The sequence below is a fragment of the Diceros bicornis genome, chromosome 14, assembly GCF_020826845.1.
Source record: "Diceros bicornis minor isolate mBicDic1 chromosome 14, mDicBic1.mat.cur, whole genome shotgun sequence".
NCBI lineage: Eukaryota > Metazoa > Chordata > Mammalia > Perissodactyla > Rhinocerotidae > Diceros > Diceros bicornis.
In genome coordinates this window covers 66,436,476-66,508,564 of record NC_080753.1, presented here as the reverse complement: position 1 = coordinate 66,508,564, position 72,089 = coordinate 66,436,476, and the positions used below count along the sequence as shown (strand labels likewise).

Below are 72,089 nucleotides of genomic sequence, written 5' to 3'. Positions count from 1 at the left end.
TAACATAAGAGCACTGAGCTTGGGCTCTGCCATTTATCAGGTTTGTAACCTGAGTGAGTTTTCTAGCCACTATACTCAGTCTCTTCATCTATAAAATGGTGAGAAGGACAACATCTACTACATTGGGATATTTTGAGGTTATGTGAGTTCATGTATGTTCAAGCACAGAATTAACGTTCAGATTGCAGTACCCTGGCTCAGTAGAAGTGTTTGCTGCTGTTATTATAATTATCATTATTTCATGTCCTTATCTTCCTCATGAGTTCCCTGTAAAACCAACAATGATCCACAGTGTCAATAGTTTTATTGCAGGTCCCTGCTTAAAGGCCTGCAGAAGGAGCCTCGTGCTCATAACCTCCTGTTTTTATCCCAGTCTCTGGAAGGATGCATTTACCTCTTTCTTCTTTGCAATGAGGCACTGAATGGGGGTCCACACCCAACCCTGCATGTCCTCCTTTTAATATCCAATGCTTTAGAAACACTGCTTAGTGTTTACTTGGTGGACTATACTCCCTGACATGAACAACTCATGGGAGATAAGATGTAGGAAACATTGTTCCATGTAGGTCTCTGAGTTTATCATAACTCTGAGTTCAGTTGATCAAGGGCCAAGGTAGAGTTCCTTAATGCAAAGATCTTCAGAGATGAGGGTGTTCTATTGTGACACCACCTGAAAATAAAGCAAGCACATAAAAGCATATGTAGTTTTAAAAGGAAAAGCACACAACTAAAAGAATTGATCCCATTAAATACAGTATTCTATTTGTTTATGTATCAAATTACTGATAGGAAATAGGCAGGTGTAGAGATAGTAGAATTGATCAGTTTCATAGAGAATTCTTTTTAACAGTTGTTCATATCTTGTGTTTTACATCATTGATTAGGGTAATATTTTCATCTTTTCCTTTCCTAGTGTCTTTATCTTTCTCAGCTTTTCCAAGAGATATATTTATATTATCCTCTAAAATTTTAGGGAAATTTAAAAAAAGTTATGAAACATTTTAAGTTATTGATTTTGTATACTAGAGGAAGACTAGATTGAAAGTTAATTAGTGATAATTAGAGTTTTAGTTTGGTAAAAGATGGTAGTTGGAATTGATAACAGGAGGTTTGTAACCCAGTTTTTCTTCATTATTTGATGTAGTTTTCAAAATGACAGAGCAAGTAATTTTTAATATAATAAATTGTCTCTTTTTAAAATATGTGTTCTTGGAGAGGGTGATGGAGGTAAGTAGAAAATAATTTAATGTAGTGACTTGTTTTTCTCCAATTGATCTGTTATAAACCCAACAGCCATATAGCATTCTTTTGTCCAAATGACCTGATGGCACTTTCTTGACTTTTCTTGCTGTGACTCTACCAATCTGAGGTCACACCACCTTCACTCTCCTAGTCATGTTTTCAGTTGTAAGACTGACATTGTCAATAATGTAGTGACAACTTTGCACACAGTCTACTATTTACTAAAATATATATATCAATTGCAAACTTTGATAACAATTATTAAGTAATGAACTATTTGCAGTGCACTTAACAACTGATTCCTACACATTATTGTGTAGTGACATCATAGTTAAAACCATTATTTGCAACATGTGGCCCCTTTAAATTTTATTTTGTTTTATTTTATTTTTTTAATTTTTTTGTGAGGAAGACTGGCCCTGGGCCCACATCCGTGCCCATCCTCCTCCACCCTATATGGGACACCGCCACAGCATGGTTCAACAAGCAGTGCGTCGGTACGCACCCGGAACCTGAACCTGCGAAGCCCGGGCTGCCGCAGCAGAGCTCGCTCACCTAACCGCCTGCACCACTGGGCCGGCCCCTCAATTTTATTTTAAAGGAAAGAGTTCAATGACCTTTTTCTTTTTGAAGAAGAAAGACTTGCATTTCCATCTTAGAAAGTTGAAAACTGGTTTTTACCTTTTTTTTGTCTTCAGCTCTTCTTTATATTGGTTATTAACTCACATGTCGAGTTATTTCAGATTCATGCTGCTACCTCTTCTGCCTTTATCATGGATCTCACTTTAATTTTTCCATAATCCCTTCTGTGAAAGAGGTTTATCTCCACCTCCATATATTGAGCAAGGAACTGACCCTCCTTTATGTGAACTTGGAGACAGAGGCCAAGGTGAAGCCTCGGTGCCCCTCCCCACCAGTGAGCTGCAGAAGGGCTGCAGATTCCTGTGAATCTTTTGCTCCCCTCCTGGCTCCCTACATAGTTGGCAATGTCTCCACAGAGGAGCCTAATTTATTACAATCGAATTTTTGAAGTCTATGGAAGCCGGCTGAAAGATAAGACTGGCTGGAAAGGACATCAGCAAGCAGTGTGCTCCAAAAGTTTGTGGCAGAAATATTAATAAGAAGAAAACCTTTCCATTTATCTTGTTTTCTCTTTATCTTCTCTCCCTTCATTTTCCTTTACTTATATCGTACAAACCCTGTCCATGCCCCATGGTGGTTGTTTTTCTCCTCAGAGCCCCAGTACATAGCTGTATATCTTAGTTGTAGGTCAACCCATGGTGGTTCTTTTTCCTGGAGTCCCACGGCAGTTTATTCATATCTCTTTCATTCAAATTATTTCTGTAGTGTAATTTATCTGTTTATACATATCTGTCTTCCTTCCAGACCAGCAACATTTCAAGACCTTTGGGCACATAATATATACTTAAGTATTTGAGTGAATCAATGAAGATCTTTTGTTGAATAAGATCTAAATAAATAAAATACCTACTCAGCACATGAATGCAAGCATTTGAGAGAGAGTTTTGTGTCTTCTGAAGCAGGCTGTGGACCAGTTTAGGGGTTCAGTGCCAAGGTTACTCAATAGATTTAGACAAAATAAAAGAGATAATTAACTTTTGTTTTAAAATTCTTGGAGAACAGGAGCAGCATATCTAGGTGTGGATCAGGACTTGATCATTCTTGTTGCATCTTTGGAAAATCCAGTCCTTTATCTTTCTATGAAAATGTGACTGGCCAAGAGAATGAACAGAGGACTGGCTTCTAGAAAGGCAATTTTGTCACAGGAAATCCTGGAGTAAAAAATATAGAAGGAGAGCAGGTAGAAACATGGCAGAAACTTTTTGTGTAGAAACCCTAAAATTTGGGTTTACATGCTGGCTGAAAGAATTGTAAACCAACGTTTCTCCAATATAGATTTGAGCATCTTTTCAATATCTAGGTATACAAAAGGATTACAAAGGAAAATAGATCAAACTGAAAGGAATTTAGGATGGAACAATGAAATGAAGCTGAAGTAAGCCAGTGCACTGAAATGTGTTTCAGAAGGACCTGCAGTTTTTAAAGGTAGTTGGAAATGTATCCCTCAGGTTTAAAGTAGAAAGGGAAATGAGAACAATTCTCTATCATCTCATGTCCATGAGATTAAAAGCAACAGTCTCTCAGAGAAGCAAAACTTTTCTGGCCTCTAATGTTCCAAAAGAGTGTTTTGAATGGTGCCTAATGAAAGAGATTCTGTGTGATGTAATGCAATACAGTGTCATCAACTCATTTCCAAGTTTAGTTTAAACACTTTAGGACATGTTCAACTGAGGTAATGCAGACATTCTATAAGGGGCCAAGGAAGAGGCTGACAGCATTCTCTCTCTCAGCTTCTCACTTGACCAAGGGAGAAAATGTTTTTGAACAGATTGACCACACCTCCTAAAGACAATGCTCCATTTTCAATTTTTTCTTTTTGTAAACTCAGCCTGCATTTCCCTTTACATATGCAAGCTAAAGCCTGTGTGTAGACATCCTTCGTTGGCAATGAGGAGCAGATCCATACTATTAAATAATCAAATAAGCAGAACATACGTTTGGCCCCTTTTAGGAAAATTACAGGTTTAACCTCACTTTCATTGGTGGAAGGACATGGTATACCAGAATTAAAATATCTACCATTTATTATGCAGTTAATCATAAGTCATGCTATTTAAATGAAATTTAGTGAATTCTTCTATTAAGTTGACTAGATTTTAGTTAAACTGATGTATCATTTTATATAAGTCTGTTTTTGCTTAAAATGTAAACCTCTTTAGAGACTGCTTCATTCAGTTTTAGAGGCATAGTTTGTATACTTTGGTGTGATTTTATTTATTTTCCTTCATAGCAGAGAGGCACATCCTAGTCTTTTTCTTGCTGCCCTCTCTCTACCAGATAAAACTCATCCAAGTTTATTTTGTTTTATAAGGCATAGGCTTACTTTGTGACGATAAAGAGATCATTTCTGAAACATATTTGGAAATGCAGGGAGCCCAGAAGTTTAGATTATGCTCAGATTTTTGTGATGTAACTTAAAAAATAATGAAATATTTAAAGTTTTGCCAGGAAAGTTTTCTCTTACTTTGCTTCACAGTAATTAAAAAAAAAAAATCAATTTAGTTTCTTAATTCTTCACAAGGGTGAGTGAAGGAGTTGGCAGGTTTAAATGTATCCTTGAGAGAGCTCTCTCTGGGTTACTCTTTCAAAACAACCATCCCACTTGATGAATATTTAATGGGGACTCTGTCAGTCCCAGAGCTGAGAGAGGCAGTTCCCAAAGCTCCAGCAGGTCCTGGGAGAGAAGAGTGACGGTAACCAGTGCCGTTAGAGTTTGGATGAGGTGTGGTCATTCTCAGGATGTTAGAACTGAGTGGAGTTCTCAAATGCAGCCCAGTGACTCTAGACCTGAGCCCTGCTCAGAAGCCAGTTGACTTATCATTCACTCTGAGCATGGTGTTGTCGGGGAAAAGAGAAAATTCCCCTCCGCCCTTTACCTTAAGGATTTTCTGGCTGGCTGAATAATTAAAAGACAGGTTAGCAGGAAAAAATAATACCAAGTTTAATAACATGTATACATGGGAAAAACCAGGGAAACTGAGTTTCTCAACACAATGGCAGTGATTCTCATCTTAAATACCATCTTCAGCTAAAGACAAAGAAGGATTTGGGGGGAAGTAGTGGTTTGGGATTTCAGAGGGGAATAAGACAATTCACATGGAAAGGGAAACAGACAATTCTTTACAGGGCCACCTATAAAGAATGTGGCCGGAAAGACAGAAATCACAGTAATCACGAGTATATAGATTTAAGACCTCTCCTTCAGTACTTATAAAAGTTTCCAGAGACAAGGCCACCCCCCTTATCAGCACACAGAGGGAGATACCTTTACAAATGTAAATATTTGGTAAACAGAACTTTGAAAAGAATGGGCTTTGGGCCGGCCCGGTGGCGCAAGCTGTTAAGTGCACACACTCCACTGCAGTGGCCTGGGGTTCACCGGTTCAGATCCCGGGTGTGCACTGACGCACTGCTTGGCAAGGTATACTGTGGCGGCGTCCCATATAAAGTGGAGGAAGATGGGCACAGACGTTAGCCCAAGGCCAGTCTTCCTCAGCAAAAATGGGGATGATTGGCAGATGTTAGCACGGGGTTGATCTCCTCAAAAAAAAAAAAAGAAAAGAAAAGAAAAGAAAAGAAAAGAAAAGAAAAGAAAAGAAAAGAAAAGAATGGACTTAGCAAGGACCCAGCCAGGCTGTCCATACCCAGAGTTAAATTCCTTTAGGCAGTTAGTAGGGGAGGTCAAATGTCTGTCAGAGAAAATAATCAAAGTAAAGGGATATATTTCAGGGTGGTCAATTTTGATCTCCCACAGTTCCGCCTTTGAAACTAAAAGTTTCACAGTCTTTTTGAAACTTAAAGAAGTTTCATAGTCCAAAAGCTAAGTTGGTAGATTGTTCCATCTCATTGAACACATTTCTTAGTCCTGATAATAGATCAGTCCAATTAAGTTCATTTTAGAAGGTGGCAATGTAGGTGGGCTCTCAAGGTTACACCTATATTGTGGAAGCAAGCAATCAAGAATTTAATAAGAAACATTTCTATGGAAACAAAAGAAAAACAAGGTTAATGTTTGGAGCAAATTGTAAATCAATTTCTGAGTTCAGAGGACAGCCAGTTAAGAAGATTTTTAGACGTCAGTTTCAAAGCATCTTTTGTAGTTTAAAATGTCTCTGATGATGTCCTCAGGTAATCTCTCAAGTTTATATTCAATCCATCAGCTTCAGTTTGTCAGGCTTCCAAAAAAGGGCAGGCTCACTTTTCAGTGATTCCAAATAAAATGATGGAAAAAAAAATCAAAAACTTTAGTTAGGACATCTGTAGCCAGATATTTCAGGAGACTAGAAGAGTTCAGGGTCCAGTCCAGCTAATGGATATAAAACAGAAACCTGAAAGACAATTATCAGAACTAGAACGTATTGTCCATGAATGTATACTATAGTTTCTATTGAAATATATATTTTTCTCTCTAAAATCACCCTCATTTGCTGGCCCGGTGGTGCAAGCCGTTAAGTGTACGTGATCTGCTGTGGCTGCCTGGGGTTCGCTGGTTCAGATCCTGGGCGTACACCGACTCACTGCTTGTTAAACCATGCTGTGGCGGCGTCCCATATAAAGTGGAGGAAGATGGGCACAGATGTTAGCCCAGGGCTAGTCTTCCTCAGCAAAAAGAGGAGGATTGGCCTTGGATGTTAGCACAGGGCTGGGCTTCCTCACCAAAACTAAATAAATAAAATCACCCTCATTTTATCAAAGATAGCCTAATTTGGTTTTAATTTAAACTAACTAATTTGCAATATAAGTTATTTTTAATAAACTTGGCCCAATTATTTACATAAGTACAGCAAGAATAGGCATTGATCATATAGGCTTTTTTAAATCTGCTTTTCTGGAACTCTTTATAAGGAATCTGAGATTGAACTTCAAAGGCCTCTCAAGGCCATGAAAGCCAAGCCAAGGACTTTTGTCCTCAGACTTCACCTGCAATACCTACAGATTTGGATGAAGTCCTCTCTTCTTGAGGTTTCCCCAAAATATTTTGAGGTTCCTTGTACCTGCAAGTAAGTGACATTCTTTACTTATCCTGGTAAGTGCTGCTTGGAACATAAGGTACCAGGCCAATATTTCCACGTGGCTTTATTTCATAAAGTCCAATCTTCATTTCTCAAAACCTATCTTGTCACATTCCAGTCAAAGCTTTGGTAATATAACCAATGTTTCCAATTGTGTCCTGTTATAAGGAGAACAGATTCTTACTGAACTTATGCAAATAACTATATTGTCATGAAAACAACAATACTCACTTACTAAGAGTTTCCAAATCCTGGAGGGATCAGGCAGGGAGAAAAAGATATATATTTCAATTCTGCTTACAAAGGTAAAATTTACCAAATTGCTATAAGTCATAGCTAGCTCAGGAGAAAAGAGAAAAAGTTTTTCTTAAATCTGAAAAAACAAAACATTAAAAAATGAGCAACATTTTAAATGAAAAATCATAAAAATTATAATCATCCTCATTAGTTCATTCAGTCCTGTGTAATCAATTCTTGATCCCAATCTTTTTGTTATCAGCTATATGAAGTCATCAGTCTCTCCATCAGACTTCTGTAATTTCTTACCAAGTTCAGTTTTATGATCAGAAAGTTTATCGGAAGCCTGTACTCCAGTGTAAATGTCAGAGTCCTTTCCATGAATTTTTCTAAAGTTGAAACATATGTGAAAGCATCAGGGTAAAGAAATAACTGTAAACAAGACCCCAAAGTGGCAATTGAAAAAGAAATTTGGTGAATTTTGTGACATACAGCACTTTAAATAATAATAACCAGAATTATGACTGATAACCAGGACAGATCAGAATTTCAGTAGTTATACAATATTAACACGTCTATATCAATAACATTCACCCACTTAATACCACCTAAGAAAATTTATCATAAACACTTGATCAAGTATGAAATAATGCTCATTATGAAACAGTCAAGGGCAGACAGAGAGTTAAAATAGTCACAAAAAATAAAAATAAAAACCTTAATAGAGAGACCTCAGTTCTTTTGAACATAGGAAATTATTTTAACAAAACGTAGATCTTTTGTCTTTTAGGTAGACTTACTCAAAGGTTAAGAAAAACCTTTTATAACTTCTTTATCAAGTTTAAGAAAATTATCCTTTTAAGAGAAAGAAGACCAAATTTTAATTTTGTGCCAGCTTACTTTTGACATTAAAACTCATTTACTTAATTGGATTTACTTTAATTCCAGCCAACTTGACCATGCATAAAACTCCTTTTCCATAATTTCTCTTCCACAAACCTTTTATAACTTTCTTTGTATACAGAGCTGTTTTCCTTATTAATTTTTAGTAACTTTAATCACATATACTAATTAGAAATTTTAACCCTTAGAAACCTTAATTTCTAAGTAAAAACTAAGTAAGCAATTACAAACTTTCTTTTACATTAGTATTCTGTGGCTTGGAAAATTTACAAACACTTCATAATTTCTGGAAACGTGTTACTTTATAGTACAATATTTTAATAAACCACATGTTTACCAATAGACCCAGAACACCTTTTAGTGTTCTTGTAGTAAACCAAAAGTAGATAAGCCTATACTTAACAATGTCTACTATCTTATCTTATTTGGAAATGATCTAGATAGTCAATGAATTTTTATCATAAAATTTAGTAAAACTCTAAAGTTTTAAGTCACCAAAAAGAGTTTGGAAGCTGTAACCACCATAACACATAATTACTGTTAAAAGTTCACTCAATATTTATCTTTTTCATATCTATTTAGTTACTTGTTCCCGATAATTATTTAGATTGCCTACAAGACTTCATAGGACATCAGATAAAATTAGCCATCATTTAAGTTACTATTTTTGTTAACCAATTCTGTAATAGAAATAACATCAGTTTTTCTACAAAATTTCATGTGAATTTCTTCACCTCTTACACCTCTAAACATAGTTTTCATTAGGACTTTCATCAATAGGTCTTGGTCTTATAATTTTGGACAAGGGAAGCATTCCCAGCCAGACATTTTAAAACATACTCAGGCAAAGCTGATGCAACTTCTTTATATAAAATTAGCTCAAACATTCCAACATTTATAATCTTAGCAACACTTAGACTTTTACATGTTCTCAATTCAATTGTAACCTGAGTCAGGATCTTAAGGCTAGTCAAATTTTTCCCTTCTTCTTTTTCTGGCCTTTGCTTAGGTACCAATTAAACAATTATGTGAGAGCTCTCAAAACATTTTTTCCCCAATTTAGAAGTTTTTCCAATTCAAACAATCCATCATCTGGCCACATTGACAAGTAGGATCTTAATCTTAACAGTGACTCATCCCAAGCTTTAACTATGGATGCAAGAGGCGTCCCCAAAAGAGATTCAGAGAATTCACTCCCCCAAATAAGAAAGTACAACAAGAGATGACAAAGGCCCCTTATAAAACAAATGGGACCCCTTATGACAAACTTCGCTGAGAGCAGGCACAGCTGGACAAAGAGAGTGTTCCCCAGAATCCCTGTCTGCTCCACTGGTCGCCAAGGATGCATGCCGGTACATACATCTTCCGAATGGCAGAGACCAGAAAGGTCACAAAGCCAAGCTCTTAAGACATAGAACAAGAAAAAAGCCCAGGTGACAGCCTTATAGAGATGCCTGTGTAAACGAGAAAAAGAGAGACAGAGACAAAGACTATTTGTGGGAGGAAAAGGTTCAATTATCCAATGGGTACCCAACCAGATCCTAGAGTTGCTGAGTCCAAGAAGCTAGCTTCACCAATATTTTCTTCTGTTAATCTAAATTTAGAAAGAGAAAACTCACCACTTGCACTTCCATTGGACCCCAGAGGCAGAGATCCGGGAGACTGACATGGTAAGAACTCTCACTTCTTGCCGGCTCTTGTCAGGGTCCAGGATCTCTCTGCTGCAGTCGTCCAGGAGCAAACAGTGTCCAGCCAGTGAAATTTTTGCCCCATGTTGGGCACCAAAACTGTCGGTGAAGAGGGAGAATCTTCCTCTGCCCTTTTCCTTAAGGTTCTTCTGGTTGGCTGAATAATTAAAACACAAGTTAGCAGGAGAAAATAATACCAAGTTTAATAACATGTATACATGGGAGAAACCAGAGAAACTGAGTTTCTCAACACAATGGCAGTGATTCTCATCTTAAATACCATCATCAGCTAAAGACAAAGGAGGATGTTGGGGGAGGTAGTGGTTTGGGATTTCAGAGGGGAAGAAAACAATTCACATTGAAAGAGAAATGTAAATGTTTGCCAGACAATTCTTTACAGGGCCGCCTATAGAGAATGTGGCCGGAGAGACAGAAATCACAGTAATCAAGAGTATATAAATTTAAGACCTTTCCTTCCTTACTGATAGGAGTTTCCAGAGACAAGACCACTCCCTCTTCCCAGCACACAGAGGGAGATACCTTTACAGATGTAAATATTTAGTAAACAGAACTTTGAAAAGAATGGACTTAGGGAGGACCTTGCCAGGCTGTCCACATCCAGAGTTAAATTCCTTAGTAGGGGAGGTCAAATGTCCATCAGAGAAAATAATCAAAGTAAAGAGATCTATTTCAGGGTGGTCAATTTTGATCTCCCACAGTGTCTCCTCTCTGCTCGTGCCCCTTTTTGCCATTTCCCTTGCTTCTCCTGACTCTTTATCTTTCCTACACCTTCTTTCTTCTTTTTTCTCTCTTTCTTACTTTTACTCTCTATTATATTCCTTCTCCTTATCATTTTTTTATCCTTCTCTTGTTGTCCTCATTCATTTTCTTTTTATTTTGTAGTACAGTTACTCTGTACATCATTTTCATCTTAAAATCTTGACCCTCTACAACTCTTATACTTCAGCTAGCTATTTTGAAGAGAGTATTTTGATAAATTTCTCTTAGATGTTATAACATGCTGATTCAAGGAAATAAAAACGATCATGAAAGGGATGGGGATGGAGAATGAATTCACTTCAGGTAGCCATGGAATTAGACAGAAGGAAATTGAGAGCTTAGGTGTGTGTGTTCAAAATATTTCCTGATACATCTTTGTAGTTCATTGTTGTGGTAAACTGCACACAGTCTTATTTACTGTTGGACCCCAGAAGTTTGCTCCTCTGGGCAGGTCAGCAGGTCTCAGCCTATAGAAAAGAAGCTAGGAAACACTGCCTGCGTTTCTAATGTAAAGAACTGTTCGTGTTCCATCAGGAGACACTTTGGGCTCTTCCCTGCACTATCTGAATAGAAAAAGAGGAAGAGAAGATTTTCTCCATCTGCACAAAGCAGGGAGTTTATCTTGAGTTTGAGAGGATTTGCATGTGACTGAAAACAAAAGTGTTCCTGAGTTTGGATTTGCTTTAACAAGATCTGTTGGCTGGCTTTGATGTTAAAAGTCTTTATTCAAAATTGGCTACCTCTAGTGCCAATTTCAGAGTGGAGATTTGTCAGTATAAGAGAGAAGAATCCCTTTTCAATTAACTCAGTGAAATATATTATATGGGAAAATGGTTATATTTGAAAGCCACTTGTTAATATTCTGTTGCCACAGTGACTACTTCATGCTATTCTTGATGATTTCTGTTTGAAAGACACACCCTGAGATTGATAAATAGATCTCAAGCAATAGGATATATTGGAGCATATGAGGAAGCCATTTGGGGTAAAGCTAATTCGGCCTGAATTTGTTTTTCCAAAAGGGCCTGTCACCTGCATTGTGTGTCTGCTTTGCCATGTCCCAAAGAGAAGAGTAAATGCCCTTAAGATGAGGATGCAACTTCCCTCTCATTGGCATTTCCTTAAGGATGAATATTTCTCCCTAGTCTGGGATTTGATTGCTGCAGTCATCCTGTGACCCCCAGCTCCAGACAACAGACCTGACACCAGCCAAGCCCATCGAGACAGCAGACCTGCTCCCCACTGTGTCCATCACTAGCTATCTGGCAGGGCAACCTGACAGGGCGATCTTGTGGCTATTGTAAAAGGGACATTGCAACCCAATGTGATACATGCTCTTTGATGGTATATAACCCTTCTGTATACCCCACTTCTTTGGTGCCCTTCCTTCCTTAGGGAATGAAGGGCCCTGGCCACGGTCCTCCAAAGTTGGCTCATAATAAACTCACCCCAATTTTGATTTATAGATTGATTATGGATTATTTACATCGACAAGCTGATGTGCAGGAAGTAGTAAACGCTCAGTGGTATCATGTTGCCTGATATAAAATCATTCCTCCCTCTTTCCCTGCCCAGGATGCCCACTCTTCACTGTGGCACCTACTTCCATGTTGTGATCATTCTTCTGATCACTCCCTTCATTCCCTCCTACAATTACTCAACAAATATTTAAACACCTACTGTATGCCAGGCTTCGGATTCACTAAGGGAAAAATTTTCTACAAAACCTCTGTCTTCAAAGAGTTTGTTTTGTTGGGTAAGAGAGATAATGGATAAGTAGGCAGACAAGTGAATTACATAGTCTATCGTGTGATGATCTGTGTCATGAAGAAAGTAAGTGACAGGCAATGGGAAGAGCTAGAGAGTGAGTGGGTTGCTACTTTAGAGAGGCCAGGGAGGCTGGAGCAAGGCCCAGAGGGAAGGGACAGAACAGGAGGACATGCCGATATCCAGGGCTGCAGAGATGCTGTGGAGGAACTGTGACTCGGATGTCAGTGGGCAGCAAGAAGCCAGTGTGGCTGGAGCACAGTGAGCAAGAGCGGAAAGGCAGAGAAGTTTTGAGATGTCAGGGAGGGTGAGCAGATGAAAGAAGGCCCCTGGGACCATCACAACTGTGCTGTAAGTGAAATGAAAACTTTCAATGTCATTTAACTATACGTTATACAATTTAAGTAGTAAATACCTTTTATTTTTCTATAGCCTTGTCACGTACATCAACTAAAATGCTGCTAAATTGGGAAAGTCCAAATTATCCCCAGGAGTGACTGCTGTATCTTGTCAGGTGTCTGTCTGCACAGCAGTCGGGGGTGGGAGTGATGTGACAGTCAGGAGACGAACTCTAGTCTTCAGGTTGCCACCAACTGCTTGTGTTATGTTTCATCTGTAAAACGTGGAGGACGGAAAAGATGAGTGGTTTTCAGGCTCCGATCCATGGAGCGCTGGATATTCCTGAAGGCTCTTTGTTTTTCTTCTTATGTTTGTAAACATCACTGCAAGCTTCACGTAGAAGAAAGTGTCCCGTAGCTTTGAAAAGATTCCTGGACTTGGTTATCCCTTAGGATTTGCAGTATGAAGAATTTGCAGTCTCACAGACTCCCAAAGGACGGACTAAAGGAGCAAGATCCCTTTCTCCCGAGTGTCTCTGGTGACAGTGCTCATCATCTCTCATTCAAACCAGAAGGTGATTTGTCAATAGTGAGATATGGCATCTGAGACCCCATCCTTCAAGATGGCTGAGTTGTCGTCTATCATTGTACAGACTTACGCTAAGTGAATAATATAAAAAACGAATGTCTTAGCAGGTACTTTCTGGCACAAACTAGAAACTAGGAATTTATAAAAGTAATTATGATTGATGTCTTTCAATAAGGGTATAGGGTTATTGTAATTTCAAGAGTAAGTAACAGCATGAGTGTTAGTCACTGTACATATTAAATATATTGAAAAGCAGTCATGTCCTCATAACACAGAATTATAACTAGAAGATAAAGTGCATGTTTTTGGTACTTATGGTTAAAGATATATTTTATTTAGTTTTGTTTTCTGATTGAGGATATGAGAAAATTTATTTTTATTTTTTATTTATTTTTTTTGTGAGGAAGATCAACCCTGAGCTAACATCCATGCCAATCCTCTTCTTTTTGCTGAGGAAGACTGGCCCTGAGCCAACATCTGTGCCCATCTTCCTCTACTTTATGTGGGACGCCGCCACAGCATGGTCTGACAAGCTGTGCATCAATGTGCCCCCGGGATCCAAACCCAGGCTGTCAGCAGTGGAGCATGTGCACTTAACCACTACACCACGGGGTAGGCCCCGAAAATTTATTTTTTAATATATTGAATATCTTCTTCCTGTCCAACCTAGAATCTCAATCTGCTATTTTGGAAACTCTGAAAAGAAATGTTCAGATGCTGTTCAACGGGTAAGAAGATCTTGTTAGGGTGTCGAATCCTTTTCTCTCTTATTTGTCATAAAATTGTGACAGACTCTGATTTAGCTTCCTGTCTGCCCAGCTGGCTAGGCCATCTTGTTTCTCTAAGCCTGCAGGGGAATCCAGTCAGGTGGAAGGGGATGTTTTCTTCCACTTAGACTTTGCAGAAAAAATCAGCCTTGAAGAGGAACTGAGTACATGCTTTTCAGAAGCTGCATCACTCTCTACCCAGCCAGAGCATTGGAGCTGACAACAGCTGGATCCAGCAGAAAACTGGCCACTCTAGGAGATGTCATGTGGAAATGTGCCTGGCTGGACTAATAGTCACATGGATATGATTTTTTAAAAATCTCTCAGAGCTTTTCTAACATCAAATAATATTCTTAAGTTGCTTTACATTATACTACATTACATTACACTAACATTAGTTAGTGTCTTTTTAATTTCCACAGAAGCTTTTTTTTTCTGTTACTAAAGAAGCCAAATTTTATGTCTTTTTTCTTGTACCAAAATGAACTTACTATTGAAAAAAAGAAACCTGCAAGAAAGGAAACACTCATATGGGATAGAAATTGTGGGTAGAAATTGCTACTTTTTGATATAAAACCATCTGTTTAATTTATGTGTACTTTCTTCCAACTGTGCTTTTGAAAATAACTTAGCATTAGAAATTAACAGTAAGAAGAGGGTGTGCTCGCTTGAGTGTGGTCCAGTAGATGTCAGGTGACTCAGACCTGAGTTCTAGGCCCAGGTCTGTTTCTGGTTAGTGTGTGACAACGTACTTAGGCTCTCTGGAACATAATATTCCTTTCTGTAAAATTAAAGAATTTGATGATTTTTGAGAACTTTTCCAAATATTAAATGATTTCTCTTTTAAAAAGAAGCAGAAAGATCTTTCTCAAACTTAAAAATTATCAAAAATTTTTTGTGACCTTTCACTTGCCAAGAACAACTGATGTCCCTTCAATTATACTGATTGAAAATAAAGATCATAAAAGTATAAATTTGGTAATCTAATAAATGAATTAGCAGAAAAATGAGCCAGGAAAAAATTTATGATCGATCAATATATTACATTATGAAAGTATTACTGTTTGTTACAGTATATAAAATTATGACACTAAAATAGTATCTTTTTGCTGTCTGTAAGTTTATATTGTTACTCATGTATCACTATTAACCCTATTATGTTTTACAAGTAATAAAATATCTTGAAAGGAAAAAACAATAAAGCAGCAGCCCTGCATTACACATGAAAGTTGTGTTCCCCCTGGAGGGAAAATGAGGATACAACATTGGTCGAGTACTTCATTTTGTAATCCACTGGTGCCTTTCAAAAATATAGCTATTATTGTAAGAGTAAAGATATTCTTAAGAATAGTGCCACAAAACAGGTTTTCCCAGCTTCTTCTTTTTTGTGTGTGTGAGGAAGATCAGCCCTGAGCTAACATCCATGCTAATCCTCCTCTTTGTGCTGAGGAAGACCGGCTCTGAGCTAACATCTATTGCCAATCCTCCTCCTTTCCCCGCCTCCCAAAGCCCCAGTAGATAGTTGTCTGTCATAGTTGCACATCCTTCTAGTTGCTGCATATGGGACACAGTCTCAGCATGGCCAGAGAAGCGGTGGGTCGGTGCACGCCTGGGATCCGAACCTGGGCCACCAGTAGCGGAGCTCGTGCACTTAACCACTAAGCCACGGGGCCAGCCCTCCCAGCTTCTTTTTGTCAGAGCTGAGGCCGACATCAGGCTGGGGCACTTGAAGAGGCATGGTGGACTCAGCTGAGGGTGATTTAATTACTGTGAGATGATTAGCCAATAGGGAATAAGATGGAGAAAGACTAAAAAGAGGTAAAGGGAAATAAAGTTGAAAATAATTAAGAAAAAAGTGCCTTCAAAATATCCTCCCATTATTTTTATAGCATTTATTTTTGAGGCATGACTAGAATAGTGTGTTAGATTTTTCTAAATCCTTATCTCCAGGGCGTATATTACTGAGTTCTTCATTATATATGATAATATCAAAGAAAACTTGAACAAAAGTATTCTATACTATCAACAAGGACAAAACATGTACAACATTGCTCTATATATTAAGATTCCAGCTGTAACAGTCAAGATATATATTCATGTGTGTAAAATTATAACGATTTTCTATTTTTCTCGGGCTGTGAACCATGGTAAAATATACAGTAATAAGCAGAAAACTTGATGAACTAGGTGATTTAAAACACCTGATGTTACAGCTTGGCCATTCAAGGGTGAAATAGATCAATTTAAATTTTACACCTTCTCCTTTCCTTGTTAGCCAGTGAAGTGTCTGGAAGACCGAAAACATATAAAATTAATTGAGAGTTAACAGTATTTGGAAGCAGTTGAGGTTAAGCACTCAACAATGATGTCCCTTACTTCAGGAGCCATTGACACTTTGTCATAAGTTTATTGTTTAGGCGGATTCTCTTAGATGATTTGTGTATGTTTCATAGAAGAGAGACAGGGCAGGAGAATTAACTGTCAATCTACTGTACATCGGTTCCTTTACTGTATTACCTTATGCAATTCTTACAGTAATCCTTTAAAGTAACTGTTATAATTCATATTTAACTGATAAAGAAAACCATGTTTACAAAATTGATCAAGGGTAAGAGGGAAGATCTGAACATCAGTCTGTTGGGTTTATGCCTCATATTCTCTCCACTGTGATAAAAACGGTACTTCATCTTGGGTACTCACCATCTGGCTATTTAATACAGGCTCCTGCCAACAGCATTGGATGAGATGAGATGAGAAGTTTATTTCCAAAGTTATTCTCTTATATTTAAACTATACTATTTATGAGTCAGATGTCAAGACATGTTTTAGAGGCATAGAGAACAACTGATTACTTCACCTACACATTTTTCAGTTTTACTATGACGTTCATGTGCCACATTGTGTCAACTTTGTGTCAACTTTACCAACTTTAGTGCTTCACTGTTCTTTTTTAAAAAACTCACGATTTCACTTTTCGTGTAAAGCACCTTGCTGTTTTCTTCTTAGTCACTAGATGGCAGTTCTGTATCTCTGTAAATTACCACTGCAAAAGGAAACGAGAGGTCTTAAGCCAGTTTGCTCTATACATATGATGGACATAGGAGGATTTCTGGTCCATCAAGCCTGATTGTGTTATTCCGTGGCTGTAACGGGGATGTCCAGGGCTGCTTAGTCAGAGGCACGAAGCAGAGCTAGAAAGCATCCTCTAAGTTCTTCTTCAGATGTGAGTTCAGGCACCTGTCCTCTCACCTGAGCACACTGGAGTTTATGGAATGTGTTCTGACTCTTACTCTCGTCCTGTAGTTAATAAGTCTGGGAGCTCCAAACCCCTAGAAAAAACACATGACTCATAAAGCCTTTTCTCAACTAAGTGGAGTTGAGGGCTATGGTGTTGCCGGAGAGTCGGATACTTAAAGAAAATACAGGTGGTGCTCATGTGGAGGGAAAGAGCGTCAGCTAGTCCTGCAGGGCTTTTATTGATGCTCCTATGGAATGAGCAAGTTTAAAAGAAAACCACATTGCTGAGACCACTGCGGCGGCACGGGGCTCGCCGGTTTGGATCCTAGGCGCGCATTGACGCACTGCTTGACAAGCGATGCTATGGCGGCGTCCCATATAAAGTGCAGGAAGACAGGCATGGATGTTAGCCCAGGGCCAGTCTTCCTCAGCAAATAAAAGAGGAGGATTGGCAGATGTTTGCACAGGGCTGATCTTCCTCACACACACACAAAAAAAAACAAAACCACATTGCTTAAACCTCAGTAACCCCTTATTTTATTTTCAAGTAATATGCTCTGAGAATCTGCTATGTCTAAAAAACGATTTCATAAAACTGAAACAATTCTGTTTTTTATTCTCTGGTATTTGAAATACTATTAAAACTGTAAATCCTTTAACATTCTGCAATATATAAATAGGCAAATATCAATTATGTTCTCTAAAAATGTTTGCTCCCATGTTAAAGATTAATATATGGTAGCAAAACTGGTTACCACCCAGTTTTTAACTAATTTTTTGCTTTTGAAATTACATATAAAATTTGTGTTTTGAAGTGTTTCCCTAAAACTCAATATCTTTCTGATATAGTCGAAAGGTAACTAGAATGAAATTTGGTCTTTAAAACTCTAGCTTTGCGTAAGAATTGATAATATCAGACAGTTGAAAGTTGGGTCTCCCCACATTATGATATTTATTAATTGTGAATAGCCACATCTATTACAAAGTGCTAAATAATAAAAAGAAATTAATATCAGCACTCTCTTACCCCACATGTACAGTTTATATGCAAATAAATTCTCAAAGGTCAGAAAAATGCTTATGATTTCAGATAACTGGTAAAATACTATCTCATTCCAGTATTAACCTCATTTGAAATTGACTTAAAACTCTTCTCTTAGGATCCTGCTCTGATCAGTGCCCCCTGGTCACCTCAATGCCTCATTTGGTTGCAAACTTATCTGAGGAATTGAATATTCTTTTGTATTTGTTCTCTTTAAGGTATCTGTGATAGTGCTTTTTATGCAATGACCACTTGGTACAATTTATTATTAGTTTCAGAAACATCTTTATTTAGGATCAAATCAAGGAAACAGATGTGAGGAATGTGGGGTCACCTAGTTGATGGTGCTTGAGGGATTCCTCAAGTGAGTCTCAGCATAGAAAAGTTTAAAGGGTAAAGCAGCATTGGTCAGATCAAAAGTGTGGAGTGAACATAATTCTGAAGGAATAATGATGGAGACGTAAAAACAAGAAGGCACTTGAATTGCGTTGGACGGTATTAGACACATCAAAGGGCTGAGAAAAAACCTTGTTTAATGTAAGCTCTTTCTAAACTCTAAGTAATATGAATTTACATGGTAATTATAGACCACAAAACAACAATTCACAAGACAAGTAAACAACTAAAGTAGAAACCAGAGTAAGAAAAAAAGAGGTTAAAGGAGAGATGGAGAGAGATGATTGGGGTCAGAAAACATGGCTTAGTCATCCTTGAAGTCTCCCTCAGACTCTGATCATTCTTAGTGCTCAGTAAACACTTTGAGCCCATGATCCTGGGGAGGGGCAAAGTGAGAGGTGGTTGGGAGGGGAGACAATGCAAGGATACCCTTGTGGAGGCACTGACATTGAAAATCAGTGACATTTTGCCAAGGTGGTTACCATAATATATGAAGGATTATTCTGGAAAGTTAAGGATTTTTCTGGAATGTACATTTTCATTTTATGGAAACTCCTACTAGCCCAGAGAAAGATTGAGACATTTCAGCTTTAGAAATAAAGAAAGAGGCCGGCCCTGTGGCACAGCAGTTAAGTGCATGCACTCCACTGCGGTGGCACCAGGATTGCAGGTTTGGAACCCGGGTGCACACCGACGCACCACTTGTCAAGCCATGCTGTGGCGGCATCCCATATAAAGTAGAGGAAGATGGGCACAGATGTTAGCCCACGACCAGTCTTCCTCAGCAAAAAGAGGAGGATTGGCATCGGAATTTAGCTCAGGGCTGATCTTCCTCACAAAAAAAAAAAAAAGAGAAGTAAATAATGAGAAACTTTTCTGTCAGTTTTAAGAATGAAAACCAGTTAACATCTGGAAAACAGTTGCAATTTGAGATGAGAATGTGAAGAAAGAATTAGATGTCACAAGTTGTTTTTGCTTTTCTCTGGGGCAGTACGGCTTGCAAGGGGAATGAAATTCCATCTTTGCTCTATTGAGTTTGAGAAGGTGTAAAATTCATTTGTTCTGGGCAAGACTATTGACCTGTGGAGAAAGACTAATGGTTCAAGCAGCTGATCTAAAGGAATAACTGAGCTCATAAAAGTTCTTAGCTTATAAAGGGTGCTTCTTCTTTATTGAACTTTACTGGACATCTATTGACCTATATGTGCAAGGTATTTGTGGTAGGTATTGAAGGAAATACAAAGAATTATAAGGTTCCAAGCTCCTCCACATACATGAAATGGTTTGCAAGATGTAATTAGATTCTGCCAAGGTATTTAGTGTATGTTGTATTACAGAACCTAAAAACTGTGGGAATGTTATTGAGAAATTGTAATTAAGGACAGTTTCTTAGGAGAGGTGGACTAGATCAAGTCCTCAAAGGGACTACTTTTGGGCAGATGGAGGGAAGAAAGAGTAAGGTTTTCAGATGGGGGAAGAGAGGAAAGGTACAGAAGTAGAAAGGAACATGGCATTTGGGCATGGGGTGGGCAGGCCACGACAGGTACTGTCTTCCCGTGACTGAGAGGCAGCTCAGTTTCCTCCTCCAGGAGCCCAGCACTTCTTCCCACCTCCTGGCATCCTCCACCTGCAGACCCCATGCCTGAGCCAAGGCCTATCTTATCTGGATTGCTGCCTAGTCTCCCAACAGGTCCCTTTACTTCCAGTCTTAATTTCTTCTAATCTTTCCTCCCCAATGCCTCCAGAGTTACCTTCTAGAATCCAAATTTACTTAAATCTGATGTCTGCTTAGACTCCTTCAATGACTGCTCAGAGCTTCAGTGAGATCATTCAGACTCCTGAGCTGGACATGCAGGCTTTGCCTTGCTGTCCTCATTTTTAGCCTCATCACCCACTGTTTCCTACATGTTCGCTTTGTTCCAGCCTTAAAAATACCCCTATTTACTGAAAGCTTTAGCATCCTTTATATCTGTCTTTTTATATGTGTTTCTTCTGTCCTCCTACCCCCTTTTTTGATCAACTTAATTCCTATTTCTTAATCTAAACTCGTATCAAATGTTCCTTCCTCTTGGACACTTTTCCTGAGAGGTCTCCATCTAGAGACCCCTTTTGATGTCCCCACTCTGGGACCTTGTACTTATCTACTTTTCCATAACTGCTGTTTTCTTCATGTCTCATAGACAGTGAGCTCCTTAAAGCTGAGACTATCTTTCTTCTTGATAAATAAATGGCGAGCAATAAGATATATTGGAGCATATGAGGAAACCATTTGGTGTAAAACTAATTGGGTCTGACTTTGTTGTTTTTTTCTTCCAAAAGTGGCCTGTAGCCTCTGTTCATCCATTGTATATCCGCTTTAAGCAATTAACATGTCCCGAAGACAAGAACAATGCCCTTAAGATGTAAATGCAAGTCCCCCACATTGGCATTTCCTTAAGGATAAGTATTTCTCCCTAGGCTAGGATTTCATTGCTGCGCTTATCCTGTGACCACCCAACTCGAGACAAGAGCCCTGCCCATGGAGACAGCAGACCTGATACCCACTGTGTCCATCAATCGATGTGCCAAGAGGTCAATGTTGTGGCTATTGTAAAAACGACATTGCAATCACATGTGGTACATGCTCTTTGATGGTATAGAACCACTCTGTACACTCCAAGTCTTTGGAATGCACCATTTCTTCATGAAAGGACTCTCCAGGGCTATATGGTCCTCAAATGTTGGCTCATAATAAACTCAACCCAATTTTGATTTATAGATTGGTTATGGATTATTTGCATCGACATTCTATTTGTCCCTCCAGTATCTAAACACTGTACTTGACACCTTTGGACCACTCAGAAAATGTTTGATGAGTGAATAAGTAGGTGGGAGACCACGCTGGCTGGAGCAGAAGGGGCTTTTCAGGGAGTGGTAGAAAATCTCCTTTCATCCCTACCGTAGTGGTTGAGGCTTTGGACCAGTTGGTCTGGACACCAATCCCAGTTATTCCACTTTTAACTGGGGAATCTGTGCAAAGTATTTACTCTCTGAGCCTTAGTTTCCTCATCTATAAAATGGGGCTACTGAGAACTCCTGTATCATAGGGTTTTAGTGAGATTTAAATGCATTAACTTATGTAAAGTACTTAGAAGAGCTCCTGGCACATAGCAGGCACTAAAATGTTAGCTGTTATGTTATCATTATTTCCCTTGTATCTCAACAATACTCTGGTTTTGAAAAGATGCTTTCATAATATAGTTGATCCTCATTATTTGTGGATTCCGTGTTTGCACACTTGCCTACTAGCTAAAATGTACTGGGGCCGGCCCCGTGGCTTAGCAGTTGAGTGTGCGCGCTCCGCTACTGGCGGTCTGGGTTCGGATCCCGGGTGTGCACCGACAGACCGCTTCTCCGGCCATGCTGAGGCCGCGTCCCACATACAGCAACTAGGAGGATGTGCAACTATGACATACAACTATCTACTGGAGCTTTGGGAAAAAAAAAAAGGAGGAGGATTGGCAATAGATGTTAGCTCGGAGCCAGTCTTCCTCAGCAAAAAGAGGAGGATTAGCATGGATGTTAGCTCAGGGCTGATCTTCCTCTAAATTAATTAATTAATTAATTAATTAATTAATAAAATAAAACTGGCAGCCCCCAAATCAACACTCATGGGGCTTTCATGTCCATTTGCAGATGTGCACAAAGTGGTGAAAAGTTTGTCATTCGACATGCACATTCCCAGCTGAGGGGGAACAAGGGGATGCTCTGCCCTCTTGTTTCAGCTCATACTGTAAACAAGTGTCCACCTTGCAGTCTATTTAGTGCCTCATTTCTTATCTTTTTGTGCCTTGTGTTGGTGACTTTGCTGTTTAATATGTCCCCCATGTGTAGTGCTGCAATGCTGCCTGGCGTTCCTCAGGGCAAGAGGCTGTGACTTGCCTTTATGGAGAAAGTATGTGTGTTCGACAAGGTTCTTTCAGACACGAGTTACAGTGCTGTTGGTGTGAGTTCAATGTTAATATATCAACAATATATATTAAATAAGGTGACTGTAAAGAGAAACACACAGAAAACAAGGTTATGTATTGATCAGTTGAAGAAAATGTGACTAAGGCTTGAAGCAACCTAACCCTGCATTTCCCGAAGGAGCAGTGGGTCATATTCACTGACTCAGTGTTCACAATGACTTTATAGAATGTCATACTGTGCATAACGAGAACTGACTGTATCTTATGTAATCCTCACATACTCCTTTACAGTAGGCAGGGTAGTGAACAGGGTGTCCACATTTTACTACTAAAGTAAGGCTATTAAAGACATTATGAGCCAAGTAGAGAATTTAAAATGTCTTGTGCTCAGCATAAGAGCCATGGGTTTTTTTGTGAGGAAGATCAGCCCTGAGCTAACATCCATGCCAATCCTCCTCTTTTGGCTGAGGAAGACTGGTCGTGGGCTAACATCTGTGCCTATCTTCCTCCACTTTATATGGGATGCCACCACAACATGGCCTTACAAGCAGTGCATTGGTGCGTGCCCAGGGTTCCGAACCCAGGCCGCCAGCAGCGGAGTGCGTGCACTTAACAGCCACACCACAGGGCTGGCCACTAGCCATGAGTTTTGGAGCAAGGAAGATCTATGATGAACTGATGTTAAAGGAACAGTTACCTGGCAAGAGAATGTAGTATTGAGAAGAGGGAGAACTGAGCCAAAAGAGAGAATTGAAAGGAGAACCAGCTGTTAAACTCTCCAAGTATTCCCTTTCCTAGGTGAGGAGATTCGGAGCTAAGGTGCCGATGTGATAAAGGAAAAAGTAGCAGCCAAAGGATGAACTAATGGATTTGGTAACTATATAGGGTATAAATTAGGCTGTCGTTCTCAAAGTGGGGTCCCTGGACCAGCAGCATCAGCATCACCTGGGAACTGTGTAGAAATGCAAATTCTCAGGTGCTGCTGCAGACCTGCTGAACTGGAAACTCTGGGGTGGTGCCTGGCAATCTGGGTTTCAACAAGGCCCCCAGGTGTTTCTGGTGCCCATCAAGTTTAAGAGTCAATGAATTAGAAAATGATTCCAACACATCACCACGCTCAGGTAAGCAGCAAGGCAGGGAGGTGGTATTTGTTTGGAGGATAAGATGCATTTTAAATTTTAGGAAAAAGTAGTTTAGCGTCTGTTTCATCCTAAGCATTCCATAGATACCATTTTAGCTCTCTGCGTTTAACGTCTTTTTTCCACAATATGTTCTCCTTTAGAGAGCTCTTGGTAAGTTATTTACCACTTACCACATGCTTTGAGAGTCCCTTCTTTCTTGAAATCCTGTTTCAGACTTGAAAACGTAGTTTATTTTTGTGCACAAGCTCCTCTATTTAAAATCTGGATTTCTCTTCCTATAGGATCATGTATGGCACATGCAGCCTTACTGTAATTCGGAATGCCATTGGTTTGTTCCAAAACCTTAGAATGTTTTAGAATTTAGAACCTGATGAATAGAGAATTTATATGCTCCTGTGTAGGACTCATATTTTTCAGATGTCTAGAGGTATCCCAACTTGCCAGTAATGTGGCCTTAAGATTTAGCGGAACTTGAAAATCTGAATATAGTAGAAAATTAATTACATCTCTCATATTAACATTTACAAAATGAATGGTCACAATGTTAACTTACCAATAAGCACTTTCTATACTGTAGGCTCTGAAAGTATCTTGCTTACATAATAAACATGATAAAGTTTCAAAAAGGAGCCAATTAACTTTTCAGCAAAAGCTTGACTTGAGTGTATCTTGGCTTCCTTTTTGACAGTTTTAGCCTTAATGTTACAGTAATGTTTTCTTTTTCTGGGAATAAGATAATCTTGTATTTGGTGAACATTTTAATTTTTAATGGCCACTTGTGTTTTGTGATATGCCCGTGTTCAATCTATAAGAACTAACCATTACCACTCACGTATAAGATTATACAGGAATGGAAGAATTTTGGCTGATTTATTGTATATAATTGTTCAACCAAAGCAGATGGCAGATTCTACCACTTACAATGATTTAGGGGTTTGAAGCAGTATTTTTAAATACAAATAATCTCAAAATTGGTAATATATAAAGTATATTACTTACTGTGTTAACTAATCAAAATAGTTAAATTTGTTATCTTTCCTCCATTTATAAGGATGCACCCATTATATAGATTCTGTACAAAATTTCAAAGATCACTTTTTTCCTTTTCAAAATTTATTTATTTTAATTTTTAATAGTGAGAACCATAGTGTTGGGTAAACTGCTGCACAATTACTAGAAATGCTGAGAGTCTTTTTGAAAAATGTAGAAGTCTAAAGATAATGAAAAGTACATTTCTCCAATGTCAAGTCCTTTGAGCCTCTGTCTAGTTGTACCCTGAAGAGATGGAAGATTAAGTACCAGCACAGGAAACAAGAGAATAGGCTCCCAACTTGAGGGGTTCTCACAGACCACAGAGTGCCTGGCAGATGCTTGGAGATTAAATCTGGGCTTTGTCCATGGGTGGGCCCTGAGAAGAGAATTTTGCTTAAATGACCAGAGAATAGACAACATTTTTTCTTGATAATAAACAATACTACCATGTAAATTTCTTTATAAATCTCTGAATAAAATAAAAAAAATGTAACCCGTATAGAAATCAACTCTTACTGACAAGCACCACAGCCTTCTCTAGAGAGTTCAACAGAAAATGTCTCAGCTGACTGTGAATTGGTCTTCTCTGAAAGCCAGCCAGGCCTTCACTGATAGCCTTGGATAAGGAAAGCCAGATACAATTCTTTGAAGATGTTTAGCTGAATTCAAAACCAAAAATTCTACCTCCAGTTGGCTCCTCTGTGAGAATGGATGGCCGGCCTTATTTCATACGCTGGGCAGTTGAGGTTTCAGATGAGCTTAATTGCTCTGTTCCCCAAGTATGGAAAAGAAGGATTGTGACACTGATTCAGGGTTGAGATTTTACAGGTAAAGATAGGGTCAGAGAGGGGAATAAAGATTTCGGCAAATTGGTTTTTTGTTCTCTACAGTGTAAATAATTTAAGAAGCAGATAGTCTCTCACTCCAACTTCTCTTCCCTGTTCTCTATTTGTAATATCGCTGTAAAAATTCTCTCTATAAAAATTTCAGTCTTTTTTCTTTGCAGTCTGTTTATTATCATCTTTACGAATTCTTTGACTTCACCACATTCTTGGCACCACTACCCTGGCCACTGTGATATTATTATAGATTCAGTTTTGCAATTTCACACTCTTATCTCTATTTCCTCTGCCATCTCTTAGTTTTAGTTCTTACTGTATCTTATGCTGGAAAACATTTGAAGCATACAGAGTATATCAGTTCCTTATTTTCTCAACTTTTTATTATCTAAGTGCTCTCAACTATCAATTTTTTAAAAATAGAAGTGAAATACATAACAGAACAATACACTGTAATAAATTGACCACTTACAACATTAAGTTCAACCTGAAATCCCTCCCCACTTAACAGAGACCATCTTTTATAATTCACCATGATTTAGTTTGTGCAGGGTCAGTTTATCAACGATTTTTTTTTAAACATCATTTTTTAAAAAATAATTTTATTTATTTATTTTTTCCCCCCAAAGCCCCAGTCGATAGTTGTATGTCATAGCTGCACATCCTTCTAGTTGCTGCATGTGGGACGTGGCCTCAGCATGGCCCGAGAAGCGGTGCGTCAGTGCGCATCCGGGATCTGAACCCGGGCCACCAGCAGTGGAGCACTCGCATTTAACTGCTAAGCCAAGGGGCCGGCCCTATCAATGATTTTTGGATGTTTTAAACCACATGAGATAAATACAGTGTACAGTAAAATTGTTAACCTTACAGAAGTTGTAGAATTTCCTGATGGTTAGGGGAGTTGATGGTGGAGAACCTGAATCATATGAAAAGTAGTTGATTAATTAGCACCTGACAGAGTTTGTTAATTTGGTAAGGACGATGATAAGACATATATGTTGAAAAGATAACTTTGCATATCAGAGGCCACTGGGAAAATTCATAATGTTCTCAAATACTACAAAAAATGACCATTTTTTCATAAAAGATGTCATACATGATGGCATCATATACTTCCCTCAAAAAATTTGCAATGAGGAAAATTAATGCTTGAGTCATTTTAATTCTAACAATTTGTTCATGCCTATTATTAGGTTAAAAATTTTAAGAAATAAAGTGGTAAGTGATGTACTTGCTCAATTTTTAACTTATTTTAGGAAAACAACTTTTTCACATTTTTAAAAAATATTTATTTGTATTTATTTTATGCTAAATTTATTCCTGGGCACAAAGCATTTTTTTAAATTAAATAACACCAATTCTTTTAAAACTCTTTCAAAAAGTTGAAGAGGAGAAACTACTTCTAAATTCATCCTGTGGGGTTAGCAGTATCCTGATATCAGAGCCAAAGACGCTAAGAGAAAATAAAATGACAGGTCTTTGAAACTACAGAAATGGAAAACTACAATAGAATACAATAGAAGAGAAAAGTACAATTTCTATTGTAGAAAACTACAATATCTTTGATGAATATTGATACAAAAATCCTCAATAAAATAGTAACAAACCAAATTCAGCAGCATATTAAAAGGATTATACATCATTTTTAGGTGAGATTTACTCCTGGAATGCAAGGATGTTTCAATATATGAAAATGAATCAATGTAATAAACCACATTAACAAAATGAAGGAAAAAATAAAAAGATCATCTCAATGGATGCAGAAAAAGCGTTTTACAAAACTAAACATGCTTTCATGTTAAAACACTAAAAATCCTTCAGGGTTAAAAGAAGCTACTTCAACATAATAAAAGCCAGATATAGAAATTCACACAAAACATCATATTCAAGGGTGAAAGACTGAAAGCTTTTCCTCTAAGATCAGGAACATGGCAAGAAGGCCCACATTCACCATTTCTATTCAACCTGGTATTAGAAGTTCCAGACAAAGCAATTAGGCAAGAAAAAGAAAGAAATAGCATCCAAATTGGAAAGGAAGAAGTAATATTATATTTGTTTACAAATATTATCTTGTATGTTGAAACCCCTAAAAATTCCACAAAAAAATTGTTAGAACTAATAAATTCTGCAGAGTAGTGGGATACAAAATCAACATGCAAAAATTAGTTGTTCTTCTATACATTAATAATAAGTAATCTGAAAAAGAAATCTACAAACTTTACATTTTTATTTACAATATCATCAAAAAGAGTAAAATACTTAAGAATCAACTTATTCAAAAAGATAAAAGTTTCAATGATGATTTTGCAAAAATAGAAACATCTGTCCTAAGATGCCTATGGACTCTCAAGGCACTCTGAATAGCCAAAACAATCTAGAAAAAGAAGAAGAAAGTTAGAGAACTCATACTTCCTGATTTCAAAACTTACTACAAAGTAATCAAAACAGTGCGGTACTGGCATAAATACACACAATATACTAATGAAATAGTATAGAGAGCCCAGAAATAAATCTTTGCATATACGGTCAAATGATTTTTGAAAAGGGTGCAAAGACCATTCATTGGAGAAAGGATAAGTTTTTCAACAAATGGTGCTGGGAAAACTGGATACCCACATGCAAAAGAATGAGGTTGGATGCTTACCTTACACCATATACAAAAATTAAGTCAAAATAGATCAAAGATTTGAATGTTAGAGTTGAAGCTATAAAATCCTTAGAAGAAAACACAGGGTAAAATCTGTGTGTCATTGTGTCCAAATGCCATTGCCAACAGTGATTTCTTTAATATGACACCAAAGACATAAGCAACAAAAAAATAACAAATTGGACTTCATCAAAATGCAAAAGTTTTCCGTATCACAAGATAATATCAACAGAGTAAAAAGGCCACCCACAGAATGGTTGAGAATATTTGCAAATCACATATCTGATAAGGGATTAATATCTAGAATATATAAAGAACTCCCACAACTCAACAATAAAAAAAAACCCAATTTAAAAATGCACAAAGGACTTGAATAGACATTTCTCCAAAGAAGATAAAAAATGGCCAGTACACACATGAAAAGATGCTCAACGTCACTAAGTATCAGGAAAATGCAAAATAAAACCACAATGAGATACATCTTCACACCCATTAGGATAGTTACTATCACAAAATCAGAAAATAACATGTTGGCAAAAATGTTGAGAAATTGGAACCCTTGTACTCTGATGGTGAGAATATAAAACTGTGGAAAACAGTATGGTAGTTCCTTCAAAAATTAAAAATAGATTTACCATATCATCTAGCAATTCCACTTATGGGTTCTGAAATAATAGAAAATATATTTATTGGTCTCTTCCTCCAGTTCCTGGCACAGAACTCCTAAAACCCTTGTCATTTTCAAAATGATAAGAACACTAGTAGCATCTCTTGTTCTAATATTTGTCTTTGACTCCATCCCTGAGACAGAGCTCCTAAAACCCTTGTAATTTCCTAAGTGATAAGAACACTAGGAGAATCTTTTGTTCTATTGAGGCAACTCTGGGTGGGCTCCTGGATGGCTCCTGGATGGGGGTTGGTCACCAGACAGACCAAGCCCTGATTAGAAACTTGGAATGTTTAGCTCTACTCCTTATCCTCCAGAGAGGGGAGTGGGACTGGACACTGAGTTAATAATTGATCATGCCTACATGTGGGATCCTCCATAAAAATCCCAATAGAAGGAGGTTCAGAGAGCTTCCAGGTTGCCAATGACAAGGAGTGCCTGGAGAGTGGTGCACCTGGAGATGGCATAAAAGCTCTGTGCCCTTTCTCACATACCTTTCCCTATGAGCCACTTCCATCAGGCTGTTCTTGAGTTATATCCTTTTATAATAAACTAGTGATCTAGTAAATGTTTCTCTGAGTATTGTGAGCCACTCTAGAAAATTAATCAAACCCAAGGAGGAGGTTGTGGGAACCTCTGGTTTATAGCCAGTCAGTCAGAAGTACAGGTAACAGCCTGGGCTTCTAACCGGCATCTGAAGTTGAGGTGAGGTTGGGTGGGTGTGCAGTCTTATAGGATTGAGCCCTCAACCTGTGGAATCTGATGTATCTCTGGGTTGACAGGATCAAATTGAGTTGAATTATCTGACGACCAGCTGACATCCCAAGAATTGCTTGTTGGAGGTCTGGGGAACCCTCCCACATGGGAGAAAATGAATCTCAGAACACTATTTATAGGTATACACTCAAAAGAACTCAATGCAGAGGTATAAAGACATACGTACACCCGTGTTGTTAACAGTGTTATTCAAAATAACCAGAAGCTGGAAGCAAGCCAGGTGTCCATCAACGGATGAATTGACAAAAAAAATGTGGTGGATACACACAGTGGAATAGCATTCACCCTTAAAAAGGAAGGATTTCTGACACATGCTATGACATGGATGAACCTTAAGGACTTTATGCTAAGTGAAATAAAACCAGCCACAAAAGGAAAAATACTGTATGATTCCACTCATATAAGGTACTTAGAGTAGTCAAATTCATAGGAATAGAAAGGAGAATGGTGGTTCCCAGGGGCAAGAGGGAGAGACAACAGAGAGTTGTTGCTCAATGGGCACAAAGTTTCAGTGCAAGGTGAAAATAGGTCTGTGGATGGTTGGAGGTTATAACTACACAATAATGTGAATGCACTGAATGTGACTGAACTGTACACTTAAAAATGGTTAAAATGGTGAATTTTATGTTATGCATATTTTATGACCATTTAAAAAAATTAATTATTTTCAACAAATAAACAAACACTAGCTACATGCAATAGCATGGATAAATATCAAAACCATAATGTGGCATAAAAGAAATTATATTCAAAAGGGTATATAGTTTATAATTCCATTTATATAAAATCCAAAAAAGAAACAAAACCGAGGTCTGGCTTCCAGTAATGGTGGAGTAACATGTTGAACTAACACTCTCACAGATAACAATGATAAAATCTGCATAAAACATTTTATATATTTATAGAGAATCATGTATCTATATGTAATACACATATAATAAATGTGTATATGTGTGTATGTATAAATCTCTTCCAAAGCAAGCAGAACTGAGAGGGAGTCTTCCCTTAAATGATGGGAATTGCACCAGGAGATATTTGCAAGCTTGAGTCTTTTACCTCAAAGCATTCCAAAATCTGTACATGGCCCAGACAGGGGAGAAACTACAGTCTTACTTGTAATGTTAGAGGATGTATTTTGGGGCTGGCAGAGTAGCTGGAAAGTTAGGGGAGAAATTCAGGAAGAGAGGGACCCACAAAGAGGAAAATCTCAAAATAAGTATGAATGTCTCCCCCCTACACACACCAAATTGGCAGATCTTTGAACAACACACATGCAGGGTAGGTCCCAGAGGGCCTAGTGTAAAAACAGTTGGAAGATGAAAGAACTGAATGAGGATTTCAGCTATGCTCACTGTAAAAGAGATAGGATTGGAGTTTCAGTCCAGCCAAGTTAACTCCCTGCTAGAAAAACAACAACACTCTTCAAAGGGATACAATAGAATCCAGAGGCTCTTTAACTATCATCCATGGTTTCCAGTACACAATTTAAAAAATCATGAGATTTGAAGAAATAGGAAATTGTGATCCATATATGAGCAAAAGCAGGCAGTAGAAGCTATCCCCAAGGTGTTGCAATTAGCAAACCAGCATAAGAAAGTAGTTATTATAAAGATGATCATGGTGGTAAACAAAAATATTCTCATAATGAATGAACAGATGTGGAAACTCAGCAGAGAAATGGAAATTACAAAAGAGAACCAAATAGGAAGATGAAATAAAAAAAATACCTTTGAGTTTACCATTATATTAGAAACAGTAGAAGAAACATGAAGATAGGGCAATAGAAATTATCCAGTCTGAAGAAAAGAATGTAAAAATTTTGAAGAAAAATGAAGAGAGCCTTACAACCTGTGAGATGATTGAGTCCCCAGCAGAGAGGGAAGAGACAGAAAAATTAAATGAGGCAGAAAGGCAAATCAATAAGTAATAGCATAATTTCCAAAATTTGGTGGAAAGTCTTAAATTTTAGATCCAAGAAAGTCAGGAAACACACAAAATAAAATACAAATTAAAACCATACCTAGGCACGTGATAGTCAAGCTGCTAATATCCAAAGATAAAAGGGAAATCTTGAAAGCAGTCAGGGAAATAGATATATACAGGGGAAGACATTACATACAGGGAGAAATAATGTGAATGATGGATGATACATTATCAAAAACAAAAGAAACAAATCAATAACAAAATGACATCTTTCAAGTGCAGAAAGAAAACTCAAAAGTCAACACAGGATTCTATATTTAGCAGAACTCACTTTCATAAAGGAAGCAGAAGCCACAATAAGATACCACACACCTATTAGTGGCTAAAATAAAAAATAAAATTGCAAATACCAAGTGCTGGTGAGGACTAGGAGCTACTAGAACTGGGAATGCAACATGATAGTTGCATTCGGAAAACAGTTGAGCAGGTTCTTATAAAGTTAAACATACACTTATTATATGACTCAGATATCCCACTCCTAGAGATTTACTGACGCAAATTGAAAACTCATGTTTAAACAAAAACCTTTGTGTGAATCTTTATAGCCATTTTATTCATAATTGCCAAAAGCTGGAAATAAACTAAATGTCCTTCATCAGGTGAATGGAGAAAGAAATTGTGGTGCATCGGTACATTAGAATAGTACTTGGCAATAGAAAGGATAAACTCTTGATTCACACAACAACATGGATGAATCTTGGATGCATTTCTCTAAGTGAAGGAAGCCAGATTCAAAAGGATATATGGTATATAATTCCATTTATATCACTTTCTAGAAAAGGCCGAACTACAGGGATGCAAAGTGATCAGTGGTTGCCAAGAGATGGAGTGGGGGAAGAGTTGACTACAAAGAGACAGTATGAGAGAATTTTAGGGGTGAAAAAACAGCTCTGTATGGTACTGTGGAGGTGGATACATGACCATAAAGTTGTCAAAACCCATACAACTGTACACTGCAAAGAGTGAATTTTACTCTGCAAATTTTAAAAATCAATCAGGATGCTGGGGAACTCAGATGGAGTGCAGTGACAAATGAATCTCACTGTATTACAAGCATGTGACATAACCACACAGAAGGGGTGGGGATGAAAGGTCCTGACCTAAGTAACTTTGGAAGACAGTGTTTTGATGAGATACTGTAAAACTAAAGTACTGGACACAAACACTGTACACTAGGTGATAAATGTGTTTTTCATAAGGGTATGGATTAGCAATTCTGAAACTAGTTGACACATTAGTAAATATATTGTAGATAACTGGAGTTAAGTTTCTCACTGTTGGTAAAAGAAGTTACGTATAAACAAAAGGAGAATGCTAGAATAAACTCTGTGGTGCTGGATTGGATTTGGAAGTATCAGTATGAATCCATGTCTCTTTTAATATATCTATCCAGATAGATAGTTAGATTGATAGATAGATTGATAGATCAATAGATAGATGTGTATACCTGAGTTTCTATTCATACATACATTTCCAAGCTCTGCTTAGTGGGTCTAGAAGCAGTGACACTCTAGTATCAATGAGCACACCTAGTTCCCAGATCTGGGTTTATATCATTCTCCAATTAAAAGAAGCAGGTTTTCTTGGAGAAGTGGCTAATTCTAGGACTGGAGATGGAAAATACAAGATGAACCTGGAACATGCTGTAGTGCCAGAAAGTAGGAAAGTGCTTTAACAAAACACAGAAAATGATGAGATGTGTCAAAAGGAATCAATCTGAAAGACTTCCCAATGGCTCAAGCTGGAAAATTGTGAGCAACAAAATAAATAATGGTGACATTGGATTATTACCAAGAGAACAAAATAAATATCCATGAGTCTATACTGATATAAAATAGATTAAATAAGAAAGGAAGAAAGAAAGAGAAAAAAAAAGAATGAGAGAAAGAGAGAAAGAGAGGAAGAAGGAAGGGAGAAGTAGGGGCGGAATCTTCCTCACAGAATTCCAAATAATAAACGTGGCTGGATAGCATGAAATAGAAAATCGCCACTAAAACACCACAGTAATAATTACTGTGAGCAAGGGCCGGCCTGGTGGCTTAGCGGTTGAGTGCGCACGCTCCGCTACTGGGGGCCCGGGTTCGGATCCCGGGCGCCCACCGACGCACCGCTTCTCTGGCCATGCTGAAGCCTCGTCCCACATACAGCAACTAGAAGGATGTGCAACTATGACATACAACTATCTACTGGGGCTTTGGGGCAAAAAATAAAGGAGGAGGATTGGCAATAGGTGTTAGCTCAGAGCCGGTCTTCCTCAGCAGAAAGAGGAGGATTAGCATGGATGTTAGCTCAGGGCTGATCTCCCTCACACACACACACAAAAATTACTGTGAGCAAGACTGATTGATGAATGCAAAAACTGTGGGTGAAACTTAAAGAAGAAACAGTACATTTGCAGAGCCTCAAAGTATCTCCCTCCAAATACTTAAATTTTTTCTCTTAATTGCTTTAAAAGACCTATGACTATTTAAAGCAAAAATTATAACACTGTATTGTGGGATTTATAACATGAGTAGATGTAAAACTTATGAGAACAATAGCATAAGGGACAGACATAGGTAAATGGAACTGTTCTGTAGCAAGGCTCCCATATTTTACATTGATTAAACTGGTACACTATTAAGTCTAGGTAGGCTGTGATATGTTAAAGATGCATATTGTAATCTGTAGCAACCACTATAAAATGCAAAGGTGTGTCACTTAAATGCTAATAAAGGAATTAAGCAGCAAAATAAAGGGTTTGTACAAGAATGTTCACAGGAGATGACCTGCACGTCCCCAGGAGAAAGACGAGCGCACTGTAGGGCAACCACAGAGCAGAACGCCCTCAGCCTTGCCGAGGAGCAAACGCTGACACACACATGCTGGGTGAGTCTCATCAACCTCGTGCCCAGGGAGGCAAGCTGGACAGAAAACAATACACGTGGGAGGATCTCAGCCAAGATGAACCTATGATGAAAAAACCAGAACAGTGGTTGCCTCGGGGGAAAGAAAAAATTGCCTGGGAAGGAACAGGAAAGAGTTTTCTGGGGTGATGGAACTATTCTATTCTTAAAGGGGTGAAGGTTATATGGGCATGTTTATTTGCCAAAACTGTACAGTTGAGAGTTGTGTCTTTCTGTGTGCATACATCTTACCCCCCCACACACACAAAGAACTAAAAGATTAATAAAGTGAGGTGGGAATGGGATGGAATGTGGATGAAACAAAATTGGCAGACAATTAGTAGTTGTTGAAGCTGCGTGACGGGCCTACTATGCTATTTTGTTTATTTTGTATATTGTTTAAGTTGTTCTGTAATAAAACACTCATATAAGAAGACAAACTCGATATACAGTGTTTGCTGGTAAGATATCGGTTACCTTTTGGGAGGAAGGAGGGAGAAAGGGATTGTCAGCGCCTGAGTGAAGCTGGTGCTAGTTCTTGGTCACACAAGTGTGTTCACTTTGTAATAATTCTTTGAGGTTTACATGGATGACTTCTGCATATATTTCTGTACTCATGTTATACATCAATAAACACTTTAAATCCTGCATATTTCCACAAACATCTTAACTCAATATCTCAGAATAACAGCAGTGTTTTGTTTTAAAGTGGAACATGTTCACTCATGGCATCATCAGATGGATTTTAATACTTCCAAGTATCTATTAATGCCCTCACCCTTGCGTGGCCCCCTGGGTCTTTCCATTTTTGGCTCAATTTGGCAAGTGGCATGGCTTTGAGTTTTTATGATGGGTATGGGCCCTTCAGGTGGGCGAGGTCCAAGGGAAGGATCTCTGCAGCGACCTTGACCACGGGAGCCAGAGGGGAGGATCATGGCAACCTGGAGGGATGGAGGGGATGGTAGGACAGGTGGCCTTGAAAAGGCAAATTCCAGAATCCCAAGCACCCAGTATTTCCATTTTAGATATTGAATTTACACTTCAAATACTGGCCAGGAAGTTTCCACGAGGGCTGCAAGCATCCTCAGCAATAGCCAGGCTGGTGAGCCCCACCCCTACCTGAGTGCCGGCCTCAAGGGATGCAGCCCAACCACACTGCGCATACTCTGGAGGGTGGGCAGGGCATAGAGAGTGATCATGGTATAGAGAAGAGGCGGGGTAGAGGGTGGGGTGGAGAAGCAGAGGCATGGGGACCAGGGGCAGGGGGACAAGGTGGGAGTTGGGGCCCCTAGCTGTGTATGCTGGGAGCTTTTGTCTCTTAACCACTCCCAGCTGGGAGCTTGCAGGACTTCAGGACTACAAATTCCAGGAGGCTGTGAGCATGGGGCGGTGCCTAACCCTGGGGGGAGGAGCAGGGTGGTGTGCGCTTGGCCAATGGGCCAAACCTCCCTTGACTCAGGACTCTGGTCCTGCACCCGGTGCACGTGGGCTGAGTCCCGGAGGGATGCTACGGGATGAGCGGGACCAGGGAGTTAGGAGGATGTGGCGGCTGCATGGGCAGCCGAGGGCCTGCAGCGTGCAACTGGTTTTGTCCAAAATTGAAGTCGGACTCGTGCCTCTTCCACACCGCCTCCCTCTATTGCTTGATTCTTCCTCCCACCTGCGTGCCTGTGGGTCTTTCCACAGCCTCCGACATAGTCCAGGGCCAGGTGCTTCTCTAAACTGCCTATGGGAACTGGTTTGACATCCCAGAAACTTTCCACTTTGCCTGTTGCCCTCTGCCTTCTCCAGCCAAAGTGCCATCCTTTCATCAGCTTTTGAGAGAGATTCGCTCTTGTGGCCGCTCTTGCAAGTACAACTTAAGAGCTTTGCAGGGTGGTAACATTGGCTGTTGCTTGCCTTTTTTGCAGATATGGAAGTTGAGGCATCTGTGAGGTTAATCATTGGTTTCCCCAGGATCCGCTAAGAGCAGAGGAGAACAACCCAATTCCCAGGCAAGTATCTAGTAGGCCGTTTTCACCAACGCATTCCAGTGCAGTGGCCTCCAAAACAGCATCCTTAAGATGAGAATAGCTTAAGCAATTTGCCCTTTAGATTGATCACCTAATCTCAGCTCAGGCATGAGTGGCCAGTCTCTCAGGGACACGGGTGGCGACTCTGATCACTCAGGAAGAGACCAGTCGTCCAGCTTTGGGAGAGGGACGTTCAAGGTAGACAGCACTTGGGCAGCATTTGAAACCCGTCAGCTTTAACATCTCTGCTTTGAATTCTGACAAGGTTCCCAGATAAACATGCCTAGGGATAGTCAGAGGTACGATATTCTTTAAAAATTGATTAGAGTGGTGAAAGGAATAGAGCATAAAATATCCTGCTTATTTGCAAAAGATAAAATGCAAGCAAGACCTTCCTGTTAATTTTTTTCTGCTCATTCTCTTGGCTGTACTGTACGTTTGAATGCAGAAACAAAAAACTTGAATTGCCAAATTCTCTTTTCCTGAGATTGGTAAATTAACTTAAAAGTCTTATTGAAACCTGTGGAGGAATGGTTAGCAGCTTTCATGATTTATGTCGTCCCTAAAAATCTGGGCGTTGATCTACAGGAAAAAAAGTCCCTGTTTATATTACACATCTCAATAGGTTACATTTCCGATTTCTGAATGTGGGGTATTATCAAAGCAACTGAAAAACCTGGTCATGGAAACTGGACCCTGTCACTTTGTCAAGAATTTGCCTCTGTATGAATTAATGACACATGAATTCTTTAACATTTTTGTAAAGAAAGGATGAGAAAATGTGTAGTGTCTCGGAATGTGGCAAGACAGGGAAGTCTCATTAGACCACATCCTCGGGTTCTTCTCTCGTGTTCAATAGGCCCAGGTGATAATCCGTGTAGTCAGGTGCAGCGCCCCTCCCCCAGCCCCCAGTGTTCCATCCTACTCTGGCCTGTGCCCTCTTCAGGGGGTTCTGATGACACTCGTCCACAAGTGTTGGAAGAAAACATTTTAACATGAGGATATTCATCATCTTAAAACAAGGATTAATGGAGAGGAAAGTCTTGGGGTGTGTGTGCTCCGATGCACTGCTGTTGAGGTGTGGCTGCAGTGACAACTGTGCTCCCAGCAGTCCCCACAATGGCTGTCTCAGACGTTTGATCTCCTGGCGCAACCACAGCAGCTGTTGACAGAGCTGGGCACTCGTCGTGGTTCAGTGTCTTCCGTCAGATTTTGTAGCTCTGACCCTCCTCTGCTTGCCCCATTCCCACTCCTATCTGCTGCATTCATTGCTTTGTAGTTGTTTCCTAGGAGCCACTGTGTGTAACTCTATTTCACAGTATCTTTAGGGACCCACTCTCACTACACGTGTCACTGTACAACAGCCCCTTATCCTGGTGTAGCCTATGTTCATCCTCTCCAGTGGAGCTGTGAAGAACCCTGCTTACTCGGAGCTCCTCTCATTCTCATGCTGCTGGGGCTGCTTACGAAACTGGGCATCTCGTCTTTGGTCATCAACATTATTCTTTTCATTGATTTTCTGAAGTCGGAGACGACTTTGTTAATAATGTGACACTGACTGTCACAGGCACTTTTATGTATCTTCCCCAACTTCCCCAACAGCTCTGTGACGTAGGCCTGTGATCCCCATTTTACAAGGGGGAACACTGAGGCTCAGAGAGGTCGAGTAGCTTCCTTCACTTCACACAGTTTCTTGGTACATTTTGAGTCTCCACTTGGAACTCCACCTCTCAGATGTGTGCACTTAGCTGGCGTTCCAATTTGTGCCTCTCTGCCATCCTCTCCAAAGGCACACGCCCCAACCTGAGTCCATTGTCTGCTTGATGACAGTCACCCTGCACAAACCGGCACCATGCAGGGAGTGGACTAGTTAGGCGTGGTCCTCCAGCTTACCCAGGGCAGGTTCTAGGTTTATTGTGAGAGCTGGAGCAGTGGAAGATACTGACCGTCACTCACCTGGAAGGTTTGTTATGGAGAAAAACTCCACTGACTTTTTGCAGGTGTCATGTCTTCTTTGTCTTCATTGCTCCTCTGGGCTTTCTCCTACAGTCCGTGCTGTGCAGTAACATACAGTACAGAGACTGGTGAACATAATAGTATTGCCCTGCACCAAACGGTCACATCACTCATTTTTCTAATTATGAAAGAATTACATACTATAAAAAAAGTCAAGTTACCCAGATCTATTTAGAGTAAAGTGAAACCTCCCCCATCCATCCCTTTCCCTGCAAACTCACTCCCCTACTCAGAAGGAACTATAGTTAAGATGTTGCAGCTTATTGTTCTGGACATTTCCTATGAATATATAAATACACATAAAGTTTTTTTTTTTAACATAAATGACATAACTACATCATTTTGCAATTTGCTGTTTCCCAAACCATATATCATAGATGTCTCTCCTTATCAGTGCTCGCCACCCTAGCTTAGCTTTTTAGAAGTTTTAGAGGTACTCCAAAGAACAAGAATACCATGATCTGTTTATTTCTTCTTTGATAGAGATGGGATTATGTCCAGTTTCACTATTATACATAATGCTGCAGTAAGATCCTTGTATGGAGTTTATTACACTGCTATTCAACTGCTCAATTTTCCTTGTTTCCTCTTGGTCAGAGACTATGATATATTTTTAACAATTTTATGGGTATTATTATTATTGTTGTTATTATTATTTTTGTGTGTGTGTGAGGAAGATCAGCCCTGAGGTAACATCCATGCCAATCCTCCTCTTTTTGACTAGGCAGACCGGCTCTGAGTTAACATCTGTTGCCAATCCTTCTCCTTTTTTTCCCCCAAAGCCCCAGTAAATAGTTGTACGTCATAGTTGCACATCCTTCTAGTTGCTGTATGTGGGATGTGGCCTCAGCATGGCCAGAGAAGCAGCGTGTTAGTGCATGGCGGATCTGAACCCGGGCCACCAGTAGCAGAGCACTTAACCACTAAGCCACGGGGCCAGCCCTATGGGAATTATTTTATAGGGAATTGAATTTTATCACTGAATAAAGACATTTATGGGGAAACTGGACTTTAAGGTCATCCCTCTCAGTATTCTGGAGAAAAATCATGAAACTTCGAAGGTATGAGGCTTGCTCTATCACATTCTAACAAGTCATGTTAACAATTTAAAGTTGAAAGTTTGAATAGCCTCTACTCTCTCTGTTCAGAAGAAGAATGACTTTTTCTTGTCTTGAAAACTTCTGACTCCAGGGGCTCTCAGTTGGGCTTCAGAGAGGGTAAGATATTGGTGTTGTATCTGTTTCTCTTCAGCTGTAGGCTGCATCTTCTAAAGATCATAGACTTGAACATGGTCCAATAGATGCATATGATTTGGGTCAAAAATTCAAAGTAATGAACCCAAGATAGGGATCTATAACTTTGGTTCTTAATAAAGAATTTCCTTTGATATCCTCAAGTCTCCGTGATTACTAGTAAAAACTCACCTATGGGTGAAGAGATGTGGTTCTGCTGGCAATGTCTGGTTTGAACATCCATAGTTAAGGCTGCCACATCCATAGGTAGATTAGACTTGACCTCTTGACGACCTCTTCCCTTGGTCTTTGACCTGGGAAAAATAAGAATTTAAAAAAGCTGCTGTTATTAGCAGTCAATGCTAGAAATGCCCATTAAAGAGTGAGTTTGATTTGGTAAACCAAAGGGAGTATAAGCAGAACAAAGTCAGTAATATCTATAAAATTTCAAAAAAATCTAATTTTTTAAAATATAACTCTATTTTTGCCACAGTGCAAACTGTGTATATATGAATGAAATATCCCTCTGTCCATTTCTTAAGTTGTTTCCATTGACTTGAGGGATTTATCCTCTAATCCGGATTCTAAGTGTGAAAGAACATCTTGGTCCTTCAAAGAAAAGAAGCCATTGAAATTTGATTTTCTTTTAGCTCGGCCTCCTACAGGTTTGAGGAATAAATTATCATGTAATGGTACAATGATTCTGAAATCTAATTGTTAATTAGAGGGGTGTAAGGGATGATTGAATGGTGGTTCATCCCCTTGGTCAAGGGTATTGTACACATGGACGTGTAAACACGATTCAGGAAGCTGCTTCAGCCCTGTGACATCCCTGAGAACCACAGTGCAGGAGGATCTAGGCACACAGCCATCTGCCTCGATCTCCTGGGTTACATGTAGATCCAGGGGTCTTGAGAGTGGCGTCAGAGCAGATAACTTTTATCTATTTTTCCCCTTCCTTCTCTCCAGCTTATCTCAAACAGTCCTGACTATCATATTTTAAAGACCAATTATAGTTATTTACATGAGCTGCTTGTTCATTATTGCAGAGTAATAATCAGGCATACCATTAAATATCATTTAATCTACCTAATTAAATTTATTGTACCTTTTGATTGATTAGAACACTAAAGTTAGTTCAGAGTTTGATATTCACCAAATGTGTTAATCTGCTTACACCTGCCATATGCCTCATTCCTCTTAGAAGTGTATCTTTGGCCCGTCACAAGATTTTAATGAATCAAATCATCATAAATTAAGATAATGCACTGTCTTTTGGATGATCGGGAGGCATATGGGTCCATTTTGGAAATATGCCCATCTGTCTTTGCTCCCATGGGAAGTTTCTGGTCACTGGGTCTCCACGTGGCTTGCATAAACCCTAGGTCTATAAAGCTTGGTGCCTCTCCTTCTAATTGAGGTAGAAATAAAAGAGGTCAGAGAGACTTATTAAAGTTTTGGTTGCATGAAGTCTTCTATGAAGACCATCCATGCATATGTTCTGGATAGCTCTCTGTTCCTAAGACTACTAGTTACTTTAAGGGCTTGTCAGGAACTGTGAATGGTCTGATAATTTACCTTACCTGCAAACCAATAAGTTAGCTTACCATGGTCTTACAGATGCTGGCAAAAGACACGAGACCCATGGGTCAGAGACACAAGACTTAATGACAGAGCAATGGCAGTGGCCAGAGTATCAACATTTGCACTGGTTCACTAAATCCCACTTCCCAAAGGGTGATACACAGTGGGCCAGGAGACATGCAGAGGGTTGCAAGATCTCAGAGCTTAAGGAACTCATATCTTTGATAACAGGCAGGAAGTCTGCTGACCTTTGGCCTGGGGAAGGGTGTTATTTTTATTATACTGGGCAGTAAGCAAGCATGACCTTTTGCTCCAGAGGAGGCCACTATTTCTATCTTCCAAGGTTGACAGCTCTACACACGTTCTTGAAAAGATAACCTGGTTTTACTGGCTTTCAAAGATAAGCTTGAATGAGACTTCATCATCATTCCGTTCTTCTGTTACCTTTATTGAGATTGTTCAAATATGCTCTTTTCTCTGTAAAGTTCACTAACTTTATTCATACATAAGGGATGCTTTTGGTTTTATTTATTAAGTTAAAATTTTCTTATTAGAGCAAATGAGGAAACTATTATGGGTTGGATCTGAAGGTATGCTTTTCCAGGAAAAACGTGAAAGAAGATCGGTGCTCACAGAACTTTGCCGCAAGGAGTTGATATCAACTTAAATGATTTTAATTTGAATACTGTTTTGTACAACTTTCTTCCATCTTACTTCATCCTCTCTGCTTCCTGTAACTCTCATATGGGCATGGGGCAGTTTCAGGGATTCACTGAACTCATTTACAATATTCAAATGGTTTTTTCTGTTGTGTGTTTTTTTTTTTATTGAGCTAAAGTTAACATACAACATTAAATTAGTTTCAGCAGTACAGCATAATGATTCAATGTTTGTATAAATGTTGAAATGATCACCACAATAAGTCCAGTTAACATCCGTCCCCATACATAGTTACAAATTTTTTTCTCTTGTGATGAGGACACGGCGTATTTCAAGGTGCAGAAGAATCAACGATGGTGTCATACTTTTCCATATACAGCTTGATGAATTTGGACATAAGTATACACCCTTGAGACTGTCACCACCATCAAGGCCACAAACATATCTATCACCTCCCAAAGTTTTCTCTCACCTCCTTTATCACTATTATTGTGTGGTAAGAACTCTTAATATCTACACTATTAGCAAATGTGATGTATGCAATACAGTCTTGTTAGCTGTAAGCACTATGCCATATCCTTGATCTCCAGAACTTATTTATCTTGATTACTGAAACTCTGTATCCTTTGACCATCAGCTCCCCATTTCTCCATCCCCTCAACCCCTGGCAACCACCATTCTAACCTCTGCTTGTATGAGTTTGACTATTTAAGATTCCACATATAAGTGAGTATTTGCCTTTCTCTGTCTGCCTTATTTCGCTTAGCATAATGTCTTCTAGGTCCATCCATGTTGTCCAAAATGTCAGGATCTCCTTCTTTTTTCAAGGTTGACTAATATTCCATTTCTTTATCCATTCATCCATCAGTGACATTTAGGTTACTTCCATATCTTGGCTATCGTGAATTAGCTACAATGAACATTAGAGTGCAGGTATTTCTTTGAGACCCTGAGTTCAATCCTGTGGGCATATACCAGAAGTGGGATTGCTGGATCATATGCTAGTTTTCATTTTTGGAGTAAGCTCCATACTGTTTTCCATAATGGTTGTACTAGTTTACATTCCCACAAGGGTTCCTTTTCTCCACATCCTCACCAACATTTGCCATCTTTAGTTTTTTTGATAATGGCCATCTTAACAGGTGTGAAGTGATAGCTCATTGTGGTTTTGATTTGCATTCCCTAATGATTAGTGATGCTGAACACCTTTTCATACAACTGTTGGCCACTTGTATGTCTTCATTAGAAAAAGTCTACTCTGGTCCCTTGCCCATTTTTTAAATTGATTTGTCTTCCTCTTATTGAGCCAACACAAAAAAAAGAGAACAAAATTTCCAGGCATTATGGATGTTTCCCAGTTGATGCAGATGGTTTTGTATTTACAGTGGTACGAAAAGATCATCTTTCATGCTTTTTATTCAGCTTGTTATAAGACCAGCAGTAGCTGCGGCATGGCAGATAATCGGGATCTTCTGGGTTTGGAGGTTTACAACATAAATGAGTGGTAAGGAATTTTTTATTATTCCAAGGAAATTATTGAGATCATAGTCCATGGAATCCAAGATTGATAGGTGTAGGAGGAAATTAAGGTGAGGATCGGTGATCTAGCATTACTTCTGATCATGAGGCACAGGTATCTACTGTATGAGCGTTTGAATAAAAATATTAGAGATCAGGAATTTGTGGTGGGTGAATATGTTTCCTGAATTATTTACTTTAGAACATAACCATTTGGATTATGTGAACATCTGGGATATGGGAGTAAGTCGTTAACAGGGGGTGGTTGATAATATTGATTTAACTTCTATGAACACCGAGTGGTCAATGGATTAAGCAAATGAGTAGTCAGAAAACACAGAAATGGTGGGATTTGGGAACTAGTAAAGGACTGGGGACCGACTGTCCTGAATGGGAGTGCCAGGACTTGTGAGGTTGAGAGTGACAAGGACAAGAAGAGAATAGAAACACACTCAAACAAGGAGGGGGTGTTAACAGGATGGAGGGGGAGAAATGATCTGGAGGAGCCTTGAGTTTTGACCTGGAGCTTTCTGTTCTTGATGCAAATCTGCCTGAGGACATCCCAGGACACAGGTCAGATCAATCCCCAGGGGATCGAGGGGGGGTGGAAGTACAAAACAGCCAAGATAATTGTCCTAAAAAAGCAGGCTTCCTTTATCATTTGACCCAATTTCATGATTTATTTTTGTAGGGTAAGAGGAAAAGAAGGATGATAGCCAAGTCTTCACAGAGGAAGCAGCATAACTGTGGGATCCAGTCCAAACCAAAGCCTGGTTTAAACATCTCCATCCCTATGAGGATGTCTAGTGACATATTCAAGAGGCCGGTTACCAGAATTTCATCCCATCCTGGCAATGAAGGGTCTCTGGGAGGACACCTTGGACGAGCCCAACCAGGTCTGCTGGCCCGAGAGACCACAAGGACTCCAGGCCTGCAGAAGTGCAGGACAACTAGTAAATCCTTTCAATCTTGCCAAAGCGTTGGAAAAACTTGCCTCTAGTCACACAGGTGAATCCCTTCCAGGTGTGCTCGCAGGTGGTCTGCACTCCAGGTCCCATGCCCACTCCTGCCAGTCTTCAGATTTGGCAGAGATGATTCCAGGAGCTGATCTGGGCATTCCACAGTTCCACTGCCAACAATTTCTGGCGACTGAGGAAGGTATCAGGAAGGAGGAAAGGGCAGTGAAGAGCACAGGAGAGAGACTGGTGATAGCACTGATGGTGGACAGACTTGCTAGCGAGGCAGAGAAAGTGAGGGGCCAAGAAGACCGTCTTGACAGCAGACGAAATGGAGCAGGCACCTCAGTGAGGTCTCTTGGCAGTGTCCCTAATGTTTTTGTGCTTTGAGCTCTTGAAACTTTGAAATATACCAATATGTTTCTTTTATTAAACTCTGCTGCGTGACAGAAAATATAGACAGTGGTTTCTTTCTGAGGTGAGAGGTTGAGTTTCAAGTGAGGAGAGAAAGATCTTCCTTTTTCATGCTGTTCTCTCATTTTCCTTTACTATGTATGTTATTTATTTGTACTTTCAAGTCATCAGCGAGTTATCAACGTCACGGGATGATTCAGTTTTGCCCCATACAGTCACAGTAAAACCTATTTAAAGTGGATTATTCCACTTTTGTGTAATATTCCAATAGATTCCAAAATATTATTTCAAAAGCACTTCGATGTCTATGTTCTCAAATTAGATATTTACTTTTGGTCTCCATTTTTGTGTTCCTTCTTGCATGCTACTTAAGAGTTGCATCTAAGGAAATACCAGATTTCCCTCAGTTTTTTAGATCCATATGTGTTGGAAATTTGATTCATGAAGATGGACATGGCAGCTGGGGGATCATGCTCTTATCAAAAGAGACCATTTCGGCTTCAGTAATCTAACAAGAAGTCACTGCTTGTTGAGATTTAATTGACTATTTGAGGGATCAAGCTTTCGCTATTGGCACTTCTCTTTCTCTTTGGAGGCGAAGTATTGCCTTCCCAGTCTTTTCATTACCAAATCACTTTCCTGAGTGGCTGTGCCATGTCAGGAAGGGCCTGGGATGCCGGGAACCAGGAGTCATCCTCAGCTTCTAGCTGTCCTAAGAAAGCTTCCCTGGCAGAGTCCAGCCTGTGTGTCTGGGTGACACTTGTAGCCATCAGACAGGAGGCGATAACTCACAAGTGCCAAGTGATTCATCTGGCCCTTGTCTTACAGGGTGTTTCCAAGGGATGAGGTTCAAAATGCCACTTGGTAACCCTTTGAAAGCCCTTGTCGTGGGGTGGGTTCTCGGTGTAAGCTCAGAGCAGTGTCTATTCACCACCAGATGGGAAGCGTTTCAGTATTTTAATTGGTAAGGCTGTGTTCATACACGACCATGGATCATCAGTTCCGTGGCATTTCCTGCTGGACCACCCCACACCCCTGTCATGCCTCATCTTTCAAAGCTCCAAACAGGGTTCACACCCCATCAGGTGGTTGTAATGTAACCACAGCACAAGACTGGGGAAAAAAACACAACCACCCAGGGGTGACACACTTTAATGGCTCGGGCCCCATTGCCCCATTTGGACAAGTTGGCAACATCAACACTGAGTGTGTAAACTGGAGGACTGTCCAAGACCGTGGACCTCAGAATGACACGGCCTCAGAAGTCACCTTGGACAGCAAGGGACAGTGTGGGGTCACTCACTGGTCAGGATTATGGTCCCTTATCCTGGTAAAGTAGAGCTCACCCGGGATCCATCAGGCCAAGCCAGGGAGGAGCCTTCTAGGGAATTTCTGCCCTAAAGTGAATGGCATAAGGAAGGCAGGTGTGCTGGAAATCCTGGTTCACAGAGAGCAGTCGTGTTTATGGAATGAGGCCCAGTGGTAGCCTTAAAGCTGCATCACAAATCTTTCCCATTGGATACAAAACAAGCAGGAAACAGAATTCAGAGTCCTGGACAAGGATCCCAGCAAGATTCAATTCTAGGTCAGTAGTAAACATGGAGGCACTAGAGGGGTCTCAGGAGGGAAAGTCCTGTCTGCCTTTAGTCCATTTGCACATCACCTTTTTGGGCCTTGTCCTCTCCATGTGCATGTTTTGATTTTTTTACATTGTTTTCCCCACTTACAGCTGATGCAATTCCAGAGATTGAACTAGAAAACTACAAGTACCTAAAATTTGGTCAAAAGAAACCTCAACAAGAGAAGCAGAAAACATTCCCTCTTCCTCCAGAATGTAGAAAGGGACTCCCTGCCTATGGCACGACCTGGTCCTGGGTAGTGCTGTTTTAAAGACACCCACATTTCAGTGGTTGTTGCTTTGCCTGTGAAAGTACCATCAACCTTTAAATCTCAAGAGAACGGGCGGGGGGCCGTGTCCGCCCCTGGAGCAGCTGAATGATACTGAAATGAACTTGTCCTCGGAGTTAGGGGAAATTGGGAGTGACGTCACTAGCCAAAAAAGGGGCTGACCTTTCTCCCTTCTCCAACATACAATAAGTTGATGACTCAGAAGAGTTCTTGATTCAAGGAGAAATGTGAGATTCTGTGTCTCACTCACATGCCTACAGAAAGCGACAGAACCACACGACAACTCCCAAGCTGTAAAGGGAACAGGACTTTAATATAATATTCAAATATGTCATTTATTATTTACAACAAATAACCACTGACCCTCCCCAATGGGTGAGTAGGTGCTGAGGTAGAGATGTCAGGGAGCTGGGATGGGGTCATCCCTTCTCTCTTGGGCCTCAGGGGACCCCAGGAATCAGCTTACAATGCTCCCCTTCCCATCAAGTGGGAGGAGCTGGCCCGGTGCATCGCAAGCATCCCAACAGTGTCCCCGCTGCTGAGGATGGGGCTGTGATCGGCCACTGGTACGGGGTTCGGCGTTGGGGCCTGGGGGCTGAGTAGAAGAGTCGGGTTATCTTCTGCGGCCTCCCTCTGAATCATGGCCCCCCACCCTGTCCCCACTGCACTGGGTGCTTCGGACCCTGTGCTCAGTGCTGTCAGCCACCAGTACCCCATTCGTCCCTGCCACGTGAGCGATCATTTAGTATCACCTATTTCACAGAGAGGGAAACGGAGTCTCAGGAAGCTGAAGAGAGTCACCCCAGTCGCAGGACTGGTCAATAGTGGAGCAGGGATCCCAGTGCCAGCTATCCGACTCCCCAAGGCCACGCTTAGCCTGAAGACTTACTGAACCCCCAGGAGTCAGTCACCCCGGCCCAGACAGTCACTCACCCCAGAACTTGATGATGGCCTGTTCTTCTTGGCCTTGTGTATTTTGCAGGCCAACTAGGTCTAGGGCTCTGGTTGGCAGGACAGGTTGTAGCTACAGGACAGAGAGGCACCTGTGAGCCTACCAGGAACCACACCTCAGATGTCCCCCTACTGCCTGCCCAGCAGCTGGAGTCTGGGTGTCCCAGAGGTCGCCATGTAATAAGGCCGGGGGATGAGTGGGGGACCATGGAGACAGGCTCTCTGGACTGGCCAACAGGGAGAGTCCACCCTTGCCCTCACCCAACTCCTGCCCGGCCTCACCTCTCACTCTCGTTGAGCAACTCCATGTCTTGGAACCAGGCCGCTAATCGCTCCCTCGGGTTCTAGGTTGTAATTCTTGGCAGCCTCCTGGAGCAGCAGGATCTTCCTCATAACTCGGTATTCCTGGGACCAGAGGGAAGGAGAGGATGCAGACAGTCCCTGGGTGGGGGATGCTGCAGGGGCCTTGTTGGAGGTGAGGAGTGGGGCAGGGGACCAGTCCTGGAAACCATCCTTCCCTCCAGTTCCATCCAGGCTCTACCAGTTATCAGAATGGGAATAATCAGCCCCTCCTCCAGGAAGATATCCTTGATGCCATCCTCCCCTCAACCCACCGGCCAATTGGATGGGTCTCCCACTCTTCTGTTATTAAACTCTTCCACTCAATGGAAGATACAGGGGGTGAAGCCAGGGACTGTTCTGCCCAGAAGGTCTCTGATTTCCACCTCTTTCCCCTCCCCTGCAGGGAGTGCCACAGCTTCTTCTCAGTCCTCTTCTCAAGGTTGATCTCATTCCCCTGGAAGGTAGACAGCCAAAGTCCATCAGACAGAGCCCCCTAGCCTGACTAGCCCCTATGCCCACCCCTTCTCATGTGGCACTACTACCAGGTCCCCAGAGAGGGCTGGGCACGCAGAGAAAAGAGGACTTGGACCTAGGCCGGGCTCTGGGCTCCAGAGTAGGAGGACATGGGGGTGAGACTGAGGGACCTGGCAGCACAACTCTCTCTGATGACAGACTTGGAGGCTGGGGCCTCAGGGAGAGGGGACTGCTCAGCCACATATGTGCTGCCTGACTTGGGGGGGCCCGACTTCTCTCTCCCTTCATGGACAGCATAGGAGTTAGAGGCTGAGTCCAGCTCAGATAAAACCTCACGCAGCTGTGCCATCAGGCAGCTCGGAGCTTCCCCAGCCTGGGGAACTGGAATGGGTGTCTCTGGCAGAGCTTCTTTTCACTCATCCCTAAGATGCGCCTGATGCCCCAGCTCCCAGGGGCAGCTGCAAGTCTCTCATGAGAGGAGATGTGCCAAGTGCTGAGAACTCAGAGCTCAGTTTGGGGGCTCCCGCATCCCAAGGCTCAGAATCCTGGTCCTTCCTGCCTAGTCCTCAGGTTCACCCACCTCGAGATAGTCACCCATCGCCAGGTGCAGCATCAGCAGGTCACTGAGCAGATTGCCAAGATAGGGGAAGACACACTGTGACATCGGGGTGCAGGTGGGATGAGCCCTTGCTCTCAAATAGACCCCATGTAGACCCTCTCCTGAAAAGTCCCCACCCTCAGCCTCCTGGCCCACCACAGGGTTCCCACGAGGAGCAGCCTAGGATCCTCAGCAGCCTCCCCTCAATTCTTCCTCCCTTCACACCCCAAGAACACCACACTCCTCCTCCTCACCTCCCAAGGCCAGCTCCTGGCAAATCACATGGTGTGCCTTCCCTGGCCCTCCCCAAAACAACCCATCCTGCACCAGCTCTTCTAGGCCCTCCTCTTGGTCACTTCTACTGGGGGATTTGGGCACTGTGGCACCAAGAGAAAGGGCCCTCCTCTCTTGATTTGAGGCCTCCAGCTGGGAGCGCAGAGCCCCTCCCCCACAGGCACACTCACCTGCTGCTGCTGCTGCTTCTCCTGCACTCTCTGGGGGTTGCACTCTGGGGGGGCAAACGTGAAGGGCCCCTCCTGTTAGGGTCGAGGACAGTGTCAGCGAGGCGATACTCCCCTCACCCCATTTCTCTCCAGCACCACTGGCCTCCGACACTGGACATCTGACTTGAGTCAACTGGTATCAATGTCATTCCATCCTCCAAGGTCTGTGATTCCAGAACAAGCCCAGCTCCAACTCTCACTCTGGGTGTGAGCTTGAGCTCATGGCCTGGCCTCCTTGAGCCTGTTTCCTCATCTGGAAAGTGTGAGAACTCCAGCTACCACACAGGTTCTCATGAGGACTCACTGTCACAAGACTGTCATCCTTGTTCTGGCCTTCACCCCTCCAGGTGGAGCAGGCAGAAAGCTCCCACATTTCTTTCCTCCCTCTTACCTCAACACCACCCTGTGAGACCTGCACAACACAATCACTATCCCTCCATTTCCCTGATGAGGAGACAAAGGCCCAAACATGGGCAGAGAGGTGCTCAGGGGCCCACAGAGGAGAGGCCACTTGCCCCTCTCAGCCAGAGGCCCTGTTCCAACATCCTCGCCTAACCCCCAGCCCCACCACTGAAAACAGTCCTGTCCCCTGAGCTCTCAAAGCTTGGTCCTGGGCCGAGTCATGGATGGAGAGGATGGGGTGTCTTGGGAGTCTGGTTGAGTGGTTCCTGCCTGGCCCAGTCCCGTGGAGTGTCTGGGCCCCAGGCTGGGCCAGAGGCCAGGCCAAAGCCTTCTCCTCCCCAAGGAACGCCTCAGGACATTCCCCTGCACTGAATCCTTTTCTTGTTTGTTTGTGAGGAGATCAGCCTTGTGCTAACATCTGCCAATCCTCCTCTTTTTTTGCTGAGGAAGACTGGCCCAGGGCTAACATCCATGCCCATCTTCCTCCACTTTATATGGGACGCTGCCACATCATAGGTCGACAAGCGGTGCGTCGGTGCGCGCCTGGGACCCGAACCGGTGAACCCTCAGCCACTGGAGCAGAGTGCGCGCACTTAACCGCTTGCTCCATGGGGCAGGCCCCTGAACTCTTTCTTTATCCACTCAGGAACTGGACCCCCAAGGTGCCACCTCTGATCAACAGGGAAGGGGATGACAGGACATTTTGATTCCCTGTTTACATGAGGCTCCTAACTTCCTTTCAGCAGGGTCCACTAAGAATCCATCAGTTGCCTAGACGCTTCTCATAAGCCACCGGGGGCATATGTCATTGCCAACCAGGCACTCAGGTTAGACTCCTGTGGTTCACTCAAGTGACTGCTCTAGGGGTCCAGGGGGGAGTCCCAGAATGCACACACATCTGCCACCTAAGGATGAGCAGCCTGTTTGTGCACCTGGGCCATGGGAATCCTCTGCCACGCACACCCCTGGGGCAGGCAGGGTGCAGCCCCTTGGAGATGTGATGAAGATAGAAGGAGCAGCGGGGTCCTGGCTTCCTGAGGATAGGTTTAGGCTGAGGGCTAAACCCACACCAACCACCCAACAGCCTGGAAGAAGCTACATCCTGCAGGATGGACATACATGGAAGCCAGAGACCTGTTGATGGCGCCAGCTCGGCAACTCCTCCTGGAACAGCCCAGCCAACACCATTGTGTCTAATGACCAGGGCCTCCTGCCCACAAACGGCACCCCACCTTCCCATGGGCAGAACAGATCCCTCTGCTTGTTAATCTGGATGAAACAGATGGGAATGTTTCAGAGAAAGTTCAAGTGAGAAACTATCAAAACCACAGCCTGCCCAGTGCCCCTCCTCCGCACCCCTCCTCTCTTTCCAGACCCCCAGCCTCCACTCTACCTTGATCATCAGTTCTCTGCTCAAGGACTTGTCTTGACTATTGAGTTCCTTAAGATTTTCAGGGCTCTCTCTCAGGGGAGGGGAAAGAACGAGGGATAAATTTAGGAATAATGTAAGGGGTCTGAATGCAAATCCCTTTTCTTTGCAAATCTGAGAGATTCAAACGGCCTGAAGGAGTGTTCTCACTGGGCTCCTCTGAGCGCTAAGGTCTCGTGGGACTGGGAGGGGGCTCTCCTGTTTGTCACTGGGGTCTCCACTCCCCAGCTCTACAGAGCAGCTCTGTTTTGACTGCTTTGAGTTTCAACTGGGCATAGAGTTCTGTTGCTATAAACACTTGAAAATCTCCAATGTGGCTCAACTGAGTACCCGACACTCAGGGAAGCCAAGTCCTGAAGCAGAACTGGTGACTAAGGACCCGGGAGGCTTAGAGACCCCCTGCCGAGGCCCAGGCCCTGTCCCCAGCATTTGCTGCCTCCCAGGAGTTCCCAGCTGACTGAGGGGCCAATGGCAGACATACGGGAGATCCCCCATCCACCCTGGTCCTCCTATGGAGAGAGGCATACCCAGCGGGAAACTTCCCCCGTGTGTTCTTCAGGTGGCTTGTGGAGGTTTCCTGCAGAGCAGAGATGACAGTGCAGGGCGAGGAGAAGTTCTTCAGGATCTCGCACTCCTGGGGAAGGGAAGAGAATGAGCTGTGAGGTGGGGCACTGGAGCCCAGCTTGCTCTAGCTTCAGTCCCCTTCTATTTAAATCTCCCCTCCTGGATGAGACAGATGCTCAGGGAGCCCCAGAAGGGCACATTTAGGACCCAAAGAGTAACACTCACAGGGAGCAGGATTTTAGCTCAACCCAGGGAAGGAGCCAGGTAGGAAGTGAGCATCCTCCCACTGGGACCTGGAGTTAAAGTCAGCGGGCCACTGGCAGGAAGGGCCTAGGGAATGTGCAGGGGCTTAACCACACACTGCAATCCTGGGAGCTGATAAAGGTGGAGAGGCAGTTCCCAAGGCTTCAGAGATGGACTCCACTGGGCATCCCACAGCACACCTGGGCCACCTGGATCCAGTGCTCCACCACCCTCGCCCTGTCCTGGGCTGTCATGCTCGGGTCCCCGAGGCAGGGGGTGATGACGAAGCTGGCCACCCTTCTGACGTGGTCGATGGTGGCCTGGACGGTGGGTGTCTGGTCTTCATTTCGGGCTTGCTCCTCTTGCCCCAGGTGGAGCCCAGGCACGGAGAGGGCATCACCTTCCGGAAGAGGTCCTGGAGAACAGGGGGAGTGTCACCCAGCCCTGCCACACCCCAGGTCTGTGTCCACAGCCCCCAAAGTCCCACACAGGAGTCACAGTTTAGAGCTGGAGCTCAGAAAGCTCAGGATGTGGCCTGAGCCTTGTGAGAGTCCCTGGCTTTTCTTCTCTGTCCTCCGAGGACACCCAGCACAGGAGGACCCAAGACCCAATACTGGCAGGGAAGGGAGAGGGGCTTTTGACCCAGCCCGTCCTGGCTAACTCCAAGCTCCAGAGGGTGGCTCAACTCGGCTCATCCCAAGGGGGCATCTTCCAATACCCTGATCCCCCCTCTGGTCCCACTTCACATTCTGATGCACATCCCCACGTGGCAGCTACAACCACAGGCCTTGTCTGTTTCCCTTGTAGTGAAATACACATCAGATGTCTAATAAATCCTGAGGCTGTTGAGCCTCCTGAGCAGCCGGTTGGGCCACCAGGGACCGGGCTGTACACAGTGAGCCCCTCCCTGCACAGATGAGCCAGGGCCCACCCAGCTTTCCATCTCTTCTACCTCATGGAGTTGGCACAGTCACTCTATGCAGCAGGTCCTCTTAATGTCCACCTCCACGGTCTGCAGGTGGACAGCAAAGTCTTGGGTGTTCAGAAAATTGCCCAGGTCTTATGGTTGGTAAAGAGTGGAGCCTGGATTTGGGCCCAGATCATAGGAGTCTGGATCATGTCTGGGGCAACGATGGCAGAGGGAAGGCCTGCCCCACTCCGCCCTGAAAGCCCAGCTGCTCACCGCATCCATCACGGTCAACTGCTCCACCACCAGCTTAGGAGGGAAGGCCGTGAGATTAAGCTTCTCACGCTCCTTAAGAGCCACAGGTGGAGATGGACTTCTCACTAGAAATGATGGTCCAGGTGACTCCAGCTCAGCAGCTCCCACTCCTGCTGGAGCCCATGTTGGCCCTTGCTCCAGCTCCAACACTGCTGATGGAGGGGACACTGGCTCCAGTGCTAGAGGGGGTGGTGTCAACGGAGCTGGATTCAGCTCTACCTCCACCACTGCCCACTGCTCTGCTTCTGCCGCTGGCTGGAGCTCCGTAGCTGGCGCTGGAGTGGGATAAAGAGAAAGGTTCACCCACATAGCTGACTTTCCATGTGTCCTTCTAAACACAGGAAAGATCCCACTCCCTTCCAGGAATACCCAGCCTGCAGTCCCCCTTACCATCTGGCTCTGCCTCAGTGGCCTCCAGAAGCTCACACCGGACAAGGGTAAGAGGGTCACGGCAGCTCATCTCCTAACCAGGCAAGGTGACATTCATGTACATCCCCTTTAGCTTGAAAAAGGGACAGCCCCAGTCTGGTTCCGCCCTAGTTCTAGTCCAACCCCGTCATCTCAAGCTTCTGAGTGTGGAGACCCTCTGCTCCTGCTCTCATCTCAGAACAGTACTGGAAAGTGTGGGTGGCCTCATGTACCTGCCCCTTGTCTAGTGAGTTGGTGGAGTTGAAACCATTGGGCAGCTACTCGACAACCTCCTGAGTGGAGTTCTGCAAAGACTGCCTGGGAGATGGGCCAGAAGGAATCATGGGCTGCATGCACACTGCCACTGGGGCCAACGCCCAAGAGAAAGTCTGCTCCTCAGTTCATGCACAGAGGGGCATCCCTGCAAAGAACTGTGGTCAGGGAGGGAAGGAGATGAATCCTCTAGTGCTTGGTAACATATGATTAGAGGAGCTCACCTTCTCATGCTGCCAGGCATGGCCTGGGGTATGAACATGACAGACTCACCAGGTTTCCAACACCTAACAACCAGCTCCTGCTCAGGAATGACCCGCCCCTTATGTCCTGCCTTCTCCCCTCCTCACAGACACATGCACACACACACACGCACAAAGAGGGGCAAGGGGTGTGGGGCTGATCAGGTGGGATCACAGCTGTGCCCTGGCCTGCACTAGCCTTTCCTGGGCTGTCCCGTGTTACCTTTCACTGCCTCCTGCCAGACGCCCAGAGGCGTCAAGAATGAGGGCTGAGCCAACATCACCAACTACCAAAAAGATTCTCTTTCTGGGATTTTTTGAGCCCAGATCCTCCAAAAGTTGGGAAACAACAACAAAACATCTTTGCCTGTTGACTGTCTCCAATCAAGTGAGCTGGATGGGGGGCTGTGGGTGCCTGGTTACCTGATTTATAAGATCTGTTGAGGTCTATGACCCCACGTCATCTCCTGAACTGTACACAATGAGCCTACACAGCCCTACCCACAGCTCACTGGAAACCTAACTAGGGACCTAGTTTTGAGGAGACAGAGATGAATGCAGACCTCCTTTTCCTTACTAGTTCTTCATCCTGGGATAGTCCCTGTGCCTCTCAGGTCCTCCCCAGTCTCTATACCGGGACCATGGGGATCAGGCTAGAATCTACTTCCTAGGGACATCACCCGGTGTATATGAGATAATATCTATTACCCCTGTGGGCTAGTGTCACATGTACCTAAGGCACAATCTTAGAGATGGAAGAATAACAAGGAGGGGTGGGATGTAGTACAGAACACCACTCAAAACAGGCCTGGGCTCCAAGAATGTGATATTGGGACAGTCACTTCCAACTTGGCCTCATTTTCAGGTCAGCACCATGAGGGGGTTGCAACTAATGGAAATTCAGATATTGCCATCCTGTGGTATAAAACCATTCAATTGTTTCCTGTTTTATGGAGAATGAGACCCAAGTGTCTCATCTTGGCCTATGAGGTGGGCAGCCTCCACAGTGGTACCCAGTAAGCCCCACCCATGTTATACACATCCCCGTGGAACCACAAAGTGGTTAGTAACTGGCTTCTGAACATAATAAGAGCCAAAGTGATGGGATGTCTTGTCCAAATTTTAACTAAAAATGTCTCTCACTTCCTCTTACTCCCTCTCTCACGTGCCATCTCTCTCTCTCTCACTCTGTCAAATCCCTGGAAGTGAGGAATCAAATACCGGTGTATTGGGGCTGCCCAATGTGGAGGCACATTGAGGAGAGAAGTAAGGGAGTGCCTGGGCCAACAGACAGAAAGGAACTCAGGCTCTCAATCCAAAATGAATCCTGAAGGCTGAGAGTGACCTTGTGGGCCAGTCCTCCCCCAGTCGAGCCTCAGTTGAGGCCACAGCCCCAATCTGTTAAACTCACTGAGGCAGAGGCACGCAGCTAAAACACGCCTGATTGCTGATACACAAAAATTGTGATATCGTCAACATTTGATGTTTTGAAATGCAAGGTTAGGGGCAATGAATTCAGAGAGGGAAAAGTAACGAACACAGCCTACCAGGCCCTGGTCCTACCTTCCACCCCAGCTCCTGTTCTCTCCTCCCAGCCTCCCTCCAGCTGCACTGGCCACCTTTCTAACCTCCTCTGGCCAAACTCACTTCTGCCTGTGAGGCTCAGGACCAGTGGTGCCATTTCCCTGACACACTGCTCCCAGACTTGTGCAGGGCAGGCTCCCTCTTGTCATTCTGGTCCCAGAAATTGTCACCCTAGTGAGGTCTTTCAGACTCTCCTACCCAGTGATGCCCAGCCCTCCCTCACAGCCCCCTGATGTGTTTCTCTACAGCAATTGCTCTTTTCTTTCTCGTCTTTGCTTTTGTCCATTTCCCCTCTAGACTGTGAGCTCTTGGCCGGCAGGGACCACTTAGTTATTTTCATCCTTCACTTCAGCCCACCAGGGCACCTGGCACAGGATGAGCGCTCAGGACACAGCTGCTGAATGAGTACATGGGTAGATCTTGCACCTCGCCCCCTACTTTTGACCAACTTTCATTTTGGAGATGAACACTAGTAATAGGAGGTACAAGTTGTTTCTGAGGCAGGGGGACAGCCAGAAAGACCTCTGGTTGACTCTTCGCTGCTCCAGGAACTCAAGAACAGTTCAGTGGACACCGAGTAAATTCCAGGTTTACAGCAGAATGACTTGATATATATATATTATGTAATGGTTACCAAAATAAGTTTAGTTAACATCAATCACCAAACAGAAATAAAAGATTGTTTCCTGATGATGAGAAGTTTTAGGATCTACTCTCTTAGCAAGTTTCAAATATATGACACAGCACTGTTAACTTAGTGTTGTATATCAAGTATATCTCAATACAACTGAAAAAAAATGAAAACAAAAACTCACTGGCCACCACTGACATAAGAGGCTGCCCGCCCCCTCGTGGCCAGCACTAGCACTGCTACCCAGGCAGGAACTCCAAACAGAAAGCAACCTTTCTTCAGGTGTCCTCAAGGCAGAGGCTCTCCAGGGTCCCAGGGGTAAAGCAGCAGGATCTGTCACCTTCGAGGGAGTGGGAGGAGTCTCGGGAGCCTACCGTGCCCCCCTCTTGCTGTTCCCCACCAGGTGTCCTCTTCACTCCTAATGCATCCTAACTACTGCCATGACAATGGTTGCCCCTACCTCCAGATGAGGACCACAAGGGTCCAACAAGGATTAGTCTTCTCCCTGGACTCTGGACTTGGTGTCCAGTGCTCTGGCATCTTCTTCCTTATCCTCAGTTCTCATCCACCCAAGCCCCCTAGCCTCCTCAGTTCTAAAGGATCTCCAGAGGCTGGAAATCATTTTGTCAGGGTTTCAGAGCACAGTAGGTCATCAACAGAGAACCTAGTCCAACAGACACGTTGTGAGTGCGTGGAACACTTGGAGTCACTCTCTGGATGCACTCCATTTTATACAGGAGGACCCTCACTGAGGTATTCTCTCCTGTTCCCAATGCCTACACAAGGGGAGGATGGGCTCATCACAGTTCTGGGTGACCACAGAGGTGGACTGCAGGACCCCAGTCCTGTGCTCCCCAGGCTGGGCCAGGGATGGATCTGGAACAAGTAGACACCTAGGAACCTTAGGGATTCCTCTTCCCATGTCTGGGCCCCTGCTCACGAATCTAGGAGAATGGATGCTACTGCCCCGTGGGAGAGCTGCCTCCAACCTCTCTCCCTCATGCCTCTTGTCACTTCCCCGGTGTCGGCTCTTTCTTGACTGCACCTCAGTGTTCTCCATATGAGAATTCAAGTGTGAGTGAGTGTGCCTGTGCCTGTGATGATGAGGAGAGGAAAATGACCCCATATGGAAAGGGGTGGGCAGCAATCCTCTAGGATCTTAACGCCTCTCATTGCCAAAGGAAACCTGAGGGAAGGGGTGGAGCCTTGGCCAAGTAAGGTGGAGCTCTCTCTAGTCTTCAGGACTCTGACGACCTCCTGTGGTCTGGGACAGTACCTGCCTCTTTCTAGGCCAGTTTCCCAACTGTACAGTGAGGGGTAAGATGTGCAACAGCACAAGCATGTGCTCGGCCAGGACAAGTCATCAGGCCCCAGAGATACATTAAGTATGTTTTAAGTGTATTGAAGACATTAATATTGCTGTGCAATCATCTCCACGATCCATCTTCAGAACACTTCTCATCTTGCAAAACTGAAACTCTATACCCATTCATGAATTACTCCCCATTCCCCCTCCTCTCAGCCACTGGCAAACACCATTCTACTTTCTGTCTCTCTGAATCTGGTGATTTCAGGAAGTTCTAAAAGGGAAATCACACAAGGTTGTATTTTTGTGACTAGCTTATTTCATTTAGAGTAATATCTTGAAGGTTCACCCATGGTGTGCCGTATCTTAGACTTTCCTTCATTTTTCAAGGATGAATAATATGCCATTGTATGTATATAGCACATTTTGCTCATCCATACATCCCTGGACAGATACCATAGCAAGGCCCACAACCAAGCCCAAAATAAAATGCGGCTTCAGCCAGATTTTTCTCAACAGTACCCTGGAGACTACTTTCTTAAGCCATATCCCATATGATATTTACTAAGGATCTAATCTTGGGCCGAGAGTTGCTTTTCAGAAACTCCATTTCTCTTCCTTAAGCAAGTTTCAACTACTTTGAGCCAATGAGACAACAAGACGGCTTGCAAGACTCAAACTGCAACTGCATAAGTGACTGGAGGATGACCTGGGGGACCAAGAACTCCCCTGCCAATCATGTTAAGGACACCGCCTTTTGAACGTGGGATGTGTGACAGAACATGAAAATCTGTGCTTGCACAAAATGCCTAGGACTGCTCCCAAACTTCTACAGAACCAAACCCCCAGCCCACCCAGGTGCTTGCTGACTCAGGCGGCCCCAGGCAGCTCCCATGGCACCAGGCACCGGCAGGTTCCCATGAACCCAGGCTTCCATCTTGACCCAGCGCCTGCTGGCTCCTGCAATCTCAGGTAGCTCTTGTGGCCCCAGGTTCCCAGGAATCCAGACTTCTGGCCTACACCAGCACAAACTGTCTCTCATGGCACAGGCTCCTGGCAGGCTCTCGTGAGCTGAGACTCTCAGATCATCCCAGCACTGGCCAACTCTCATGGCCCTGGATGACTACTGTGGTCACAGGCTCTCAATGAGGACCTGCCAAAACAGGCTTCAGTGGGGCTACTCATGAACTCAGGGTCCCAGCTTTGCCCAGGGCCAGACACAATACCGTGGACCCAAGCTTTCCACTCACCCCAGTACCAGGTTGCTCAAGGACTCCAGCAGCAAGCCTGCCCCTGGACACCACCAGAGGGCCCACCCAGGACCCCTAGATGGGCTGAATGTGAAGGCTTTGGTTTACTAAAGCCAGTCTGTAATGAGTGGAAGAAGTGCCTACTTCCTCAAATTTGCAGACACCAACGGAAGGCCACAAGGATCATGAATAATCAAAGATCCATGACACCACCAAAGAAAAAGAATAAAACTCCAATGACCGACCAAGAAATGGAGATATAGGAACTATGTGACAAAGACTTCAGAACAATGCTCTTTGAGAAATTCATAAAACTCTAAGGAAACACAGATAGACTACTAAATGAAATAAGGAAATAGTGCATGAACAAGTGAGAAGTTCAACATAGAAACAGAAAGCATTACAGAAAAACAAACAGAAATCCTAGAGTTGAAGAACACAATGACTGAACTGAAGAATTCAATAGAGAGCTTCTAAATCAGATTCAACCATGTACAAGAAATAATTAGTGCACTAGAAGATGTGTCATTTGAAATCATCCAGTCAAAGGAGCAAAAAGAAAAACGGTACTGGATAGGATTGGGGAAAGGCAGTGTGAATTATGGGATACCTTGAAAAGAAATAGATAAGCATTATTAAAGTACCAGAGGAGAAGACAGGGAGAAAGGAAAAGAAAGTTGACTTAAAAAAGTAGCAGCTGACAGCTTCCCAAATATAGGGAGAGATGTAGACATCCAAGGTTCTGATGCCGATCGGTCACCCTAAAATTTCAAACTAAAACTTTCTTCTCCAAGACACATTATAACAAAACTATCTAAACTCAAAAAAAGGATCAAACAACATGATCAAGTTCAACATGATGCAAATCAATGAATGTGATACACCGCATTGATAGAATGAAAGATAAAAATCCTAAAATAATCTCTCAATGCAGAAAAAGCAGTTTGACAAAATTCAACGCCCCTTCATGATAAAAACTCTCAAGAAAGGGTTACAGAAGGAACATACCTGAACATAATAAAAGGTTTACATGACAAACCCACGGCTAACATCATATTGAACAGTGAAAGGTTGAAAGCTTTCTTGCTAAGACAAAGAACAAGACAAGGGTGCCCAGTCTCAACACCACTCTTCAACATACTGCTGCAAGTCTCACCCAGAGACATTTGGCCAGAGAAAGAAATATAAAGCATCTAAATTGGAAATGAAGGAACAAAGTGGTCTCTGTTTGCAGATATGATTTTATGTAGAGAAATACTTAAAGACTCCTCCCCAAACTGTTAGGACTAATAAACAAATTCACTCAAGCTACAGGAGACAAAATCAATATATAGACATCGGTTGCCTTTCTCTACACTAACAATTAACTATCTAAAAATGATACAAAGAAAAAATCCTAGTTACAATACCATCAAAAACAGTAAAATACTCATGAATAAATTTAACCAAGAAGGTGAAAGATCTAGAAACTGACAACTATAAGACACAGATGAAAGAACTCAAAGACACAAAGAAATGAAAAGATATCTTATGCTCATGGATCAGAAGAATTAATATTTTGAAAATGTTCATGCTACTCAATGCCATCTCAAGATTCAATGCAATTCCTATTAAAATTCCCATGGCATTTTTCAGAGAAATAAGACAAATAGTCCTAATATTCATGTGGATCCACAAAAGACCTCCAATAACCAAAGGAACCCCGAGAAAGAAAAAGCTGAAAGCATCACAATTTCTGATTTCAAACTTTATTACAAATCTATAGTAATAAAAACAGTATGATACAGGTATAAAATGAGACACCTAGACCAATGGAACAGAATCAAGGATCCAGAAATAAAACCACAGACATACAGTTTGCTAACAGTTGACAAGTCAGCTAAGAAGACTCCATGGGGAATGGATAGTTTCTACAACAAATGGTGCTGGGAAAACTGGATAACCACATGCAGAAAACTGAAATTGGACCCCTATTTTACACCACTCTAGAAATGATCCCAAATTGAATTAAAGACTTAAATGTAAGACACCAAATATAAAACAACTAGAAGAAAATATAGAGAAAAAAGCTCCATGAAACTGGTTTTGACAAAGATTTTATTGGATATAATATCAAAAGTGCAAGCAACAAATGCAAAACTTAACAAGTGGGATGACATCAATCTAAAAAGCTTCTGCATAGCAAGTGAAACAATTGGCAAACTAAAGGGGCTAATATCCGCAGTATATAAGAAACTGTTACAACTCAACAGCAAAGAAACCAACAAAACAATATGAAAATGGTCAAAGGACCTGAGTAGTACTTTTCCAAAGAAGACATAAAAATGGTCAACAGGTACATGAGAAGATGCTCGTAATCACTCATCATCAGGGAAATGAAATCAAAACTACAATGAGATATCACCTCACACCTGGTAGAATGGTTATTCTCAAAGAGACAACAGACAACAAGTGTTGGCGAGGCTGTGTAGAAAAGAGAACCCTGTGCACCGATGGTATGAATGTAAATTGCTACAGTCACTATGGAAAAAATATGGAATTTTCTCAAAAAAATAAAAATAGAAATATATATAAATGAGCAATTCCACTTCTGGCTGTATACCCAAAGGAATTGAAATCACTATTCTGAAGAGATATCTGCACCCCCATGTTCATTTCAACATTATTCACAGAGAACATGGACACAATCCAGGTGTCCATCAATGGATAAATAGATAAAGAAAATGTGAGATATATGTATACATGTAATATATAATGGAATATTATTCAGCCATGCAGGAGAATGAAATCCTGCATTTTGCGACAACATGGATGGACCTTGAGGCATTGCGCTAAGTGATATAAGTCAGACGGAGAAAGACAAATACTATATATTCTCACTCATATGTGAAATCTAAAAAAGCCCAACTCAAAGGAATAGAGACAAAAATGGGTTTCCCAGGGTCACGGGGTTGGGGGAAATGGGGAGATGTGAGTCAAAGTGCACAAATTTCTAGCTGTAAAATGAACAAGTTTTGGGGATCTAATGTAGAGCATGGTGACCATAATTAACAATACTATATTCTTATAGACTTGAAAGTTGTTAAGAGAGTAGATCTTGAAAGTGATCACTAGAAAAACCAAGTTAATTATGTGAGGGAATGGTGGTGTTAACTCACCGTATTGTGGTAATCCTTTCACAAATCATCATCTTGAACACCTAAAACTTACCTATGTTATATGTCACCAATATTTAAAGAAATCTAAAAAAAAAATCTCTCAACAAAGTAAAACCCAGGACCAGATGACTGCACTGGTGAATTCTACCAAACATATAAAGAAGTATTAAAAACAAGACTTCTTACACTCTGTCAAATATTGAAAAAGAGGGAACACTTCCAAGCTCACTTTACGAGGCCAGCATTACCCTGATACCAACACTAGACAAGGACACTAAAAGAAAATAAAATTACAGACCATTATCCCTGATGAACATAGATGCAAAAATCCTCAACAAAATACTAGCAAACTGAATTCAACAGCATGTTAAAAGAATTATACACTACCACCAAGTGAAATTTATTCCTGGTATACAAGGGGAGTTCAATATACAAAAATTGATCAATGTAATAAGCCACATCAAGAAAATGAAGGGGAAAAAGTGACCAACTCAATTGATGCAGAAAACCATTTGACAAAATTCAACACCCTTTCATGATAAAAAACTCAACAAATTAGGAATAGAAGGAGAGTGCCTCAACATAACAAAAGCCATATATGAAAAACACACAGCAAACATAATACTCAATGATGGAAGACTGAAAGCTTTTCCTCTAAGATCAGGAACCAGGCAAGGATGCCCACTTTCACCACTTCTATTCAACACAGTATTGAAAGTTCAAGCCAGAACCATGAGGCAATAAAAATAAATAAATAAAAGGCATCTAAATTGGAAAGAAATAAGTAAAATGGTCTCTGTTTGAAGATGATATCATCTCGTATGTAGAAAATCCAAAAGACTCCACAAAAAAGCCGTTTGATCTAACAAATGAATTCAGAAAAGTAGCAGGATACAAAGTCAACACACAAAAATCAGCAGCATTTCTAGACACGAACCATGAGCTCTCTGGAAAGGAAATTACAAAAACAATTCATTTATAATAGTATCAGAAAGAATAACATGCTTAGGAATTAACTTAACCAAGGAGGTGAAAGACTTACACCATAAAAACTACAAAACATTTCAGAAAGAAATTAAAGAAGACATTCATAAATGGACACACATCCCATGTTCATGGATTGGAAGGCTTACTATTGTTAAAGTGTCAGTATTACCCAAAGCAATCTACAGATTCAATGTATTCCCTAGCCAAATCTTAATGATGTTTTTTGCAGAAATAGAAAAACCCGTCCTAAAATTCACATGGAATCTCAAGGGACTCAGAATAGCCAAAACAATCTTGCAAAAGAAGAAAAAACTAGAGGACTCACACTTCCTGATTTCAAAACTTACTACAAAGCTACAGTAATCAATAGTATGGTATTGTCATAAAGACAGACATAGAGACCAATGGTATAGAATAGCAAGCCCAGAAACAAACCCTCACATATATGGTCAAGTGATTTTTGACAAGGGTGCCAAGACCATGGAATGGAGAAAGGTTTCTTTTCAACAAATGGTGCTGGGAAAACTGGATATCCCTATGCAAAAGCTTGAAGCTGGACCCCATCCAACACTATATACAAAAATTAACTCAAAATGGATCAAGGACATAAATGTAAGACCTCTAACAAGAAAACTCTTAGAAGAAAACATAAGATTAAATCTTCATGACACCAGACTTGGCAATGATTTCTTGGATATGACACCAAAGGCACAGGTAACAAAAGAAAAACAACGGAAAAATTGGACTCCATGAAAATTTTATAAGTTGGTACATCAAGAGGCACTCACAGAATGGGACAAAATATTCGCAAATCATATTTCTGACAAGAGACTGGTATCCAGAATATACAGAGAAGTCCTAAATTAAACAACTACAAACAAGCCAATTCAAAAATGGGCATGGACTTGAAGACTCCTTTGCGAAAGAGGAATTAGAAATGGCATAAAGGACATGAAAAGATGCTCAACGCCACTAATCATTAGGGAAATGCACATCAAAACCACAATGAGACACCACCTCACACCCAGTAAGATGAGTGCTATTGAAAAGACAGAAAACAGCAAGTGTTGGCCAAGATGCAGCGAAATGGGAACCCTTGTACACTGTTGATAGGAATGTAAAATGGTGCAGCTGCTATGGAAAACAGTATTGATGTTCCTCCAAAAAATTGAACATAGAATTATCATGTGATCCAGCAATTCCTCTTCTGCATATACACCCAAAAGATCTGAAAACAGAGCCTTGAAGAGATATTTGTACATCCATGTTCATAGCGGTATTATTTATAACAGCTAAAACGTGGAAGCAACCCAAGTGTCCATTGACACATGAGTGGATACACAAAATGTAGTATACCCATACAATGGAATATTATTCAGCCTTAAAAATGAAGCAAATTCTCCAATACGCTATACATGGATTAACCTTGGAGACATTATGCTAACTGAAATAAGCCAGTCACAAAAAGACGAATACTGTATGAACTGAGAGTAGTCAAATCATAGAGACAGTAAGTAGAATGGTGGCTACCAAGGGCTGTGGGGAGGGGAGAAGGGAGGGTTATTGTTTAATAGGTATAGATTTTCAGATTTATAAGAGTTATGGGGATGAATGGTGGTGATGACTGTACAACTGTGGAAATGTATTTAACGCCATTGAAGTGTACACTTAAAAATGGTTAAGATGAAACATTTTTTGTTATGTATATTTTGACTCAATATACAAAAAGAATAAAAAAAGAAATGAGCTATCAAGTCACAAAAAGACATAGTGGACTTAAATATAAAGATCAGTGTTGCCAGGAGTTTGGAAGCAAGGGACGAAGAGGTAAAGCACAGGGATTTTAGGGCAACCCAACTCTTCCGTAGGATACTGTTGTGGTGGATACATGAGATTATGCATTTGTCAAAATGCAAATGCATTTTGCAGCATATGACAGCAAGACAATGAACCTTAACGTAAACTACGGACTTGCTTACGAACGCTGTAGCAGCATCAGCTCCTCACTTGTAAGGAATGAACCGCACTAACACAGGTGGTCACGCAAGATGTTAACCGTAGGGGAAACTGTGGGGGAAGAGGGAGAAATGCTCTGCTCTCTCTGCTGAATTTCTCTGTTCATCTAAAACTTTCCTAAAAAAAATCTATTAATTAAAAAATAATCAATGGAAGGTAGAGAGTGGGTAGAAATATGGATGAAACAGGAATATCAGAATATTAATAAATGTTGAAGCTGGGTAATAGAGACATAGGGGGCTATCGCACTTCTCTTTAATTTGTGTATGTTCAAGGTTTTCCACAATAAAACATTTTTAAAGGTCCAGATTAAATCTAGATTATATGTAGAAGGAATCAAAGAATGTGAAGAAAACAGATATTTTTGAAGCAAGTACTCAAGGGGCACACTGAGGGAACGTGCAATCACACTGGATAAAGAGTGAACGTCCTGGTTCCACCAGGAAGGTTCAGAACTCAGTGAGCAAGGCAGGCAACAACACAGTCAGGGAAGTGACAGATAATGATCACAGAAAAATGTTTGCCCTCACTGATCACAGAAATGCCAACGATGGGCCCTGACAGAACTGCCCCAGGATTTACAATGTCATGACACCCAGAATTAGAGCGGGATCTGGGACAGAGCACCACGTCCTGTGAGAATGCCAATCAGCACCGGCTTTCTGGAGGGCAAATCTCCCAAACCCTGGAACCTGCAGGCCACTGGCCCGGCTGCTCTGTTGTATGGAATCTGTCCAAAAACAAAGAGATTGGGTAAAGATGATGGACTGAATAAACACATGTAGAGCCCCTTTGACATAGAATCCCTTAAACATGACCCAAAGTTTCCTTCATTGATGAACAAATTCATAATAGCCTTGGGAACCATCAAGAGAGCCGACATTTTGATGAAAACATCAAAGAGAGTCAACAGCTGGTGATCCGAGATCCCAGTGGGGAGCTCCGTGTGAGCCATGAAGACCAAGCCAGGGTGTCCTCTCTCTCTCTCCCTCCTCCCCCTGCCGTTAACCTAACACCCTCTGCATCGTCCCTCCACTCCCAGCCACTGCCCACCTCATGCTCCAGGAATACAGGAGCAGAGGCACAGGGCGCCCTTTCCACGAGCACATCTGTCCTCTTGCTCTCTGCACGGCGCCAGGCAGCGGAGCTGTCTTGACATGAGTACAGCCATGTTTGGCCACTCCATTGACCTACAGCCACCAGCACAAAAAGAAATATAAAAGCTGCTTTCTGCATGGTGGGAACCGGCCCTTCTCCCATGGAGATAGTTGCAATGTGTAAAAAATTCAAGGCCCTTCGGGCACTGCAGCTTGGGGCAGACTGGCCGTCTGAGCTGGGCTGGGAGGATAAGCAGGGTAAACAATGCACGTACACAACTACTGGGCTGGGACAATAGCCAGAGTGTGGGGCTCAGTGCATGTACGCCACTGATAACCATTTGCGCATGGGAACACTGAATGCTTTCTCTGTAAACTCCGTAACTGCTCATATAAATTGCTGGAGACTGAGACCCGGTGAGAGTTTCACCTGTGGAAGGGATGCCTTGCCCAGGACGTGTGATTCCCGCCCAGCCGTATCAATTGACAGAACTCTCCCAGCAGTGGGGCGTGGATGTTGTGAGTAGTTGATTTATTGTGAAGTAATTGATCTGATATGTTCTCTTTTCAGTTAACCTGGCGTTTCTCTTTCTGGTTGATTTGTGTCATTTCCCTTCAGTCGATCTGGTGTTTCCCTATCTGATAGAACTGATGTTTTTCCCTCTTATTATATGACCTATTCAAATCTGCTGCTATCTCAGCCGATGTGGATGTTTTCCCTTTCCAGTCGAGCTGGTGTTTTTTCCCTCTTATTATTTGACCTATTCAGATCTGTTTGTGGACTATCGCCTTTACCATCCTCTCTATAATACAATATACCTTCAATCCATTTGTTTGGAGTGGAAAGTTTCTTTTACGTCTCCAATTGAATCCCCAAACCGCTCATAACAGGAGCCCAGCCCGGCACCTCCTCAGGGCCCAGCACACTCTTCCTCTCCATCTGGTCCTACCTGCAGCACAGACACCTGTTAGCTCATCTCCGCCTTACAAACAAAACTCTCCCTTGGACCCAGGCTCCCTTTTGGCTAGTGTCCACTTTCCCAACTCCCCTTCATGGTTAAACCTCTTAAATAAAGTGCCTTATACATACTGCCCTCCCATGGACCCACTTCACTCACTCTAGACCCAGCTTCATTCCCTCCCTCTCAAGGAGACTGAGGTCACCAGTGATCCCATGTGGCCAAGTCCAGCCATCTTTTCTCCATTCTGATCAGAGCTGTATCCCACCCAGCTGAGCACCCCTCCTTTCTGCAATACCCTTTCCCCTCATGGTTCCTGCAACTTCATGCTCCACCATTTCATTCCCCTTTCCTGGACCCTCTTCAGCAGCACCTCTGCAAACACTGCCTACTCCTTGGCTGGGCCCTGGTCCCTTCTACAGCTACAGTGTCTCCAGGAAACCTCATTCAATTCCACGGTTTTAAACATCTCTGACCTCATCCCGACTCTGCTGACACACTGATGCAACTTTAAGAGTTTAGGTGCTAGGTCCCCAGCATCAGCACCTAAGGAGTATCTCAGACTCGATTCATCTCAAAATTTCATTGTCATATGAGTTCCAAAATAACATCAAATCTTTCCAAAAGGAGGAAAAATTTGGATACAATAAACTGTTGTGTACAAAGTAACCAATAAAACTTATACTTACATCCAATCATGGTTGCTTGATGGGGAAAATAAGAACACAGAACTAAGATCAGATATTCTCAAGTTGGGGACCAGAAGGTGATGAGTTGGGAGTGTAGAACACAGGAACTGATCAACTCTAAGCATTTACACAAAGAGAGGCAGAAATGGTTGTTCCTAAAAACTGAAAGACACCCACTAAAAGAAGAGAAAAATCATGAGAAAACTTAACAAATTAAAAATTAAATTAAATGGTAGACTCACATTCCAATTTATCAATAATCACAATTGTAAATGGATCAAATTGCTCTAGAAAAACATGAAGGCTCTCGAGTTGAGTTAAAATATTGTTATAAAATAAAGGGATATAATATGGTTGAAAATAAGGAGATGAAATAAGACTTTAAATGGGACAAAAAGGGGTTCTCTGTGTTGATAACTGTCAGGAACACTTATGCACATAACAATATGGTCTTGAAGCATAAAGCAAAACTGGACAAACAAGAAGACACAGGCACCCCAAGGGAGGTGCCTTCCCTTTCCACAGGGAAACCTACCTTACCTCTCTTAAAAAGCCACAGGTCAAGTGATACAGTAAGTTAGGAAACAGATCTGCTGATGAACACAAAAAAGCTAGATCTAGCCTCAGCCCCAGGGACAACAACGTAAGCATCTAGTGGAGAGCGAACATTCTCCTCAAACCACAATGAAACAGTCACCACAATGGACTGTGTGCTAAGCCACAATGAAATCTCTAAAGAGTCCAAAAAGCAGAAATCTATAAGTGACCATATTACTGGAACTTAAAGCAATAAAAGTAAAAAGTAATCACAAAATATTGGCTCCCCTCCCCCAACCTATCCACTTGAAAATCTGTCCACACCCTTCTAAATCTCTCAGGTTAAAGAGGGAATCCAGACAGACAGGAGAAACTCTTTAGAAATGAACAGCAATGAGAGCAGCATGAGACAAATCCATGGCGTGGGGACAAGGGGACAGAGGAAGGGACACAGCCTCCACTGCAGGTATCAGGGAATATCAACTCTACACGAAGAAGCTGAGCACTTCCCTCCAAGAGCAAGAACAATACCACAATAAAACCAATGACAGCAGAATGAAGTGAGAATTTACCAGGCAGGAACAAAAACATAGACCTGAGCAATGGAGTCAAGGGCTGGTTGTCTGGAAAGACCTGTAACAGTGAGAAACCTTGGGCAGTCTGACCAAGAAGAACAGACAAAGGCACCAAGAGGAACAGACAAAGGCACCAAATTGTACCATCAGGTACGAGAAACTACAGAAACAGCTTTAACGTGATAGGAGAACATAGTGGATAACTCTGACCAGGACATCAGTGGTCCTCAACTGGAGCTGTCCTTTCCCTAGGATGCATCTGGAAACACGAGGGATGGGTTTTGATTCTTGTTTTGGGTTGTCCTACTGGTTGTTGCCCTGGGGGTCCCGGAGATCCTGAATAGCCTGTCACATAGACCCGTTTCCCTCCTGAAGTGTTACTGGCATCTGGGAAGACAAGCACTGATCCAGATTAAATGAACAATGTGGTAGGAAAATGTTTTCCATGGATGTATAACAGGCAAAAGGTGGTACCCTCAATATGTAAGGAATATCGAGAAACCAATGTTTACAACTACTAAACTGTAAGAGAGCAGGAAAATCAGAAACATAGCCAAGAAACACACCAAAAATATATCCAATCAATTTGTACAGGTGGAGAAATATGTATGTAAAGCACAGGGAACAGTGGAGGAGATTACACACCAAATTTTACTACCAACAAGGAATAAAAGTTGGGAGGTAGGTGAGAAATAGGAGTTTTTACCACTTCTTAGCTTATATATTTCTCTGGTGTTTTAAATTTTACAAAAGAGAATGTATTCTACTCAAAAAGATGTTTCAAATTTTAAAGAAATTATTAAAATGTTCAAAATGACTTCAGTTCAAGGATATTCATTAAAACACAAATGGAAAGAACCTCCCCATGACTTTAAGAGTCTCCTATAACTTTTCTAATAGTTTACTATGTCGACTTTATTTCACATTTAGATCCTAACTCATTGGAATTTACATTTGTGTGGGGGATGCAATAGAAGCTGATTTTCTCCTGTTCAAGTGGTAAACCAACGATCCAGGTACAATTCACTGGGTAGGCGTGGCTTTCCCAGCTGACCTGCAATGCCTCCTTTCCCACCTGCTAAACCCTGACAACTAATGCTGCCTCTCGAGTGCCCTAGAGCGAGCAGGGTGAGCTCTGCAACCTGGGCTCCCTGTCTGCGAGGGGCGGCTACCAGCAGAGCCTTCTCCCAAGACAGCAGCAGGCATGCTGCACACAGAAGTGCTCAGGGGCCGTCTGCTGCGGAGCAGGAAACCCCTCATGAGGAGCAGGCAGTGGGGGACCCCCGAGCACCGGGACTGACCTCAGTGGGGGGCAGCATGCTCCTCAGTTAGGGAGCCCCCTTCACTCAGCTCGTCCATCTCCTCCTGCAGCGTGTGCACCTGGCTGCCGGCAGCTGCCCCTCTTCAGCTCACTGTCCTTCTCCACCTGCTCCCGCAGGCGGCACCCGTGCTCCGGTTCCCCCGGGAGCAGAAGTAGTAGGAGACAGCGAGTCGAGAAGTTCTTGGGCCCCCAGTGCTGACTGGATGACCCCGCTGAGGGATGTGGGGCCGGTGTCGCTGTGTTCGCCCTGCACATCTTCTGCGGCTGGCTCGGGGGTGACATCTGTTGGAGGGTGAAGGGGCTCTGGGAGGGTTTCTGAGGCATCATTGTGAATGATGAATGTGGGGGCTCTGGGCCAAGCTCTCATCAGGCCCAGGGCTGGTCCCGCTGCAGCTGGGCTCCACATCTCTCTTCAGCCTCTTTCGGTCAACAGCCTCTCAAGGGACAGATGGCCTCTCTTGAGTGTGTGCTGAGGAGAAACTGTAAGAAGGAAGCCAGCCAATAAATGTGCATGCCTCAGATCCTGAGGGATAAAGTCACCCACGGAAATGCCACTCTTACCCAGCCGGCCCTGGCTGGGAAGAGGGGGGTCTCATCGCCAGCATCTACAGCAGACGTGTTTGCATCTCCCAGGCTGCCACACACTGTGGAGGCCACATTGTCTCCTGGAGTTCCTTCCAGAGACTCTGTGCCCGCGCCTGACTGGTGGCTTCCTGGGTGGCACTGGGTGCGGGTTCGCCCTGCAGAGAGTCTCGCTTCAACTTGCGGGACTCTGGCTGGGCCCTCAGGTTTTCCCTCAAGGATGAGGATGAACCTGAAGCTCCTTTCCCCTCTGCTTCACTCGCATGTTCCTCAGGCCCCCGGCGGCTATCTTGGTGTCATTTCTCCTGGGTGGCCACGGCCTTCAGCTCCTCCTTCTCAGTCAGGTGGAAGTTGGAGGGCAAGGCCGTGGGCTTGAGCACGTAGTACTGATCCTCCAGCCTGTCCAAGAGTTTTTTTTGGTGAAATGTTCACTACAGATGAAAGAATGCTTAGTAGGGTCCAGTCATCCCTGTGAACAGCTTTTAGCCACTGGACCAGAAGTTTTGAGCCCTTTATGTGGAGCCTGCAAGGATACATGAAAAAGTAATTAAAAAGAAAGAATTAAATGTCTCCCCCTAAAATAATCAACTATAAAAGCAAAACAAGTGTTTTTGGGAACACCCACACTTAGGTACTTTGCCCATTTAAACCTTTAGGAAAGATGTAAGGAACACCTCTGCTTGCAAGTTATTACTGGAATAGAAAGATGAAAGACCCACTGTCTACCTTAAGGAGCTGACCATCTGTAGGGCAGAGAAGGAAAGAAGGTGAAGACCTCCTCTTAGGCTGTGGTAAGTGCCCTGTAGGGCCACAGATGCTCGGGCAGAGAGCACAGGATGGCACCAAGACAACAGGAAAGGCTTCAGGAAGCCTCAGAAATAGTT

At 42.3% G+C, this 72,089-nt stretch overlaps 1 protein-coding gene and 1 long non-coding RNA gene across 2 annotated transcripts; both read right to left on the bottom strand.

The window, feature by feature from the left end:
* Positions 1–47,148: 47,148 nt before the first annotated feature.
* On the bottom strand, positions 47,149–47,882 carry LOC131414209 (uncharacterized). Its single transcript, XR_009222160.1, has 2 exons — positions 47,796–47,882; positions 47,149–47,457 (listed from the first exon to the last, which is right to left on the bottom strand). It is a non-coding gene; the product is annotated as an uncharacterized LOC131414209 (long non-coding RNA).
* Positions 47,883–51,945: 4,063 nt separating this feature from the next.
* LOC131413397 (ral guanine nucleotide dissociation stimulator-like) lies at positions 51,946–58,387 on the bottom strand. The gene is made up of 3 exons (XM_058553919.1): positions 58,384–58,387; positions 53,552–53,865; positions 51,946–52,195 (listed from the first exon to the last, which is right to left on the bottom strand). The coding sequence occupies exons 1-3, from the start codon at positions 58,385–58,387 to the stop codon at positions 51,950–51,952; spliced, it is 564 nt and encodes a 187-aa protein (XP_058409902.1). The 3' UTR covers positions 51,946–51,949.
* Between the last annotated feature and the right edge of the window lie 13,702 nt (positions 58,388–72,089).

What these genes read in the sequence shown, in the direction of transcription:
- LOC131413397 (XM_058553919.1), bottom strand. An exon ending in AGTTGACCGTGATGGATGCG is followed by an intron (nt 52,196 to 53,551) that starts GTGAGCAGCTGG and finishes TCCCTTCCCCAG; the next exon opens with GAGTGCGAGATCCTGAAGAA.